At 42.4% G+C, this 69,590-nt stretch overlaps 8 protein-coding genes across 8 annotated transcripts; 6 read left to right on the forward strand and 2 right to left on the reverse strand.

Moving 5' to 3' along the window:
• Positions 1–1,345: 1,345 nt before the first annotated feature.
• Positions 1,346–5,710, reverse strand: LOC133920665 (integrin-linked protein kinase 1-like). Its single transcript, XM_062365264.1, has 12 exons — positions 5,154–5,710; positions 4,828–4,902; positions 4,652–4,747; positions 4,348–4,433; positions 4,101–4,221; positions 3,437–3,516; positions 3,272–3,334; positions 3,030–3,148; positions 2,840–2,925; positions 2,352–2,473; positions 1,724–1,835; positions 1,346–1,622 (listed from the first exon to the last, which is right to left on the reverse strand). The coding sequence occupies exons 1-12, from the start codon at positions 5,505–5,507 to the stop codon at positions 1,518–1,520; spliced, it is 1,419 nt and encodes a 472-aa protein (XP_062221248.1). The 5' UTR covers positions 5,508–5,710; the 3' UTR covers positions 1,346–1,517.
• A 4,630-nt stretch (positions 5,711–10,340) lies between these two features.
• Positions 10,341–12,530, forward strand: LOC133885088 (protein HEADING DATE 3A-like). The gene is made up of 2 exons (XM_062324727.1): positions 10,341–10,950; positions 11,653–12,530. Exons 1-2 carry the CDS (start codon positions 10,783–10,785, stop codon positions 11,911–11,913), a joined length of 429 nt encoding a protein of 142 aa, XP_062180711.1. The 5' UTR covers positions 10,341–10,782; the 3' UTR covers positions 11,914–12,530.
• Positions 12,531–20,592: 8,062 nt separating this feature from the next.
• Positions 20,593–25,976, forward strand: LOC133920675 (MACPF domain-containing protein CAD1-like). The gene is made up of 6 exons (XM_062365274.1): positions 20,593–21,137; positions 21,310–21,548; positions 21,678–21,873; positions 22,303–22,486; positions 22,932–23,095; positions 25,210–25,976. The coding sequence occupies exons 1-6, from the start codon at positions 20,862–20,864 to the stop codon at positions 25,810–25,812; spliced, it is 1,662 nt and encodes a 553-aa protein (XP_062221258.1). The 5' UTR covers positions 20,593–20,861; the 3' UTR covers positions 25,813–25,976.
• A 2,067-nt stretch (positions 25,977–28,043) lies between these two features.
• LOC133885102 (protein NRT1/ PTR FAMILY 4.5-like) lies at positions 28,044–31,779 on the forward strand. The gene is made up of 8 exons (XM_062324742.1): positions 28,044–28,082; positions 28,547–28,606; positions 28,737–28,754; positions 29,369–29,489; positions 29,823–30,040; positions 30,124–30,564; positions 30,679–30,806; positions 30,909–31,779. Exons 1-8 carry the CDS (start codon positions 28,044–28,046, stop codon positions 31,777–31,779), a joined length of 1,896 nt encoding a protein of 631 aa, XP_062180726.1.
• Positions 31,780–33,176: 1,397 nt separating this feature from the next.
• LOC133889631 (oil body-associated protein 2A) lies at positions 33,177–34,038 on the forward strand. The gene is made up of 2 exons (XM_062330081.1): positions 33,177–33,468; positions 33,558–34,038. Exons 1-2 carry the CDS (start codon positions 33,177–33,179, stop codon positions 34,016–34,018), a joined length of 753 nt encoding a protein of 250 aa, XP_062186065.1. The 3' UTR covers positions 34,019–34,038.
• Positions 34,039–43,938: 9,900 nt separating this feature from the next.
• On the forward strand, positions 43,939–46,694 carry LOC133920693 (large ribosomal subunit protein uL13c-like). The gene is made up of 4 exons (XM_062365297.1): positions 43,939–44,289; positions 44,927–45,112; positions 45,387–45,557; positions 46,190–46,694. The coding sequence occupies exons 1-4, from the start codon at positions 44,074–44,076 to the stop codon at positions 46,304–46,306; spliced, it is 690 nt and encodes a 229-aa protein (XP_062221281.1). The 5' UTR covers positions 43,939–44,073; the 3' UTR covers positions 46,307–46,694.
• A 1,609-nt stretch (positions 46,695–48,303) lies between these two features.
• LOC133920684 (heat stress transcription factor A-4b-like) lies at positions 48,304–50,506 on the forward strand. The gene is made up of 2 exons (XM_062365285.1): positions 48,304–48,652; positions 49,255–50,506. Exons 1-2 carry the CDS (start codon positions 48,437–48,439, stop codon positions 50,350–50,352), a joined length of 1,314 nt encoding a protein of 437 aa, XP_062221269.1. The 5' UTR covers positions 48,304–48,436; the 3' UTR covers positions 50,353–50,506.
• A 10,882-nt stretch (positions 50,507–61,388) lies between these two features.
• On the reverse strand, positions 61,389–65,935 carry LOC133920704 (probable alpha,alpha-trehalose-phosphate synthase [UDP-forming] 7). Its single transcript, XM_062365306.1, has 3 exons — positions 63,635–65,935; positions 62,722–62,995; positions 61,389–62,146 (listed from the first exon to the last, which is right to left on the reverse strand). The coding sequence occupies exons 1-3, from the start codon at positions 65,710–65,712 to the stop codon at positions 61,784–61,786; spliced, it is 2,715 nt and encodes a 904-aa protein (XP_062221290.1). The 5' UTR covers positions 65,713–65,935; the 3' UTR covers positions 61,389–61,783.
• Positions 65,936–69,590: the final 3,655 nt, after the last annotated feature.

Raw genomic sequence — 69,590 nt, forward strand, 5'->3', positions numbered from 1 at the left:
CACTCAAGTGGGCAACCCCACTTGCTCTCTCTCTCTCTCCTCCCTCACTCCACAAGCCCCCACCGTGTAGCCAGCAGCTGCAGCAGCCCCCTCCCTCTCACTCCGCTCTCAAGCTCTCTTCATTCCTCCCTCAAATCCGCCCACAAGAGATGGATTTAAGATATACATGTGGTACCATTGCATTCTCTAGCTCATGAGCTGCTCATCTATCCAATCCATTTTCGTTTTCGTGGAAGAATCGAGTAGTTCTTGACGTTCTTGAAGTTCTTGAGCTTTTTGGAGCAAAAATGGAGTTTTGAACGAATATGAACTCTAAAGACGTGTTGCTAGTTGATGAGTAAATTTCAGGACCCTTGGACTATCCCTAACATGTTCCCTTTATGTTTGGAAAAGATCGCAACTCGAATTGACCCAAAAATCCACTCGAGAGCAGTTTTTTAGGCTGACCCGGATATTTCGGCCTCACCCGGATACTCCGGGTTCAGCAGAAATCGTCAGTCGAATTGTGTTAAAAATTAGTTAGGGTTTAGAGTGCAAGATGGGTTTAGAATCATTTGGATATGGCATATACGCGTTTTTTAAGCACAGATTTGTAAAGTGAGTCAAATCACGTGAGGGGAAAAGTTGTAGAAGAACCCAAGTCTGTATCACCCTGATAATCCGAGTAAGCCCGTAGATTCCGGGTAGTTACGATAACGAATAACCGAGAGCCTCTCCCGAAGCCTCACCCGGAGTGTCCGGCACAGCCCGGATAGTCCAGACCAGCCCGGAGGTTCCGGATTAAGTTAGAATAGTGGCTAACCGAGAGCCTTCACCGGAGGATGACCCAGAGGCTCCGGAACCCGGATATTCCTGATTCACCCAGATACTTCGGGTCAGACAAGTAGAAGGCTATAACAGATCACCTCTTCCGGAGGTTCACCGGGAGGGTCCGAACCCGGATACTCCGAACCAATCCAGATACTCTGGATGGCTGTTATTTTTCCAGATTTCGTTTAGATCGTTTAGTATTGCATTGATTCGCATGTCCTATACTTCTAACATGTTGTTTACTATTGTGGTATATCTTGTTGCATTCATTCATGCTCATCATTGCATGCGTTCTTGTTTAGCGAACAAAGAGCCAGAGCGGGAGACGACCGTGGTCGAAGACGACTCCAATGTTTTGATGTAAATTGTTAAAATGATTACATGATTAAGAACTTGTAATATAAATATTAATTACTTACTCTTTCTTAAGCTATGTTGTGATGCTAATTGTTAGAAGTCATATGTTACGATTTTGGACACAAAACACGTGCCAAGACTACTGGGATGATATTCTGGTTAATCATCGAGGTTGTGATTATAAATAATGATCCTCTTGTTGATTAATTAGAATATTATTTAAATGGTTCTTACAAAAACTGTTCTTTCTAGAGAGTTTAGAACACGGCGATTTGATATACAGTGAGTTGATGTTCCATCAATCATGAATTCATGATCCTCCAAACGAAATCAGCAACTCAGGCTTGTGGTTAAAAATTGGATCGCGACGAACGTGATGAACGGGTGGTGCTTCCCTCATTGCGATCTTTCTTCCACATTCCTTCGAAGCTCAGGAAACATTTGAGTGGTTTTACCTGTTCAAACACAACCAACATAAGAACATCTTTTGCTAGAACAACCTATCTTCTGCTATGAAAGAACACTCACAATACAACGGAAAGACATTAACTGTTACCTTCCAACGGTTTCTTTGAGCTATTTCATTTTGGATAGCAGACAACCGATTGATGATTACTCTAAAATCAGGCCTGTTCGCAGGATTTTCACTCCAGCACTGCTCAATCAGCCTGTATTAGTGTCAAAGTCGACAGACAAGCAAGTCAGGTTCAAATAGACAAAGTTAAGCCATTATCCATAATGGCGTATGGAGGAAATAGTACATATTAAAATTCACACACCCAAATAGTTAGATGGAACACAACCAGCATAAGGGCATGTTTGTTTGACATTCTGCTTTTTGCTTCTAGCTGAAAAACCGATTTTTTCTTTTTTGAAAAACTGTTTTTGGATTTTAACTGTTGACTTGTACAACCAATTTTTAACTTATCAATGCACTAAAAGCCAAAAAAGCTCTTCTCAATCAGCTTCTCAACTTCTAATTCATTTCCTCATAAGTAGACTTTTCGCTTCTCCAGAAACCATTTTTCAGCAACCCCGTATTTGGGCTTCGGCTTCTGAGAAGCAGAAGCCCAAACAAACAGGCCCTAAGCGTGTTTGCTAGAAATTCAAAATGAAAAAAAAAAACATACTGATGCTCTAATGAAATTAAAATACATAAAGAGAGAGAGAGGATAAATGCTTACTCTCTTAACCCGTGAGCATAGTGCTTTGGAGGAGCTCTAAAAGGTGGCCTTTCTTTAGAAATGTGTGCCTTTTCAATTTCACCATTTTTCTTATCATGATAAGGAAGACATCCTTCAATCATCTGAAAAAGTTAAAAGAGTACAATAGTTGGAGCAGTTGGAATAGGATTGAGTGCTTTTCTTATGTTTAGAGAAATTATAACAATAGTGTAAAGGTTCTAACAGTGTAACCGCGTAACATACTCAATACTATACAAAATATGTAGGTAGCAACACAGTAACACATCTAGAGAATAGAAATGCATAATACTATCAACCGAGTCTAGCTCGGTGCGATGTGCGGGTGTGCACCACCACCACTGAGATTCAAATCTTCTTCGGCTCAGATTTGGGTGCCTTTTTCTTATTAAAAAGATACCTAGTCCTTCCTAGGTGTTCTTGAAAAAGAAAACAAAGAGAAATGCACAGTGCTATATAACAACACTTACCTCCTGAAGTATCAAAGCGAATGAGAAGACATCCACTTTGGTATCATACTCTTCATTTCGCATAACTTCTGGAGCCACATACCTACCTGTGGCATATTTACCAATTTTCAGTGCACATAGAAGGCAAACAAACAAAGGTGGGCAGTATTTTAGCATAGACTTATTATGAGCAACAATAAAATTTGCTTACAAGCATTGCCTGGAGAAGTTACTGCTTTCTCTTCTCTAACCTTTCTTCTCCATTTTAGCATCTTACACAAATCAAAATCAGCCACTTTCAGATGTCCAGTGTCATCCCTCAATATGTTTCTGTTGTCTTACACGATGGACATAGAAAGTCTTTTACCAAACCAGGCATTAAAAGTACCTCATGGGGTGTGCAGTAAAGATGCAAGCAAGCTTTACAGTAAAAATATAACATGAAGTACTCACGAAGGCTCAAGGTCACGGTGGATGATAGCTTGAGGTTTATGTTCATGTAAGTAACTCATTCCTCTGTTACATTTCACAAAGAGACACAAGTTAGGTTTACTTTATAACAACAAAAGGTAGAATTCCAATAGAGTTTGTCTCATATCCAGGTTATGGCTGGCAGACCTTGCAATATCAAGGGCAAACTTCACTGCATATGATGGGGCCAGTGCTCCTTTCTTATTCAAGTGAGTGCGCAAATCACCCTGGAAATAAACATTTTGATAATTCTCATCAATTCATGAATTAAAGATATGCACTTTGATACTCATGTGCAGGCATATTTGCAGTTTGCTTCATGTTACAGAAATATGTTGCTAATGAAGCTAGACATTTCTGAAGTGTTGAAATAATATTGCTGGTAGTTAGGAAGAAGTCAGCATACATCACATCTGATCTTAGCCGAACAAATATCACAAAATTGAATTAAATACACATTGCCAACTTGCACTGATCTATTGTACCCAAATATTGCCACAAAGAAAGAAGCTGCTAAAACAACAAAGTAAAGACTGATTGCACATTGCCACATTCTCGGTAGGACAAATACTGCCTGAACAAAAGAAACAGCTAAAACAAGGTAAACAATGATTAGAAGTGTCAATTGAGAATGAAACAATTTACTACTCATGTCTATACATGACCAGATAGCTACAATAACAAGAAAGCCTGGATCCACAACTAGAAAGGTTAGCCTAACGCATTAGCTCATATAGCGACTGATCAAATGGGCCTCTCAAATACACAGAATAATGCCGATTTTAAAAAGCATGGTGTCCTTAAGGCAAACCTTGCGCAGAAATTCCATGACAATCATCATTGGGCTGCTTTGTGTTACAGCACCCAAAAATTGCACGACATTTGGATGCCGTATAAGTTGTAGCACATCTAGCTCATCCCTGAATGCCTGCCTGCAATGGAAGAAACCCATCAAAACTGTCAGGAAAATACAGCTTTGGGGATGGAAGGTACAATTCAGTGAAACAAAGCCAAGATAGACCAAAAACAAAATTAACAACTCCATAGAACCAACCCACACTTTGTTCTCGTCCATAATTAGATCATCATCCAGCTTCTTAACAGCAACAGGAATGCCCCTCCATGTTGCTTTCCTATATGTACCCTGAGAAGCAAATGGAAACTATAACGAAAAATAATTTTGACAGTAATAGATTCTGATGGAGAAACTCAACTGCTTTGAAAATGTAGGTACAGAAAGTAGATCAAGAGTTCAATAGCATATGATTGGTGGGGTCAACCAATTGCCAAGGTATGCTGCTTAACGCTAGAGTCAACCAATTCAAAGATTCACAGGAAAGAAAGGGAAAGGTATATACAAACCTTAGATATATTACTGGAATTAGTGAAATCAAGCTCATTTGGGTCAATCTCGTATTCGGGAACTTCACGACCGTTGTTCACATGCATAGGAGCAATCTTCAAGAAAGAAGCGAGTGCTCAGAACACCTGAACATAACAGCACATCAGGCAGAGGCAACACACGTACAGCAAAGTACCTTAAGCTTGGAGCCATGCTTCTCCAAGATCTTGATCACATCATGATTCTGGTAATGCATCGCATCCGCCAATGGCTGCCAGATAGTAGCAACATTCAACTAATGCAGCAATTCACAACAAAACATATATGCACAAACAATATTATCTAGAATACATGTTCCACGTGATTAACATAGCCTACAATTGCATCAAGCACACGTATTGAATTTCCCATTGAAACTCCAACTTTATAGTCAAATCTTACTCCAATAAATGAATTCTACGGTCCTCAACCAAAGTAAGCAAGTGGACCAAAAACAGAAGCAAAAGGCTAAGCAGCCCGCACCGTGCTGCCCCACTGGTCCTCGACGGCGGCCTCCGCGCCACGCTGGAGGAGTAGCTCGACGACGTCGGGGTGGCCCTCGCATGCGGCGATGTGCAGCGCCGTGCGGCCGTCGGAGTCGCGGAAGTTGGGGTCAGCGCCGCCGTCGAGGAGCTCGCGGATCCCCTCCGCGTTGCCCTCGTGGGCCAGGTACATCAGCTGGAAGCGCATCACGCCGTTCGTCTCAGCCTCCGCCGGCCCCTCCGCCGCGCCCGCACCACCGCCCTCAACGTGGTCGGGCGCCAGCGACGACTGCCTCCCCAGCCTAAACCGCGGAGTCGGCGGCCCCGCTGCCGGCGCGACAGGCTTCGTCTCCATGGGGACGGCTCGGCAACTCTAGGGTTCGGGTTGGGAGATCGGATCGGACGGAGACTTTGGCGAGTGAATTGACCAGAGCGGAGAGGGGACGGGGGAGCGGATGAGGGGTTTGGGAGGGGAACTTGGAGTAACCACCGGGATAGGGATGGCGTGGGTGGGTGTGGCTGCTGAGCTGGCAACAGGCGGCCAACGAACTCCCCGGTATGAACCGAAATTGAAACAACGGCCACGGGATATAGCTCGGATGAGCGGCTGACAGATGGGCCCCGCTGGGATTCGCTCGGATGCCGCGTATCAGACTGCTCCCGCCTATGCGTTTTCTTAGGTTGCGTTTAGTGTGTTGGTTGAAGGTAATTGTAGGAGAGAAATGGTGTTTAGGACAAAGAGCTTAAAAATTTTCTGCTTGTTTTGTGAGAGAGTTTTTGTGGGAGATGAATGAGAGTTTGCGAGGAAACTCTTACAAATCTTTTTTCAGAGGAGGGATAGTAATTGGATACGAGTTATGTATATAATGAAAGATGATTATATTTTATCTATCGTTGTAACTTACTCCCTCCGATTACAAATATAGATCGTTTTAGACTTGTACATAAGGATTAAGAAAGTAGAATAAATGATCTTGTTGCCCTTTCATTTATTCTATATTGGAAAAGATAACTCATTTATTTACGAGAGTGGTAGTATTTATTAAATAAGAGTAAGACGGGAACGAAAGAGAAAAAAATACATAGAAATTCGAGAATAACTTATATTTAAAGAATAGTTGAGAAGGCTAAAACAATATATATTTGTAATCAGAGGGATTCCTCATTTCTAAACCCACTAATCATACAATGAGAAATAACTCTCTCTTTAATTCCCTCACTTAATTCCTTTCGTATGCCACACGAAGGATTGGAACTAAAAATCAAATTCTGCAAGTCATGACTTGTGAGTGCCTTCCCATCGGTTGCCAAACATGCGTTAGGGAGCTAATTACTTTTGCTGCAAGTCATGACTTGTGAGTGCCTGAGTGGACTAATGGCCCCCTGTAGATACATGACGAAGTTATCCTGCTCTAGAGTGTTTTAGAATTCAACAGGGTCCCGAGAACGCTCGTTTCGTTTACGAAATACCATCGTAAATCTAAAAAGTATACATCATGAAGTATATTTCACAGCGAGTTTACTCGCGTCGAATTTCAGATACTTCCGTAATGGTGGAAAAAAATCTGAACTCGAATTCAAGGATGACGTGATCGCATGATAGCTGATGCTTTACCAGCAGCAAGGTAGGTACTTTGCATTGTAAAGGTCACTCTCAAGCCAGCAGGCGCGGCATGACTGCCTAGAGCTTAGGTTCACAGGGATTAGGGTGAGAAGATCAAACACGTGGCCAAGACAAGATGAATATTCGTGCTAATAGAAAAAGACATATTGGAGATGTATACAGGTAAGAGCGGTTAGCGACCAAAACATCGCAACTGCAGTATGCTGTCACTATAAGGCAGATAGGAAAAACACTTTTAGGTGTAGTTGCTGTTGCCTGTAGGCGTCGAGACAGGACAAGGACTGCTATGACGTCAAGCCTTCGGTTTCGTCACTGCTAAGCGGAGCGCGGGGTGACTTAAATACTATTGTTACTAGAAACTTTGATAAAGTATTATTGGGATCATTGATTCATTGGATTGTTGATTTATTATTATTTTTTCTTGATGTGGCGATATTTTTAAAGAAATATTTTTCTACAAACTGACTCAATTGTCCTCCCTCTTCTTTCTTTCCCTTCTTCCTCACCTACCACTGTGACCACCTCCTAAACATGCTCGCGCTTCTCTGGTCGAGGGAGGACGCGCGCCGCCCCCCTCGCCCTCCCCCTCTCCGGCACGAGCGCGCTCGCGTCCAAAGAGCTCGTGGTGCTCCACTCCCTCGTCGTCGTGCAGACGTCGTGCAAGCTCCTCGTTTTCGACCTCGCCCCGTAGCTCCTTGCGCTCGCCAAGCTCAACTCTGGCGTAGGCGCCGGTGCGGCCACGGCCTTCGTCACCGACAGTGCCGAGGACACCGATGGAGCGAGCCACGTGCTCCTCTCTAGGCGTGGCACCGGGGCCGTCCCTGTGGTAGCTGTCCACCAAAGGGAGAGAGAAGGCGCATCGGGAGAGGGGGCTCACCGGCGGAGGGAAATGGCCGAAGAGGGGGACCGTAAGGGCGGTGGAGGAGAGCTGGATTTGACCCGCCGGGGAGAGAAAGAGGTGGCCGACCGGAGTGAAGGAAGCCGGAGAGGAGGGAGAAGGCTGGAGGGAAGGGGAAGGTCGAGCACGGTGGGATTCACCAACGGCTCAGAGCTAGGCAAGCTCAGTAGTGCGCTGGTGGGGGAGGAGATGGGCTCGGTCGAGGTAAAGAGGTTAGCCGGGGCTAGAGAGCGGCCAACACGGCGGGGCTCATTGAAGGTGTCATCGCTGGCTGAGGCTGGGGCGCGGCCAATACGACGACTGCTCTCTGGCCTCTCATGGAAGGACATACAAGTTATCTTGCCATTCAGTGGTATTTTATCAAAGTTTTTAGTAATGATGATATTTAAAAGTGCACCAGTAATAAGGATGACAAAAAGTTAATTGTCTTGGCGGCGCGCGGCGGGAATCAGGTAGTATATTATACAAGTACTCTGCAAGTCTCCAACTACGTATTATATCAGATAAGATAACTACATGTGTTGGCTACATGCCTATGCTCATTTTGGAAAGAACCTGACAGACGAGCGTGTCTCTATATATGGTCTTCAATACCCTGGACTAAATCGGGAAGGGCATCTCACCAGGAATATTAGTCGATTGACATTTTACACCTTAAGCGCCTGCCGCCCATGGAATTCGTCATGTTTTCCGGAACGGGCCATCGCTCCTTCAGCCTCCTGAACCTGGAGAGATCACATATCTAGCTAGCTACCCTCTCCAGAGCTGAAAGGCCATTGCTGATTGCAGCAATTAGCAATCAGATTGCTGACCTAGTCACGCGTACATTTTCGAGCTGCAACTGCTACAGTAGAGGCCAGAATAAATACAATCATTTATCTAAAAAAATATTGGTTGACTTCGCTTGGGGCATACAATGATACAACTACATACTAGCGACAGTTTCAAAGACGAACAAAGAGAAACATGAGACTAACATAGTCTAAAGCACGTAACAGAAAGCGCGTACCCGCTGAACCAGCCGCTTCCACGATCTAATATGGCGACCAGAGGTACAGCTAGTACACTGGCGATCAGGACTCTCCTGTTCGCTGGATCAATTTAGTTAAGATACTTTAAACTCTACTTTTTTTTTTATTGTTGGCCTCTCCGAACATACACCTATATATATAGGCTATTACATTTATTTATAAAAGGTGATAACTAAAAAAATCTTTAAACTAACAAGAAAATGACTAACCAAATCTTCTCCGACTAAACATAGAAATAATAACTTAGAAATCTACTAATTTAATTCCAAACTTATCTCAAGTTATTGTTGTAGATGATTCATGCTTGGATTTACGTCTCTAATAGACAATACCAAATTTTCTCCGACTAAACATAAAAATAATAACTAAGAAATCTACTAGGGGGAGGGGGCAGGATCGGTGGTCTCTAATATCAAGTAATATGGCCGGCGACCAAAGGTCCAGGTAGGACACCGGCGATCATGACTTTCCTGTTCACTGGATCAATTTAGTTAGGATACTTTAAACTCTACTTTTTTTATTACTTGCCACCTCTGAACATACTCCTGTCTCTCTCTGTATATATATAGACTATTACATTTATTTATGAAAGGTGATAACTGAGGGAACCTTCAAACTAACAAGAAAATAACTAAACAGATCTTTTCTAACTAAATATAGAAATAATAACTAAGGAATCTACTAATTTGATTCCAAACTTTTCTTAAGTTGCTGCTGTAGATGATGCTGGCTTGGATTTGCGTCTCTGATAGACAATACCAAATCGCCCAGCATTGCACATGTGAGACCAGGTGTCTCCCCGTCATCCCAGCCGCCTCCTTCAACCCGAATTAACCTCCGCAACACTGAACTACACTTGAATGGATGAAGAATACATAGAAGTACTTTTGCAGAAAGAGCAATGACTTACAGGCTGCGTGCTCAGGACACCAACAACAGGTTGCAAGATAGCATTACTGCTTTCTGAATTGATTTGTCCTGGAAAAACGACAGCTTCGTATCAGCGATCACAACACCTCACGTCAGTAGCAGCAATGGAGAGCTAGAAACTGCCATGGCAAAGCAGGGGGGAAACGTGTGGAGGCTTTAGAGTTGAGAGTACTTACAGATGGATCCAAGATGCGCAAGATGAGCACCTTCGGTGCTTCACTGAGGGAGTGACGGTGCAAGAGGAAGCCGAGCCATTCCTATCGAAAAGAAATGCCCACAGGAACAAAGATGCCGAGCAGCTTTGATGAGCCCCCTGTGTAATGTCACATTTTGGCTGCCCCAGCTTAGGACAATGCTGAGGAAAACACACACAGAACTGCTCAACAACAGAACAATGCACAGTAGGCAAGTATCAGTATTCAGTGACTAGTTTGGTGGATGCAAATGTTTTACCAGACATCATACAGATCATGAGACCATGGACATTTTCTGGATCTGTTCACATGAAAAATAGGTATGATGGGCAAATGTGGTAAACACACCAAATTTAACCTTTTTCATCTGAAAATCCTGGAACAAAAACAGAATTCTCAACAACATAGGACTCGAATTCTAGCCAATAACTCCTCCTAACACATGCCAACAGCAAAGACTGCAGCGGCTTATTCCTTGGAAATGGAGGGGGGGGGGGGGGGGGGACAGAAACAGAAACCGTTCTTTGCTTTCATTTTTTACTAGTACAAAATTTTGTAGATGATATTGTATGAAACTATCAGATCCAAATAGAACTTTATATCATGCTAGAGCACTTTTTTAGTTAATGTCATGTTCAACATGTAAACTACATGTTTACAAGTAGTGATCAATTTTCGTGTTGGATATATATGACAGGCAACTATTAACATTTTGCAGCCCAAAGAGAACTATCAGATACTCTTTGCAGTAGGCCAATCAGATCCAAAGAGAAATTTATCTCAACTTTGGAAAAGGTGATCATGACAACCACCGTCCCCGCTTTATAAGAAGTTCATGCTTGGACCCGGCTTCTCCAAGTCGACATTGAGCAAGGTAATAACCGCCAGATAAGATCAGTAACAGGTTAGCCTTGTTCAACAAATGTCTGCTGTAGAACCCTTGGTTCTGGCCCATGTCATACAATGTGTTGGATTCATTTACACCAACGACCCCCCTCAGAATTACCTACAACAGCAGGCTACTTCTGGCAGGTGCCGAGCTGAAACCATCTGCAGTTGTGAATAAGCCAAGAGTTGATGTTGGTGGCACTGACCTTAGGGTGTTCTACACATTGGTAAGCTAAGATATATATGCTATCTCATGGAACCATATGCTAAACGTTTTATATGTTGACAATATACTCCATTAACTTTTTTTTAGAAGTTTGAACTCAACCCCTTGTTTCATTTTTTTTTTCAGATGTGTTGACCGCCTTCTAATCAACAGAAACTGACCTATCATTTGTAGTTTTTTTTTTCGACATATCACTTGTTAGTTATTATGGAACCAAAAATGAATGTTATATGATGCCAACTTTCCTGGAGAGGACGACGATATGATATGGAATCCGTAAACATAACTACGTTTATGTTTATCTCTTATATAAGGCTAAACAATTCCTGATCTAAAGCATGTACAGGCAACTCCTGATCTAAAGCATGTACAGGCAACTCTAACACTATGATCTCTTATATAAGGCTAAACAATTAAAGAAGCACACCTTCATATTGCAACCTTCAGTATAAATATGTTCTACATGTCTCCAACTTTACCGTTTATCCAGAGGTCAACAGTCATCTTTGAAATCACAACTGAAATTATGCAAACAAATGGGGACCTTAAAACTACAACATAAATGACGGACCAAGAACCTACCTAAGATAGGATTACAATTTATGAGTAATCATATTACCTCAGAACAAGAGAATCGTTGAAACTATCAAACAAAACAGGAGTACTTTTAATAAGTACAACTAAATTCTAAGTATAGATATAATATTAGAGCCTTCTTGCAGGTCAGGAGCTCATGTTTTACGAAAGACCAGAACCAAGATCTGGCATCCACCGCATGGTATTCGTGCTGTTCCGGCAGCTTGGTAGGGGGGCCGTTTTTGCACCAGATATGCGACACAACTTCAATTGCAGGAACTTTGCACGTCAATACCACCTGGACATTGTGGCTGCCACATATTTCAACTGTCAAAGGGAAGCAGGATCTGGCGGAAGAAGATTCAGACCCGAAAGGTCTGAAGGGACAATATAAAGACTGTAGACCATTGCACGATCTTTCTATTGTGAAAGATTCGAAATAATGTGCATTATAGTATCAAATGCACTGTAATATTTGTACACGCAACACGATATATAGCTTTAACTACCATCGCATATATATGAAGAAATCAATAATATTCAGTGTACTCATAGCTGTGAGTTCCACAGAAACAGATTTACATTTTGTTACTATACAGTTTAAATTTAAATTTTCTGAGAATAGGTAAAAGTAGCTTTTCATAAAACTCGTAACTGTGAGTTTCATGAAAACAGATTGTCGTAATTCTTCGTTTAGTCTAGTCCAAGAAACCAAGGTTTTAATTGGTTTGGTTTATGAAATCAAGCTTTGCTTAAAACTAAGATCCAAACAACCCCTTAATTTCTTGACAGATTGTTGTACAGAAAAATTGTGTATTCGATGATGAGACGGAAAAATGTCATTGTGACACAAACTTACTAAAAACCCCAAACACCGTTACTAATGTGATAGTTTGGCTTACTCGGAAGAAAAGCAGGTGGCGCATCTATGGAAACTATTTGCAATCATCTCCACTAGTGCGGCTGTGAGGGAGCAAAACTTTGGTATCTGTCATTTAGTGGCAACTTCCATTCACACTACACTGCAAAGAGATCATTTAGTTCCGTGTTAACTTGCATGAAGTGGTTCAAGACTTTATACTATGCTCATATATTAAGCTACAACCATTTTCTTAACCATGTAATGCAGTTGATCAATTAGCAGTTAAGCATATCTTTATGTAGGGAAAATTATGCTTCTTATTATATGAATGAAATGATTCAAACTTACAGCTGAACCAGTGGGAATGAAACAAAACCATTTGCCTGCAAGGAGGAAAGCATCTACTGTTTCCACAACACTCCAGAGTTTTATTCTCAGTATATGTTCTATAAAGACCCAAGTTAAGAAATCTGAATGAGCAAGTACATAGCGTGTCCCGAGCAGGCTAACCTAGAAAAAAATTGATTCATTGGTCATTTGACATTTTTCAGTTGCCAAAGAAGAGAAATAACAGAATTATCAATGGCAGCCAGCCTTCAATTTCAGATATCAGTGACTCATGAGTTAACCTAGGATACCCAAATTGCAGCAGTGGGCACCTGCTTCTGTTACCCAACAAAAGATAAGAGAGGAACAGTTCACACGTCGAGCTTCAACAGAACACACGTACCATCTCTTCTTCTGCTAAAACTTAAACCATCCCTGAAATCCATTGGCATCAATGGAAGCACTAGAATTGTCACGCAGCCCGGTGTTGATACTATCGGAACACCAAACCATCATCTAATTCACCCAAAACGAACACCAAGCGCTGCTGCTTCCAGATTATACGAAATCCAACGAATATTGAAGGCGCTACCTCACGCGCCGCACGGAGGAGGAGGCAGACGCATGGTGGAAGCAGTGGCGTGAACGGTGTATAGGTGGACACGGACAGCGGCTTCGACAGGAGGGCTCCATAACGGGCCTCGATCCCCGTTCCCCGACGGAGAATTCTTCTATTAGGGGACGGGAATGGGAGCATTTTTTTCCTCACAGGAAGTTTAACGGGAAAAAATCCCCTCTGTCGGGTATGGCGGGGCGGGGATGGTTACCCAGCCCCTGTCCCCGTTTCCCTACGGGCCCCCGTATTGATCTGGGCTTATGTAACCCTAATTGATTCAGCCCAAAAAAAGTTCTGTGAGCTGTGGGCTGTAGCTGATCTTTAGGCCTACTGATCCTCCACTCCTCCTGTCAGCCGGCCCACTCCAGTCTCCACTCGGGCCGCACGTTCAAGCTACCGCGACCAAGCCTCTGGCCTCTGGACGACTGGACGGTTCTGGGCTTCTGGCCACTCACCGGGCACCGGCTCACGCCGCTCACGGCTCACCAGCACAGTCTGCAGTTCTGCACAGATCCTCAATCCTCATCCTCAGTTCCTCACCCACTCCCACTCTCCCAGCCGCCAGGCGCCAGCGCCAGCCGCCGCCAGGCCCCCAGCGGCACGCCTGCGCCCAAGCGCCCCAGCGGGCAGCGGCACCAGCGCGAAGGCAGCGCCTGGCCCTGCACGGCTGCGCCCCAGCGGGCAGCGGCACGCCACGCACCAGTCGCTGGACGAGCCACGAGCAGGCAGCGCGCGGCCTGTGCCCCACGGCCCCAACCCCCAACGTCGCGCTCACTGCTCATCATCCCGCTGTCAAGCTCGCGCACGACGCACGCACGGCAGCAAGCAGATCGAGGCACACCTGGCCGCCGTCCGACCCGTCCCGCCGTCAAGCTCGCGCACGGCGCACGCACGGCAGCAAGCAGATTGAGGCACACCTGGCCACCGTCCGACCCGTTCCGCTGCAGATGGAGCAGATCGACTCTGTCATGGCTTCGCCCTCCTCGCCGTTGAGCTCCGACGGTGACGACGCAAGGTGAGAAGTGAGCTCCCCCTTCCCAGTCCTCCTCGTACCTTTGTATTCGAGTTTGAGTCGTATCGCTGCGCCGTTGTGTAACTAACCAACGTCGGGCGGTCCACGCGAAGGAACGCTAGCAAGGACCGGCCACCACCTGCTCCAACCGACACAGCACTCGACGCGGCGACCGCTGTTGTACCCCTCGATGCGCAAGGTGCTGCACCTGCACCTGTCATCATGCGCAAGGTGCTTCGAAATCTGGCTGGGAAAGGTGCCGCCGTGAGGAAGAAAAGCCGCCTTGCGATTGCAGGAGCCCCAAGTTCCCCAGAAGCTACCTCCTCCGGCGTGCATTTGTTGAAATCCATGGGGTTCGATTTCGAAGCTCGCTAACCCTCTTTTCAGTAACAAATTAGCATATGGTTGTTATTGATTCTTGGATTCTATGGTCGATCTGTATTGCAATTTGTATTGATGTATGTTTTGTAGCCTATTTCTGTATTGCAATATGTATGTATGGTTAATCTGTATGGATGCTATTGTCAATCTTGTAGCTTATTTCTGTATTTATGTATGGTCGATCTGTATGGATGCTATGTCGATCTGTATTGCAATTTGATTCCTGATGCTTATTTCTTTTGTTTGTCAGATCACCATGTCAAGTCCATGTACTGAGAGTAGCAGCCAACAAGAATCACATTCTGTTAATGACTCAGAGCCAATACAAATTGATGATGATGATAATGAGAATGTGGCTGAAGATGTGAACTTTGGCACAAAGAGAAAGCTTACTTCTGTTGTTTGGAAGGAGTTCAAGAAGGTGAAAGTCTTGGGTGAAATTAAAGCTCAATGCCTTCATTGCCACAAGCAGCTTGGAGGAAAAAGCAGGAATGGAACGAAGCATCTTCATGATCATTTGAAGATATGTACATTGAGAAGAATCAAATTGAAGGGAGAGAACAAGACACTAGCACAATCAGCTTTGAGGTTTAATTCTCAAGAGGGAGGGAAAATATCTGTGAAAAATTACACATTTAATCCAGAAGTAGCTAGAAAAGAGCTTGCTGCCATGATTATACTACAAGAGTATCCTTTATGTATTGTTGACCATACTGGCTTTCGGAGGTTTGTGAGTGCACTTCAGCCATTATTCAAGATGGTGACTAGGAACACTATTAGGTAAGAATAGTACTTTTATGTATCTATGACAACATATAAGGATATTGTCTAAGTTTCTATGATGTAATTTTAGGAAGGACATTATTGATGCATATAACGAAGAAAAGAAAAAGGCCCTACAGTACATGGCAGGAGCTAAGTCAAGAGTGTCTATTACTACAGACATGTGGACCTCTGAAAACCAAAGAAGAGGGTACATGGCTATTACAGCTCATTTTATTGATGACTCTTGGACGCTTAGAAACATTATCATGAGGTAAATTCTTGTTGCCATTAACTTGATTGAATTGTAATTTAGATTCTTGATTGAATTCCTTGCTACCATCAACTTTAATTCATAAATTTGATTGCATTTCTTGCTGCCATCATGTAGGTTCATATATGTTCCTGCTCCACATACAGCTGAAGTTATTTGGGAGGAGTTGTATGAAGCTTTGGTTGAATGGAATATTGATGAGAAGATCTCGACGGTGACTCTTGATAATTGCACCACAAATGATGCGGTAATTCCTGAACTTGTCAAGAAGATTGGTAAAACAAAACTCATGTTGGAGGGGAAACTATTACATATGCGTTGTGCTGCCCACATTCTTAACTTGATTGTGAAGGATGGTTTAGAGATGATACAACCTGCAATTGCAAAAGTTTGTGAAAGTGTAGCCTTTTGGACAGTCACACCTAAAAGAGTAGAAAAATTTGAAGAAATTGCTAAGTATGTCAAAGACCCAATTGAACACAAGTTAGGTCTTGATTGTAAAACTCGGTGGAATTCAACATACAAGATGCTTAGTATTGCTTTACCTTATGTGGCGGTTTTTAACCGTGCAACACGTGTTGAGAAACTATATGATTGTGCTCCAAGTAAGGAAGAATGGACTTTTGCTAGAGAGGTGGTTGAGAGGCTCAAGATGTTCAATGACATAACTGTTGTGTTTTCTGGAACTAATTATGTCACTGCTAATATTCAGCTCCTTAAGATTTGTGAGGCCAAAATGCAAATTAGGCAATGGTCTGCTTGTGCAAATCCTATTATAGAAAAAATGTCAAATAAGATGATTGACAAATTTGATAAATATTGGAAGGACATTAAAGGACCAATGGGAATAGCCACTATTCTTGATCCTCGATTTAAGACCGACTATCTCCTTGGGTTTTTTAGACCATATTAGTTCAGACCAATGAAGTGTGTATTGAGAAAGTTAATGAAGTTAGAGACTCTCTATGTAATTTGATGAAGGAGTACCAAGTGGAAGAGGATGAGGATAACACAGAATCATCAGCTCCTCCACTTGACAATTCGGATTTATTATCTACAATCAGTGCACGTGTTGCAAGTAGAAGACCAACAATCACAAGAGTCAAATCTGAACTAGATAGGTACTTGGAGGATGAGTTGGTTCTAATTGCAACAGAGAACTTTCAGATTCTAGATTGGTGGAAGGTGGCTGTGACACGTTATCCTACATTGAGGAAGATAGCACGTGACATATTTGCTATTCCAGTCAGCACTGTTGCATCTGAATATGCATTTAGCACTAGTGGGAGGGTTCTTAGTGAGCACCGTAGCCGCCTCACTCCAGAGATCTTGGAGGCGCTAATGTGTTCACAAGATTGGATACGCAACAAGTACAAAGGTATATATGTTGTACAATTCCTATTCATTCAATTTTCAATGTCATGGTTGCAATGTAATTGTTGTCATCTTGTGATTGTGTTTTGTAGATGATGATAATAATAATAAGCCTGAAACCTTTTGGAGTTGCCTTCAAGAGATCCCAGAAAAGATGAGGTGATGTTCATATTTTGTTATAGTAGCAAAATGTATGTTTACTCATTTCCTTGTTATATATTTAACTACTTTGCTGCATGCAGGGACTTGCACTTTGTTGAGAGTCTCAGGAGGATAAGAAGTCAAGAATGCATGTGCTTTTGTTGCCTTGTTGCTTCCTAGCTGTTCTGAGGACAAGAAGTCAAGACTCAAGAATGCATGTGCTTTTGTTGCCTTGTTGCTTCCTAGCTGTTCTGAGGACAAGAAGTCATGACTCAAGAATGCATGTGCTTTTGTTGCCTTGTTGCTTTCTACCTGAATAATTGCCTTGTTGCTTTGTTGGTGTAGCTCTCTCAATCTCTCTAGAACTATATGTGTGAATTGTGATGTTATGATGAACTGATGCTCTTGTTAATTGTTATCTTGTTTTTTTTCTTGTGTGAATTTTTGATGTTGAGGTCTTATTTTGAGCACCTACTTGCAAGATCAATTGATGATATTTATTTCTGGGTAGCGGGGACAGGGACTCCGTCAGGTACCCATTCCCCGCGGGAATTTTCTCTGTTGACATGCCTAACGCCCGCTGACATACGGACTCGGGCCCCACATGTCAGTGAGCGTGATCCCCACCCGGGAGGCGGGGCGTCGATGGGAATCGGAGTCGGGGGAGGGGGGCGGAGTGGGAACCTGCGATTTGTGGCGCAGCTGAGTTTAGTGTTTTTTTTAAACACCGCGCTCTCTTTACTTAGGTCTTCATTAGAGGTTAATAGTGAATACAATGTGGGGATCAAATCCTGATAAGCTCAGCTTCACTACTGAGCTTTGCTATTGGGCTCTTTCCCCCTTCACAAGTGTTTTAGTGCTTGGCTCACCGTGTTTATTTTATTAAAGAAAATTACACAAGTAATTGTATGAGGATCAGTAATTGTACAATAGAGCTCAGCTAATTTCAATTTGTTTTTTCAAGAAAATTGTGAGCCTTTTCCACAATTACATTTCTAGATCAGCTTAAAAAGTAACCACTCAAAAGAAAATTAAATTATGAAGTAAATTTATAAAAACTCGTGTTCGACGATAACACAATCCAACAGACATGTTCATAAACCCAAATATCAGTAGATCTTACCTATACACTCCGCTTTCATAGAGAGGTATCGTGTTTTCGTGCTCCCACCACTCCTAGATGACGATAGGTGACGATACATGTTCGACATGCGTATTTCAAAGGGATCGAAATCCAGTTTTGTAATTTGTGCTGGATGGTATTTATGGAACAAGTTAACGATAAATACACATTGTCTATAATATGATAACATGCGTTATCTGAAATCAGCAGTTAGTTTTTCAAATTTTACTGTGAGAACACCTATCAGCAATACAAGTTAACTTCTAAAAGCAACGACACCCTGTTTCTCCTAGTATATTTCTCTGCATAGTTCATCGCATGCAAACGACCCTTCTTAATCACCTCTACTGAACGCATGACTAGAGGTGCAAATTAATTACGTCCTCAAATCCAAACTGACACTTTGACTAGCGATTGCGGTACAAAGCATGCTATTTCGAATGAAAGAATTATATGTTACTATATTATGAAAGTATTTTTAGACTGATACATTGACATCGGTTTTATGTATCAATTTACACGATTCTCTATTCGTGGTAAAAATAAATAATTGGTCAACATAGAGCTAAAAAATTATATTTTGGACTTGCGTTAGTAGTATTATTTAGCACACCGTTCCGGTCTTAAGTGCCAACTAAACATATACTCCCTCCATCTAAATTTATAAAGCGTATTTGATTTAAAAAGGTCAAAATTTGTAAGTTTTAATCAATAATTAGTCAAATTATATGCAATTTAGTGTACAAAGTTGTATCAATAGATTTGCATTTTAAAGTGCTTTTAGTATATGACGTTGATTTTGTAGCAATTCATAATATATTATAAGAGAAAATAAATATCAAAATCCACTTTTAAGGACCTTTTCATATCAAAACACATCTTAGAAAAATAGAGTGAGGAAATAATAAATTCATATTTGTACACTAGCTTTAGCAATGGAGCTCCACGTGATAAAAAACTTGAGAAAGAAGTGCCTTTCTTTTTCACAAGTAACTTAGCCTCGTAAGACTACCATGTAACAATGACAAGAGAAAAGGCCTAACAGTCCTTGGCTCCTTGCAGGGTTGGCCCTGGAGGGGGCAAGCAGAGTGGTCGCCTTGGCCCTAAAACCCAAGTGCACAATAGTGCTAAATTCAATCAACGGGCCGCCGTAGTAACGTAATCGTGCATAGTCTTTAGCCTTTGATCAGGCTAAAAAAATTGATGAAACTGATTACAATGGAGAAATTTTATAAGCTGGTAAGATTTTTGAAGTTAATTACTTTTTTATAATTGATATGGCAAACACTTCATTGAAAAACTCCAAGCATTCAAAACTATATTTGGATTTTTACTGAGCTCGACAACTTTACATTCATTGGATGATATTGAATTGAAAGATTGTTGCGCTAAATTTATAAATATTTTCTCTCTAGATGATTCATATGATGTTGCATTAAATGATCTAGTATTTGAGTTAAGAATTATAGAATTAACATTGCCAAATAGTTATCCTAATATTTTTATTACTTATCAAATCTTATTTATCGTGCCTGTTACTGTGGCGTCAACTGAAAGAAGATTTTCGAAATTAAAACTATTGAAAAACTATTTGAGGTCCACAATATCTAAAAAAATTAAATAGTTTGACAACTTTATGTATTGAAAAGAAATTACTGAATAAGTAAAAAAAATTAAATAGTTTGACAACTTTATGTATTGAAAAGAAATTACTGAATAAGTTTGATGTTGATATCATCATCAATGATTTTGTATTTAGAAATGTTAGAAGAAATTATTTAATATGATTTTTAGAAAATGTTCGAGATGAGTGTTGTTTTTTATATATTTTAAGTGTTTATCGCAAATATTTTTTAATGCACCGAATATTATCTTTACAATTTATATATTAATTATTTTTTAATGTTTCTATTCATGGGACTCATTTTTAGTTTCATCGCACCACCAAAATCTCTGGACAGTCCTTATTTTTTTCCCCCCTACTTTTGAAAATTTTACCATGGTGTGAGCCTTTTGACCAAATTCCAAAACAAGAAGTCAACCTACTGTTCCATACCATGCATTCTATCAAAACAGAGCAAAACCACCTTTCAAAGACACACAGCATGACAACATTGAAAGCATGCTTCGAAATGTCTAGCATGACAACATTGAAAGCCATTAACAACAGTATAGCACCTAGCATAACAAAACCAACTGAGGAAGAAAGGGAGAAAAGAAACGCCAGACAAACCCAACCACCTCAGCAGCGGAGTCGCCTTCCCTTCCTCCGGTTCTCCCCAGAAACCGTGTCCCGTCCCCCCTCTCTCTCTCTCTCTCTGTCTCTCTCTCCTCGATCAACAGCAGCAGCGGCGGTCAGAGGCTTCCGTCGCGACAGCCCCCAACCTCCTGCCGGTCTCCCCCTCTCGTAATCCGCGCGAATCCTGAGGCGGAGGAGGAGCGAGGAGCGGAGGGGGCGGGCCCATCAGCCATGAGCCTCGCGGGCTCCGCCCTGGAGGCGGCGCTGCAGGCGGTGGGGCGCGGCCTCGACGCCGCGGGAGACCATCGCCTGCTCTACTGCAAGGGCGCCGGGAGGCTCGTGGCGCTCGACGGGGACCACGCGCGGGACCTCCCCCTCGGCGGCGGCGGCGTGCTCCTCGGGGTGCCCCCTGACGTCGTGGTCGAGCAGTACCCCGGCAGCCCCGAGCGCATCCGCCCTTCCTCCACCGGTGCCGCGGACGAGCCCTTTGTCTTCAGCTTCCAGAAGGTGAGGGGGACGCTCCCGATTGGGAACTTCCGATCGGATCATGTGCGCGTATGCTGCATACCGTGTTCGGTGTTCTGTTCTGTTTGTTGTGAATTTCTGATGCGAATCCTAGTCTTCTAAGCTTGGCGGCCGTTCTCTTCGCCGTATCTAACCGTGATGCGTTTGTTGGTAGATGGCTGAGCATTTCAACAGGAAGTCAGACTTGCTGGAGACAGTACCGCTGGGTTCCTTCAACTCGTTGTTCAGCTTCACTGGTTCCTGGAAGAATGACGCAGCAGCTACGAAGGCCCTTGCGATTGATGGCTACGCCGTGCCTCTGTTTAGAGTGAAAATAACGAGTTCCGAACTGACTCTGCTTGAGAGCGTTAAGCGCGCGATTCCATATAGTTGGGATCCATCAGCATTGGCTAGGTCAGTAGGTAATCTTCTTATTTGATACTGTTACCAGGGTCCATTTATCAGTTTCCCCATTCTGTATAATTGTTTTCCTAGTACTTTACCTTATTAGCTGAGGGTCACTCTTGTTTCACTTCTCTGTAGCTTTATCGAGAATTATGGCACCCATATTATTATTTCTGTTACGATTGGTGGTAAAGATGAAGTATACATAAAGCAGCATTCGTCATCCCAATTGTCAGAGCTGGAGTTCAAAAATTATGTGAGGGAAATTGGGAGGGAAAGATTCTCAGATGTGGAGAACAAGTCAAATGCGACTCCTATCAATTACAGTGAGAAGGTTAGCAAATTCCTTACTGCTCTTGCCATCTTAATTTAACAAGAGTGATTTTTCTGATGGTTAATAATAGAAGCTTCTCATGCCTATCATGACTGATTTGCCTGGATGATTATGCAACTATGTGTGTACAAACTTTTTTTTTTTTGTGAACACTTGCAGTATCTCTAGTAAAATATTAGTTATCAAGAAAGAACAATTACACTCAGTGAAAGCATATGTGCATTCAGAGGCGAAAACAGGATTGTCGAACGTGTGCTGGAGGAGGGTCATATAGCATAGCATAGTAGTATGATGCTAAATGTAGTTAGCTTTCTAAGGAAATATACTAGTCTATGTAAGTAAGCATCATTAATTGCCACAAGAACCTGCTCCCCATGCATATGTAATATGTAAGCATCGATCAATACAATGATACTTAATCCTTCACAGGATATGACAGTAATATTCAGAAGGAGAGGCGGTTGTGATCTTGTTCAGAATTTTAGTGATTGGAAAGGAACTGTCACCTCAGCACCAGATGTCATAGGCATGACATTTCTCCCAATTGTCTCTCTTGTCGATGATATACCTGGAAAGAAGCACCTTGCTCGTGCAGTTGATCTATATTTGACATGTAAGACAAGCTTTTGGTTATTTATTTTGTTCATGCAGCACATTTTCCATCTCAAATATACATTTTTAATACCCTGAGCCATTTTCACTGTTGGTTCTACTATATTGAATTATATTTCCAGATCCCCTTTGTAGTTAGGCACCTGTTTGGACAAAAATGTTTTAGTAAGGGTAATGTTTTCATGATCCACACTTCTGCCTCAAAGTCATGAAGTGTAACATGACAACGAATACAGCTGTGAGGTTTTACAAAAATAACATAGTTGAGAAATCTTATCTTATACAAATGATCCCCACTAGCTGCAATTGATGCTTTAAATATGTTTGTATGTTTCTTCTGTTGGAGAGTTTTATATTTGCCTAGCTTGTTTCGTGCTGCAACATAATGTGAAGAAATTACGTGACATCTCTTCAATTATGCTGTTTTGATAAGTTCTGTTCTCCAGACAAACCTCCAATTGAAGAGTTGCAGTACTTCTTAGATTTCCAAGTCCCATTTGTTTGGGCTCCAGTACCACCAGGTATTGCTGGTCACCAGAGGAAGGAACCTGTCTGCCCGTCGCTTCAGTTTAGCTTGATGGGCCCAAAGCTCTTCATTAGCACAGAACAGGTAAAGGCTACCCCATAGATCTAAACACATGAGTGTGATCATTCCTTTCTCTAAATATTACACCAGACAGTTTAATTTAATTTCTCTCACCAAATCTTTTCTTGTATTGGCTGCGTGTGAGGCAAAAATTAAAGTCAAAACATTTTTCTACCGAGCTGAACAACAATATGCTTCTGTAGATCTGGGTCCTGCTGCATATAGAAGAACAACAATAAGTAAATCACACTAGGGTCAACAACTTGCAAGGTGGGTGTATTCAGGTCACATAACATGACTGTTTCTCAAATGGGTCTCTAATCTTGTTCAAGTGATGCACGGCAGGTCAAATATCCCACTGCCATGGCATATCTTGGAACACAATGTGCTTAGTTGATTGCCACCATGGCCAATGCTCCGTATATTTTCAAAAAAACCCCTCTTCATCCCTCAGTATCTCTCTCATGCCTAAACCCCTTCTATCTCTCTCCAGTTCCTCATTCTCTCACTGCTACGATGTGACACACTGCCTCCTCCCCGACGTAGAAGAGTGTGGCAAGGCAGGCGAGTAGCGTGGTGGAGCCCACCGTGGATGGCGGAGCCAGGAATTATACATAGGGGGTGGGGGAGGGGGTTGCACCCAAACACGATCAACGTATTGTAGTATACAATGTTAACAAGTATGAGGATCAACTGTAATTACCACCATTCATTACTTACGCATGTATTAAGTACTCGAAGTCATAACATAAAAAGTTACAATTCCATGATACACAAAAGCAAACGGTACATAGAAAAAAAACATAGAAGAACTAACTTTTTTCATGATTAATTGTACTCCGCATGACTTCAGTGCATAAAAGTCATCAATAAGTGTATGATTCAAATAAGAAGCCTCACCGTATCTGCAAGACTCAAACGACCAAAGAAATTGTCACCTCGTCAGGCGTTGCGTAGGGAAGAAAATTTGGAAAGGAAAGAAAGCCCTTACTGGCTCACTCCTAGCCTAGTTTCCTGAGGCGAGGTGTTGGTGTTGTCGCCGACAGCCACCTCGCTGTCATTGCCTAACAAACAGACACCATCTTTGCTGGCTGATGCGTGCGTCTGTGTGGGTGCCAGATGTGGTCTGAGTAGGGACATAGGGTTAGGGTCGGGCGCACGGCGCTGTTGACTAGTAATTTCTTGTAGAAAAGGAAATCAAGAAGGGATGCTTTAGTATTGCAAGTCCGCAACGCAAGCAAAGCTAGACCCATCAAGCCCATGCGGCTGCCCCTTTGTGGCTTTGCCCATCCATCCCCAACAGGCAAGCAAGCAGCAGAGCTGCATTATCCATGTCAAGCACGCTACAAACCAATAGAAGATGCACGGGGGCTAAATTGTTTTTGCCAGCATAGGGGCGCCATGGCCCCTGCTGCCCCCCTGGCTCCGCCACTGCCTGCCGTGGCAACAGGATGGGAGGAGGTTGTCCGTGTGAGGAAAGCAATGTGATGAGGAGTGGGAGATGATGGCAGTGGTGACTGTGTATGTGGCGGTGGGGACAGGGACGGTTAGTCCGAAGAGTTGAGAGGTGGTGGTTTGTGGTAGCCGTCTTTTTTCTGTCTCTTTCTCTTCATTGTTGCTGCAATGGCAGAACAGAGAGCTTGGCTAGGACTTGTCAACACCGCCAAAATAGAGAGAGAGGAGAGATAGGAAAGTTGGGGAAAGAAAGAGAGAGGGCAGTGTCAAGGGGATGATGTGCACGCTAAGACAGTGCCATGTGTCCTTGGATGTGCCACTGTATGCGATTTTGACCTGCCATGGACTACTTAAATGGGATTATTGACCCATTTGAGCAAACCTAAAAACCTGAAGTTATATGACCTGGATGCACACACCATGCAACTTGTTATACTTATGGTGCATTTTACTCAACCAAAATTTACATTTTGTGGCTCCCTTGCAATTTTCTACATAAAGTATAGTTTAATTTCTCACACTGTAGATAAAGTACAGAGAATTTTTCTCCTAAAAAAATACAGAGAAATTAGGGGAGCACTGCTTTGCTTGGGGGCTTCATTGACAACTCCAAATAAATATTTAAGATGATAAATTGCACAGAGCAATGTAACACGTGCTAACTTTAAATGCCACACATGCAGATCTCTGTTGGACGTAGGCCGGTCATTGGCCTCAGGCTGTGCTTGGAAGGAGCCAAACAGAACCGTCTGTCCATTCATTTGCAGCACCTTGGCTCATTACCGAAAATATTCCTACCTCACTGGGATTCCCATATCACAATCGGACCTCCAAAATGGCAAGGCCCTGAAGAGCAGGATAGCCGATGGTTTGAAACAATCAAGTGGAAGAATTTTGCTCATGTCAGCACCGCGCCCATAGAGTACACTGAAACAAATATTACAGACCTATCTGGTGTTTATATTGTTACGGGAGCACAATTGGGAGTGTGGGATTTTGGTGCAAAGAGTGTTCTCCACCTTAAACTCTTGTTCTCCAAGGTTCCTGGGTGCACAATTAGAAGATCAGTTTGGGATCACAGCCCATCAAGTTCTTCAATTCATAAAACAGATGAATCCTCATCATCCTCAAGTGATAATGCTAAACTCGTGAAGATCGTTGACATGACAGAGACATTGAAGGGTCCGCAAGATGCACCTGGCCATTGGCTGGTCACGGGAGCTAAGTTGGGTGTTGAGAAGGGAAGGATTGTTGTGCGTGCAAAATACTCCCTATTGAATTATTGACCAAAATGTTAAAAGCATTCATTCACTCTACTATGATACCGTTTTTAAAGATAGCATTTGTTCTTTTGTTCCTCGTGTATGGCTCTCCATCCCCATGTAACATGATGTGGATCTATGCTTCTTCTTGTTAATGCGATGAGTAAAGCTTCATGCTGCTTCTTGTTGATGCGATGAGTAAAGTAGTATCAAGATGTTTATGCCCAGTTCAAAAGTATTTGATCTGGCCTCAAGTAATCTCTTCCGCAGTCATCTCATTGTGGTAGTGGAATATGATGTATTTTATGAATTTTGCATTGGAGTTTTGCCCTTTGAAATTCGTCAGCAGAATATAATCTGTGGCGGAGTGCTAACGGTTCAGCGATGTTCATCAAATTCGATGCAAGGTGTGCATCTGGGTGAACTCTTGCACGTTTGGATGGCATGGTTGAAGTTTGGAGCACAGATAATCTGACTAAATGGCCAGCGTATGGTTATTGCAGATGTTTGGCAAAATTCTAAGGTTCAATAGCTGATATGGAATATAGGCCTCTTCAAGTTTGTTCTGCCACTGAAAGCTTTGCTTGATTACTCGACGCGACGGTTGATTTGAACAATCATACTGCCCGTGTGGATCAAGAAATACAACACAATATGCAACATGAATGCTTTCCTGAAATTCTTGTGTCCTTTTAAAGCTTGTGTCAGCAAACTTGGAGGTTACAAACATGTTGCTGTGTTTGTTGTCTTTCTAGAAGTAGCTGTTTTTTGCCTGTCTGTTACATTGAATGTTTCAAGGAGAGGACACAGATAAAAGATCAAAGGCATGGTTACAAGGAGTCACTGTTCTCTTCAAAAGACAAACAAACGAGTCGTTGTACATCAGTACATGTAAATACGAGAATTTCCCTCCTTGCTGCTTCTGCTGCTGCTACTGATAGCTTCGCTTTATTAATCGAGTTGACTGAGGATCGAGGCATTCATCATTATCTTTTGTACTACGCAAAATGGCTGTTATGCTGAAATTCATGTATCCTTTTGTGATAGTGTCAGCAAACTTGTAGGTCATATTCATGTCATGTTGCATGGCTACAAGGAGCCACTGTTCTCTTCAAGAGAGAAACAAATGAGTCGTTGTACGTGTAAATACGAGAATTGCCCTCCTTGCTGCTTCTGCTGCTGCTACTGATAGCTTCGCTTTATTAATCGAGTAGACTGAGTCAGGGACGAGGATCAAGGCATTCATCATTATCTTTTGTACTATGCAAAATGGCTGTTATGCTGAAATTCATGTATCCTTTTGTGATAGTGTCAGCAAACTTGTAGGTCATATGCATGTCATTTTGCCGTGTTTCCAATCTTTTTTGAAGTAGCTACTGTATGCTTTTCTGTTACATTGAATGTGTCCAAGGAGAGAGAGAAGGTTGACGATATCACATGGATGGTTACAATGAGTCGCTGTTCATTTTGAAAGGGAAAACAAGTGATCTCTGTAACTGTGGATACGAGGAGACATGGTCTTCTTGCTACTGCTGCTGCAGATGGTGCTTGATTGCACTGATCACTCGGCAGCTGATGCTTCCAAACGGGAGTCGTTGGCGTCGACATCTTTTCTCTTTGAGACAATTCCCTGTATACAATTAAAAATTATCAAAATTCTCGATCCGCCACTACTTAAAATTATCTTTACCCTAATTCTAAAGGCACATAGAGGATAAAAACACTAAATTTTTCTTAATTGACGGCAGTGGTACACAAGGGAAGGAAATATTCAAGTAGTGGCACCTGAGAAATGAGAACCTTTTTTATGGCAAATCGAGGATTTTGAAATATTTCGATGGCATACAAGGAATTATCTCTTTCCGTTTCCCTGCCCATTTGCAAATCCTCTGACATTTTCAAACCTTTTACAGAAAGCTAAGTTGAATTGACTCAGAAGAAAATTTCTTCTGACTATAATATTTATTTTGTGCACAGTAATGTAGGAACAGAAATATGCAGAGTGCAGGCTGGGAGAATTCTGAAATGAAGATTCTTCCTGCTTCCTTATGAGCTCTCACTTGGTGTTTCCGCAGGGACATTCTTGGCGTCTCCGTGGAATCTGGATTGGTTAGAATGTTAGATTGTGTGTTGTGAAGCAAAATCCAATATATACCAGCGCCGGCCCTTGCAAATGGCAAACAATGCTCCAATGAAATATCACTCTCAGGTACTGTATCTGAGCAATTTATGCTTTGGTTTGATCAGCTTCAGCGATGAACGAGACACTTGGTGTCATTTTCAACATTGTAAAAGTACGTTCATACTGAAGTTGATATGTGACGTGATCACGAATACGGAAACGAAACATTATCCCGTCCTTGAAAAACACATCCGTGAATGTTTCCCCAGGGAGCCTACTATGTACAGGACAGAACATTATTATGTGCACTGAGTTTGCTAAGTTCTAACCCAATATCTGGCAGCTGTGTTTGTACATATCCACAAAGTTGCACTAAAGAATTCGAAGAAGTTCACATCTAATGCCCGTATCTATTAATAATTCATCAACAATAAACAAAATAAAGAGAATATCCTAGGAAAGACTTGTTCGTGCAGCATGCTTTATAGGCCTTTGCAGTTGCACCTTCTGTCTACCAGTCTACCTTAGACAGTTCTTGCCTTCTTGGCCAAAACGGTAGATCGTTTCTTCCTGTCATTTCGATCTTCTAATCATGTCAATGTTCTTACTTGTGTGAATTTCTTGAAATCTTGATAGGAAAACGAGGAGAGGAGCAAAGTTTCGGAAACCAACGGCAAAGTAGAACCCATCTCCATGGTATCATTCCTGGTTCATCTAATGCTTATCGTGTTTCTTTTGAAATAACTTGAGCGTATTGTGTTATATCTTAAAAAACATAAGCATCATAAGAAACATGCTTATGTTGAATTTTCTATTTAATCTGTAGAGGAAATATGGGAATAAGGTATATAGACTATTATTATATAAAATAGCTTGTGCATGCATGAGCTGTTAAATGGCACCTATGGATAGTTCTTTTTTTTCCTTACCTGGACTGAATTTGCTAAATTCTGATCCTAACAAATAACGAAGTTATATGAAAGGAAAATATCATGTCTCCACATTCATGGGCACTGTTTTAAATGGCTTAGGAAGAACAAACAAAACAAGGAACTTAATTGTGTTATTACACCAAACAATTGTAGATACTCACCAAACAATAGTTTACACTCATACTCACTCATGACAATGCCTTATTTGTACCTTAGGTGATACTCACAAAAACCTGAGATAACTCTCATCTCGATTGATGGCTTATTTTGCTATCTGAAATAGCTTGTTTCTTTCCCACTTCAATGTCTCTCACTTCTTGTTCTATTCTTAAAATTTGTAAGGAGCAAAGCGAAGTGTCTGAAGCCAACGGCAGAGTACACTCCATGGTATCTTTCTTGGTTCATCTTATGCTTACTATTCAATATTTCCATATCTTCTGTAGTAAATTGGTTATTCACAAATTTGATCTTAGCCAAAAGGACGAGAAAGGTGTGACTTGGTTATCACATATATGATCTGTACTAGGTGGAGACGCATGTCGTTGAAGGGAGGGGGTATGAAGTTGTTGAAGGGAAGGTTGATTGGAGGGGAAGACCAGCATTGCGAGGGCGCCATGGCGGTGTCTCCAGTACTATCTTCATTCTTGGTAACTCCTGTCCCTGAATGGTTGCCATCTTTCTTAATTCTTAGAAAGAAATATTGCATTATTTTTGAACTTGATTTTCATTCAGGAGTTCACTGCTCGAGCAGTCAAGTCAGGGTACTTGTCAAACAAATTTATCTGAGCCAAATATATATTCAGCTTGATCATCTAACTTGTTTAGTAACCAATTGAGATTTATACCAAGAAAACCTCGTGTTTATTATGTGATACTTACTACTAGTTGCTGGATATGCCGTACGCAAAAAAGAAACAAGCAAAAAGGTTGTCTTTAAATCGTAAGTCTGACACTCCGAGATGTGCTGGTTGTTTTTGCAGCGAACTTTGGATTTGAGAACCTTGCCTCGTTGTCTCTGGCTGTGAATCTCATCTTGTACCTTTTCTTCGTCATGCACATCGGCTATGCCGACGCCTCCAACCTGCTGACCAACTACATGGGCACGAGCTACATGGTCGCCGTGCTCATCTCCGTCTTCGCGGACACCTTTATTGGTCGATACAAGACTGTGATCATATCATCTCTGATCGAGCTCGTGGTACGAATTGCATGCATGTATCCGACAATCTGATGCTTTCTTGCTGCTTTGTCACTTGAATCCCGCTGACGTTATTCTTGTAGGGGCTCCTGCTGCTGACGCTGCAGGCGCACTCCGACCGGCTGAAGCCGCCGAATTGCCACTTCCCCGTGGACCCGACGTGCCAGCGGGTGCACGGCCACAACAAGGTGCACCTCTACCTGGCGCTGTACCTCATCGCCATTGGCTCGGCGGGGATCAAGGCGGCCCTGCCAGCGCACTGTGCGGACCAGTTCGACGAAAAGCACCCCAAGGAGAAACTGCAGATATCCAGCTGCTTCAACTGGCTGTTCCTCAGCCTCTGCACCGGAGGCGCCATCAGCTGCACGGTGTTGGTGTGGATCCAGAATATCAAGGGCTGGGACAAGGGCTTCGGCGTCGCCACTGGCGTGATGGCGCTCTCCCTCATCGTCTTCGTCGCCGGCCTGCCGAGGTACCGCATCGCCACCGTGCAGGGCAGCAGCGCGCTTCTAGAGATCTTCCAGGTCAAGGAACTGTTCTCTTCTCTTCTTCGACGTTCATCAGAGGAACAAACCATGCAGACTATGTATGTATCGATACACGTTGCTCAACGTGCTACTGGAACTTGTTGTCTCCAGGTATACGTCGCTGCATTCAGGAACAGGAGCCTTGAGCTCCCTGAGAACCCTGACGAGCTGTACGAGATCAGCCGGAGCAAAGCTTCCCCTGACACGGAGTTCGTGGCGCACAGGGACAAGCCGTTCAGGTTGGTAGCTCACGATGCACGTACTGTTCAGTCCCAAGAAACAGAGATTGTAGCTCCCGGCCCCTTGATACTGCATTGACGCTTATTGCACGGCATTCGCAGATTCCTGGACAGGGCGGCCATAATTCAGGCACCGAATGACGCGACGGGTGCGACGCAGAGTCCGTGGCGTCAATGCAGGGTGACGCAGGTGGAGCACGCCAAGACGGTGCTAGCCATGGTGCCCATCTTCTGCAGCGCCATCGTCATGGGCACCTGCCTCGCGCAGCTCCAGACCTTCTCCATTGGGCAGGGCGCCACCATGGACACGAGGCTCGGCAAGAATTTCATGATGCCGCCGGCGTCGCTGCCCATCATCCCGCTCGCCTTCCTCATCTTTGCGGTGCCCATCTACGAGCATATCTTCGTGCCCTTCGCGCGCCGCGTGACCGGCCACCCCAACGGCATCTCGCACCTGCAGCGCGTGGGCGTCGGCCTCGTGCTCTCCATCATCTCCATGGCCATCGCGGCCCTCGTGGAGGTGCGCCGCAAGAAGGTGGCCGCCCGGCACGGCATGCTAGACATGCTCCCCGAACAGCAGTTGCCCATCTCCTGCTTCTGGCTGGCGCCGCAGTTCGCCGTGTTCGGCATCGCCGACATGTTCACCTACGTCGGCCTCCTCGAGTTCTTCTACTCGCAGGCGCCCCGGGCGCTCAAGTCCATGTCGTCGTCGTTCCTGTGGTGCTCCTTGTCGCTCGGCTATTTCCTGAGCACCATCATCGTGCAGGCCGTCAAAACGGCCACCAAGGGATCCACGGCGAGCGGCGGATGGCTGGCCGGCAACAACATCAACCGGAACCACCTCGACCTCTTCTTCTGGCTTCTCGCCGTGCTCAGCTCCCTCAACTTCCTCAACTACCTCTTCTGGTCCAGCTGGTATAAGTACAAGCCCCAGGAACAGGCTGTAGCGCCTGAGCAGCAGCGGCAAGTGTGATCACTCGTGCCGTTCTCTGGCTAGTCTCCTTGTGGTCCATTTATCTTTCCCGGTCAGTCTCTCTATGAGTCTAAATAGATTAGACGTGCAAGGTTCATGTTGCCTTTTGAGTTCACGCAGATTGATATCTTGTTGACATGGAGCACAGGATTACCAATTTGATTTTTGTTCGAAGAAATATCTATTACTATATTATTATTTGAGAGGAAAAAGAGCCATTACATTCGCTCTGCCCACAAAATTACCAAGTTAATAGAAAAAAATTATATACCATTTATTATTATGAACATCTAACAGTCTAGATTTAATCAAAAAGTTAATATCAAATATGTTTAATAAATAGCTAAATTCAAAATTAAAAAAGTATTGAAAATTAGTTGTTCGTCTTTCATATGGTTTGAGAAGTAAAATATCTAAATGTGTCCAATAAAATAAAATTAATAATAATGAAATTGAAGTTAGAATATAAAAAGAAGAATCCATATCAAATATAGTTTTAGAAAAAATAATAACAATTAATCAATACCTAAAATAAAAATACAATTAATCAATAGCTAAAATTCATAATAAAAATAATGAAAAAAAATCAAAATTGTTACTGAGATAATAGCTAAAGGTCGTTGCATCAAATAGGCAACAGACAAGTCACAACATGCAAGAAATCTATTCTGAGTTTTGTTTGGCTGCTTACAATGACTCACGATTTTAGTAACCGATCAAAATATATACGAATTGAACTAATACATGTATATGATTTGAGTACAATTTTAAAGTATAAATAATTTTCTATTCTACTAACATAATTTTTATCTCTCTTCTAATTTTATACGTGTTATAACTAAATAACACTAACCTCGTAAAAAAGATAAAAGATTAATTTTTAATCAAATATTACCGTGACAAAATATTACAATAAACCTAGCCACGCTATTAGCATGAGTCACCTTACTAATTGATCTATACTCTGAGATATCGAGGATAGCAGTTTAAAAAAAAAAAATTCATTTCACAAAGGCAATGAGATTTTACCACTATCCACTAGTGTCTAAACAGCATCAAGAAAAGCACGAAGTTCCAGCGATTATTTCTGTACGACTGTGACTGATAAATTGCCAGTGCAGCGTTTCGTGAAGCTCAAAGCCGATTTCAAAATCGGCTGATGTTTATCCCGAACCCGCGCCTCAAACCCCGCTCGCTTCTTATCAACCCCAACATTTGGCGCCACAGCTGCATCACGCATCTGCCACCTAAGTCGCATGCCGTCCGCCACGTCGAACCCACGCACTCCATACGTGTCACACGGCAGCATTTCCAAGTTTCCAACCTCGCGCCTTCAAAAACACACGCGGCGCACGGATCCAACACGTACCCACCAACGCAAAACCAACCAAGCTCCGATGGCGTCCAGCGACGAGAAGCCACGGCAATCTCCGGCCTCGGCGGCCGGTGGCGACACCGCGCCCCCGGGGCAGCCGACCACGGTGGCGTCCAAGGTGCTGGACATGGGCGCGGCGGCGTTGCAGTCGCTGCGCCCCGTGAAGCAGGTGAAGCAGCACGTGTGCACGTTCGCGCTGTACTCACACGACCCGAAGCGGCAGGTGGAAACGCACCACTACGTCTCCCGCCTCAACCAGGACGTCCTCCAGTGCGCCGTCTACGACTCCGACAGCCACGACGCTCGCCTCATCGGTGCGCCGGTCACCCATCGTATCTTCTCGCCACGAATCTTTGGCATGCTCACCACGGATTATTGCATGCGTCTTTGAATGTTGTTGCAGGCGTGGAGTACATCGTGTCGAGGCAGATCTTCGACTCGCTGCCGGCGGAGGAGCAGCGGCTGTGGCACTCGCACGCGCACGAGATCAAGGCGGGGCTGTGGGCTAGCCCGCGCGTGCCGGCCATGCTGGAGAAGCCGGAGCTGGACCACATGGCCACCACGTTCGGCAAGTTCTGGTGCACCTGGCAGGTGGACCGCGGCGACAAGCTCCCGCTCGGCGCGCCCGCGCTCATGGTGTCGCCGCAGGCCGACCCCGCGGCAACCGTGCGCCCCGACCTCGTGCGGAGGCGCGACGACAGGTACGGCTTCTCCACGGAGGAGCTCCGCGCCGCCAGGGTCGACGTCGAGGCGCCCGCCGAGGAGCACCCGGGCCAGGCGGCCGACTACTGGCTCCGGCACCGCAAGGGGTTCGCCGTCGACGTCGTGCCGCACGAGATGAAGCGCCACGCGCCGTTCCCGTGAGCACTTCAACTTGTTCCCATGTCATCAGGTCATCAATTAAGTGTTCCCCAAAAAAAATCAGGCCATCTAAGGGTACAGATCTTGTTGAGGAAGCTTGTGTAATAATAAGTACCGAACAACGAGTATCCAGCAGCTTTTACCAACTCATGAATGGCATGCACATGTTTATAAATGTTCGAGTCAGCCTCATGTGGTGTACGGATGAAATGATGAATTCACTCCCCCAATATTGGTGAAATTTGCTGTCTGACTCGCTTTCGGCAGTTATTAGGCCATCCAACGGAAGCTGCAAAATCTAGAAATCCAGTGCTACAATGATTTGCGGACTATTATAATGCACGTTTTTATCTCTAATAGAAGTAGCATTAGTCCCAACAGAGATACGGTCAGACCAGTGTAGAAGCAAATATGCGGACTACTGTAGCAATCTTTAATACTATTCTCTGAGTATACCTGTGGGTCTGAGGGGAGGAGGAGAGTAATGGAAGGTAAGAAATATGGTAGCTGTTGGAGATTAGGAAATACTGTAATAGTATTAGGGGATACTGTAATAGTATTATAAGAGATGAATTTTTAGAGTATCTGTTGGAGATAGCCTTAGTAGACAATCCTTACGCTTCATGGCTAAGTGTCCACCATTGTTGACGTTCGCCAAATTCGATTATTTAAATATTTAAATAAATATTATCTGATCTTATATCGATCATGGTCATGACTTAACTGCGCCTCGAATCTACTGTAGATATTAATAAGTTATTTTTATTTTTATCCGACTAAGTTTGCTTCTAGCAGTTTTAACCAAGGGCGAATCTTTGGAAGGCATGCGGCTTAAGCCCCCTCTACCTTTTGGTGTTCCATGGAGAGGGAATATGATGTGGATTTTAATGGGTTGTTTTATTTTTATTCGATTAAGTTTGCTTTTAGCGGTTTCAACCAGGGGGGATCTTAGATGCTGGGGCTTAAGCAAAAGTAAATTTTATAGTATCCTGTTCAGAAAGATCCTCGTGAGACCCTATCCATGCTATTTATCATGTGATCCGATGGTTGGGCCGAAGAGCAGAGATAGAGTAGACACGTATCATCACATGAGAGATGATCTTCTCTAAAATAATGCCCTATAAAATTTGCTTCCAACTTAAGCCCCTCTACCCTCTGGTGCTCCATGGACAGAAAATAGAGACTCTAGGAGAGAAGAAGAGGGGGCTAGGGAGGAAGAAAGAGAGATAGGAGGGATAAGAAGAAGAGGGGGTTGGGAGGAAGAAAAAGATAAGTCCTATAGTTGTTCATCGTGTGTCCACCACTTGTTTCAATCTTGCTTCTCTTTCTCTTCCTCTTTTCCCCTCTTTTGATGTACCCCTTGTTTTCATATATAGTCGAGCTTCTCCTACTTTCTCTTTTTGGATATGCCTCTCGTTTTTATATATAGTCCGATAATGAAGATGTACCGTACTTGAAGTCTCTAAGTGTATCTTCTTCATATTATATTAATTATAAAAATCTAGAGGACTTCTTTCTAATTTGGAGTTGAATTTTGTATAAATATAATAAATTATCTGAAATATCAGTACATCTCCTATTTACCTTATGACCATTATAAAACTTATCATAGTAAACAAATGACACGTGTACTATGTGGTCCATCTTCAAGATATATCGTATACCATATTTCTATTTGTAATAAATTAATGATTACCAAATTCTTGTACCAAGGATGTCAATTTCGAGACAAAAACTAAAGAATGATTATAATCATATGAACTTGTCACCTGTATAAGTAGCAGTATCGGTTATCTGTACTTAGACGTCCCATGGACTGATGGACCTTTTGTTTGTTAGGCACATGCGACACCAAGATCGTGTAATCTTGTTTGTTAATACCTCTTCTTTAAGGACGAAACAAATGTACCTATTGCATGATGGATTGTTGACTCAAGAATCCTTAGGCCTCTTTTGGAACAAAGGAAAAATGAAAAAAAAAAAGGATTTGAATCCTATAGGAAAAATTCTTATGAGGCCTTTGGAATAAAGGATTGGACATCTAGAATTTCTAAGAAATTCCTATGGGATATCTTGTTCCATAGGAATTTTAAAGGATTTCTAGCATGAGGTCCAACCTCATGGAAAAATTCCTTTGATTCTATGGCTCTTCTCTCATTCATGTATTTTTCTTTTGTTACATCCAAATGGTTCACTGGAAGTTTTCCTGCATTATGATTCCTATAAGATTGCAAGCAACAAGCAACTCAAATCTTGTGTTTTTTCTATTCCTACATTTTTAAAATTTTGCGCTCCAAAGAGGCCCTTAATCTTCCTACTATATGCGGTGGCGGATTAATAATTTTAAGAGGATATTCATAGTCATCAGCGATGACATTGAAGCATTGTTTCATATAAAAACTAAAGGTCCATAATAACAAATATCAAAGTACAAATAGCACCTACACCAAAGTGATCTTGATGTGTATCAAATAATGAGCTAGAAAACAAATTTTACATCAAATATCCATGCTTTCTCCTAACTATTAATCCATACCCCTAAGTTGTGGTAGATTCAAATGATCTCCACCATACATATTACACGATCAAACGGTCCACAATCAAAATTGATCTCCCATCTTCTCCCCTCTCAATTATTTGAAAACCTTCAATCAATTTGGAAACCTCCAATTAATATGTGCTATCAACATTAAAAAAGTATTATACACCATTATTTTCTTCAATCTATATCCAATAACTAGAATCAATCTACATCTTCTATTATAATTAGATATAGAATGCAATAGTTATGTATGACCTTTTGATATCTACCGTCCATAAGTCTTAATCACATGGTTCAAATTCATACTTGGACCCCATTAATTAGAAACATAATGAAATTTCTTGATCCCCTCCCCTAGGCAATAACCAATCACCTCATATGCCTTGCATGCATGGTCGCATCCAACTCGGAGCCTGCTTTGCCATGCTGCTTGTCGGAGGATAGCTCAACCTCCTGCCCTTTCCTTTCTTTTTCTGTGCCATTTCGTTTTCCTAGGCAAAGATGTGTATGCTTCCGCTATCTTAAGTTGAGAAGTTTTAGGGATGCATCATCAGCTCTTATTTTAACTTTTACTTGTGTAATTTTTTTGCTCCCATCACAATATTATTGATTTCACGTGTGTAATACGTACATGGGTGCTAGTGTGTGTGTGTATGTAATATAGCTTCCTAATTAATATTTTTACCAAAATTAATGGGTGTTCAATTGAACACACATGACCTAACGAAGGGCTCTGAGACGGGGGAGACAAAAGGATTCGTAGGGAACTATAGGCGTTCTAATTAAAAGGGTCGTTGAAGTATCTCAACCGGCGGGGTTCAGTCCGCTCGAAATTCAAAAGGTCGCACGTGGGGTACTGAAATTCCCTGGGATCCGGCGATAATTAATGCCCTGCTCTCTCTCTCTCTCTCTCTCTCTCTCTCTCTCTCTCTCTCTCTTCAAACAATTAACCTCCCATTGGAATGCAGTTTATTGAGTCAACCACAAAAGTGGGCTGCGTCAACGACCACTCCCCAGGGCGAACATGAAAGGACAACGATGTCACCTAGAGGTGGGTGAATATGCGTTTTTATAAAACTTCGACCTTTTTACTATTTGGCTCAAACTTGCAGCGAAAATAAAACTAACAGATTTTTCACAATTGAAAACCTAAATATGCTAAGCTCAACTAAGTACACTATCACCTTAAATAAATGTGAATGTTACAATCCTAGTGTAACAAAGATATCTAGCAATATATGCAACAGAACTCTAAAAAGAAGTTCTGAAATTACTGTTCATCAAAAGTTCTGATACTGTTTATCGGAAGTTCTGATTTTACTATTCATCGAATGTTCTAATATTGTTCATCAAAACTTTCGATCAGTCCAAAATGACATATTTGAATATCATGAAATTAACTCAATGCACATACAAATAAGCATACAAGCATAGATATCAAAGTAATGCATAAGAGTAAGGAAATACGGAGACAAATGATTTGTTACTGAAGTTTAGATATCTATCGATATCCTACGTCTCCGTTGAGAAAGCTCGTTCACACTTTAGTTGGGTATCTTTTAATCCTTTTTCTTACAAGATTGCACACATGCACTCCTCGCCTCTACTACGGCCAACTCTTCCTCCACTCCAAAGATGATGAGTTCCGCAATCACTTTTAGGCCTCCTCACAATCTGCACTTAAGGAGATCGCCGTCAATCCACCACTGAACCATCTAGGAGACCGTGGTCTTCAAGAGTAACAAACTCCTGAACTCGCGCACAATCAACGCCAAGTGCGCAAACATACGCAACTAATACGACATGTACAAGCAACACAAGTTTCACACACCTCACTCTATCCTCACTAAGCCATAAAGGCTTGATTCCCATAAAATCTTCATAGAGAGGGGAGGGGAGCACTCAAAGGTGGAACACCAAGTTCTAACACCTCTTACAAGCACCACAAATGCAGTAAAGCAACCAGCCCCACTCAAGGAGGCCAAGGGGGATAAATACCCTACTCTGAAAAACTAGTTGTTGAACTCAAACTTAACATATCGGAACTTCTGATCCCCATATCGGAACTTCCGATCTCATGTATCTCAACGGTCAATTCCGGATGAAACTCACTCCTAGATCTAGGAGAAACAACATATCGAAACTTTTGATCCCCAGGTCGGAACTTCCGATTAAAAACATCTGAACCTGAGAACACCAGATTTCTAAAAAATTGGACTTTCCGACTGACATCGGAACTTTCGATCCCTGGATCAGAACTTTCGATTAAAAACTAAATCCAAACCAAGAACACTGACTCTTCTAAACATCGATGTTCTGACAGATCAGAACTTCTGATTTTAGCACAGCTCATACTTTAAAAATAGCGATAACTTTTGATCTCGAAGTCCGATTTTGACAATTTGAGACTCTATGCAAAGATTATTCAGAGGGTTACACATCCCCACTCAATTCATGATCCCAAACACATTAGCTCAAAACTAGGAATGCTCCGAAAGCTGATTTGGGTACTTCCTCCAATTTCCCACAGCTTAATTCTCCAAGATTAAATTAGGAGTAATATGGAACATGCCAAATACCACTAAGTCTCGGCTACAATCACTTTTCACCACTAAGACCAACAACACAAAAGGTTAAATCTAAAACAACTTTTACATACCCTGGACTCCTAAAGTGAACTCTTAACACAAATTCATCACGCACTAAGCACATGTTTTGAGCACTCGACACAACAATCGAGCAATGCTTTCAGCAGCCCCTCTTGATAGTATGACTATCAATCCTATAATCCGGTCTCCCACCAAACTCCTTAAGACCGGCAAAACTAGAAAACATATTCTAGTTATAGCTTTGGCTTGAGCAATCCTATCGGACTTGACGTACACATCATCCAAGCATCGATGCTTCTCATAGCTCTTCAAGGCACATCACCAACTCCTCTTCTCTTGATGATGATGATCATCCCTACTTCCATCTTGATCTTCTCTTGCCCTTCTGGAAACTTGATGAAGTCCACTTGATTGCTTTTCATGCACCAAGCATGGAAGATTTCTTTCTTTTCATCATCTTCATCCAGTTCACCACTTAAGTATGAACCACAAGCATCAAACACATAAGTTGTCCACTAAGCTTGTCTTGATCTTGTTGTTCCAACTTGACATATTGAATATCTCAATTCAACTCATACCTTCTTATGTAACCTAACCCTAACTTACTCTTAAGCACAAAGCACATGGGTTAGTCTATAAAACCAAATTAACAACTTTATACCTTAAGTCACTTAATTTTCACAAGTGACTTGGCCTTCATTCTTTATTGCCAATCTTCATATGGAACCTAACTTCACTCACTTTCTAGTACATAGCATATGAGATGGTCCATAAAACTCAATTGATAATTTTATACCTTAAGTTACTTAATCTCTACAAGTGACTTGACTTCATTCTTTATTGTCAATCTTCATATAGAACCTAACCCCACTCACTCTCAAGCACATAGCACATGATTAGTCTATAAAACTCAATTGACAACTTTATACCTTAAGTCACTTAATCTCCACAAGTGACTTAGTCTTCACCCTTATCGTCAATCTTCTTGAGCTTCTTCTTTATCTCATGAGCATCACTTGGAGTTCATTCATCTTGATGCATCTATCTTCATCATATGTCATTCCTCAAATCCATGCTCAATCTTCCATGCATTACTTATGGAACAATTTACTAAAATTTTTCAATACAATTGTTAGTCCATATGTACTATCATTAATTACCAAAATCACACTTAAGGGCTAGATAAACCTTCAGAACATGCATTCACTTAGGATCCAAGTGGCGCGACCAAGCCCGACCATGACCACTCGTCGCTTAGCGACCACGATCTACTACGACAAACCACTCAGTCCGCCCCATCCACGATGTAGCTTGGGAGCTACTGTTAGTGTAATAGATAAGGGGGTGCTCCATAAGGCGAGCCTCACACCGCCAAATAACAACCAGTAGTAGATATTTTCAAGATCATGGACACATCGCATGACCAGGGCGGGCTCGTGCGACCATCCCACTAGTCGCAGATGGAAACCCTATGACCAGCCCTTGCTGGTTACAGGGCAGGTATTCAGCTAACCTGTCAGGACGCATTTAGTGCCATCTACTTGAGTATTTTCCTTCCCTGGGTACTCCCTTTCGACGAGCGAGGTTGTGGGCAGGCATGGTGGAGAAGTGACCTGTCCTGTAGCATTTAATGCTATGAGATGGCCTGGTCGGTAAGTGTGACGGTGTTCAATGATAGGACAGGATGTGCAGGACGACCAAAGCAGAGCATGCATGCCTGTCCGACATCATGATGGGCTAGTGGTAGTTGGCTTCGTCAGGGGTCGGTCTGTCATGGCGTTTGACATGGTTTGTTTATATATATTCCTTTTTTTCCTTGCTATATAAAGGGATGAGGGAAGTCCGAGAAGAGACACGAAGAACACTTTGTAACAAGTTCACTCAATCCATAAGAAAATACATAGGATATAGAGCTATTATCCCATGAAAGATCTAAACCTGAATAAATCCCTGTGTTTTTGAGTTCGTTCGATACACACCCATAGGAAACGTAGATCAATGTGCCCGCTATCCGGTATACCTTGGATTCATTATCAGGGATCACCCGGCACTACTATTAGACATTATGCATCAAGAGTATATATACTTGTTTCTTCTACCTAGATCTAAGAAATCTTGAATCTGGAGCTATGGATGGTATGAGGGTATTTAGTTGAGCCATATAATTTTATTTTGGACTAAAAATAAAAGTTTAAACTATTTTATTTTACCATACAAACTCCAGATCCAGTATAGATCTCGAAGATGTAGCTGTGCCAAACAGATTCTAAGAATAGCCTTATGAACTATAGACTAGGGATGACAACGGGGCCACAGAACCCATAGGTAGGGGCTGCAGAAACCCATGCCCACAAGCTAATTCCTAAAACCATGCCTGAACCCATTATCCACCATGGGGAAGAAATGAAACTCACACCCATGGCTCACGAGCACCATATACACACAGGCAGACCCGTCTGCCCACCAACGACATAAGAGACTCCCCTCATATTCCAATGAAAGAAATATCGTTGCGAGCTCATACGTTTCTGGCGGTCATCCTCTTCGGATATTATGTCTCCGGTAGTAATCATGTTTAGGGAGTATAGAAGTATCTATTCAAATGTGTATTGATTACAAATTGTGCTCGGAGAAACTAGAGTAGCAAGAAATCAAGGGCAAGAAATAAGACAGAAATAAAATAATGTAGAAGTATTTAAACACACTTACTAAGACTATACATGTATTGAGGCACACATGTCACATACTTAGAGCGGGTACGCGAATAAAACGGCGTGAGTAAGTTTTTTTTATGCATGCGTATGTGTGCCCATTAAATTTAGATATAAACCTGCATCCACACTTATGAACAAATAATACAACCTAAATTCGAACCTATTAGGACTTTTACCCGCGGGCAGCATAGATTCCCATTGCCATACTCCAGACTCCTTTGCACTAGCAATCTTGCGCCAGTGAGAACCTTGAAGAAAAAGCCCAGGCCAGGCCGAGTTATTTGGGCTGTTATTTTCCTGCCCAGGTCTGGCCTAAATGACCTGGGACCGGACCGGTTTTACCCAGGCCGAGAGCCCACCGACCGCTAAATGGCAAACCCAAACCCACTCCCACCGCCACCATTTTACCACCGCTTCCTTCCCCGATGCCGTCGTCGACGATCCGAAGCATCTCCATCACAGTGTCCGACGACGACGGCGGCTGGTGGCGCGGTGGTGGCCCGTCCTCTTGCTCCTCCCGGCCGTCGCGCTGCTCCTCTTCGAGGCATCGCGGCTCCGCGCCCCGCCCCGACACCCGCCCCGCCCGTATCCATCTTCGGCCGGCTCGACCCGACCACGCGCCTCGTCCGTGGCGTGCGCGAGCGTGAGTCCCCCCTACATTTGGTCGATCTACGCATAGCCTGTTCCCAATTTTCCCTGGCCCTAATGGTTACAAATGATGGATCTGTACGGATTTCGCAACATTGCACAATAGGAACCGATTGTTATGGTAAATTTGTAATGCGAGTGTCCTTTTGCGCTGTATGTTGTGCTTATGTTTTGCAGACTACTGTTTTTGCACAATTCATTAGGTAGATCATAGCAAATTAGCAATTGGACTGAACATTTTAGATCTTACGCACCTGTTTGTAAAGCAAAGCTACATTCGGTGGAATAGGAGTAGAAAGTGCTTACACACCTTTTGTTTGAAACTTATTAGTCAAATTGCTCGTTTATATTGACTGTTCTGACAAATCACGGAGCACATAAAGTTTCAAATTTGCTGTTCTCACTGCCTATTACTAGCTCATTCTTTTTTATTCAGTAAGCTTATCTTTGTTTAGAAACTACTGAGTTTTGAGCTCCTTTCCTAGTTTGAATTTGTTAGTACAATTGAAAATTAAGCAATAACATGATTAGTTTTGTGTTGTTGATATTGACAGCTTGCTTGAAACTCCTTAGTCCCAAAATTTTGGCAAATTTGGCATTTCCTGAAGGCACAGGACTTGATTCTGTGGTGAAGAGAATCATATACAAATCTGTTGATGATGACTATGACACATACCACTCCGAGGCAAACTCAACGTATTTACTGCAGCATGCAGAAACTACAAGGTTTAATTAGTTTACAGGATTTCAGACACTTACTGAAAGAGAAGATAGCTGTAATCTGCGTGGTCTGAATTGTTCGTTGCTGAGATGTTCTCACGTCCAGTCAACTGATGACGATGATAGGCCGATGCGGAAACATGAATGAACAAGGTTTGATGATAGCCTTGCTGCCGAGGACATTTTTGGAATGCAAGAATTTTACAGGTAGTGCGGACTCGAAGGTTCGGACTTCGGAGAACCATTGAGTGCGGACTCAAAGGTTCGGACTTCGGAGAACCATTGAAGTTCATGGCTTGTCTGGGAACAGTAGTTTGTGTTAGGCAATTTGGTGCACTAGAGACGCCCATTGTTTTGATCATAAGATGCCCGAAGCTAACGTGTTTCTTTTTATATATAGGGTAGCTGTGTTTTGATGCAGCGAAGATGAGCTGATTTGGTTCTATAATTTATATATAATTTAGAGTTTATAAGATAAAATAAAATAGTTTAAATATCTATTTTCAGTATAAAATAAAAATAAGATATATAAACAAAACACTCTCTAACTCTAATTTCTAAAACAAAGATAACTATCTTTAAGGTTTTTTTTAGCCGGAGCTCCACCAAATATGCATAGGTGTCTTCATGGGCCAACTCTACAATTCCACTTGTCCCATTAAGCCCATGTCGTCCTCTTCCCTCTCGTCCTATACCCTTATCCACTCCACACTCTGCACCCCGCCACCCCGAAGCGAAATGGCAGCGGCATCCCACTGAACCCAGACCGTCCCAGCGCCAGACAGGCAGACACCTCCACCTGCCGCTCTAGCTCACACCAGCACAATGGCCACGGCCGTCGCCGCCTCCGCGTTCCTCTCCTCCACCTTCGCCCCGCTTCCCCGCCACCGCCGCCTGGCCAGACACGCGCCGCGCCGCGCCACCGCTGCTGGCCTGGCTGTGCGGTGCGAGCAGAGCGACAAGCAGAAGAGGCAGCCGCTCGCGGCGCTCGTGCCCCGCGAAGAGCGCTTCATGTTCGAGGGTGACGAGCTCTGCGGCCCCGTATGGATTTTCTCTTTCCTGTCCTGGAACGATAGGCACTGTTCCGCTGCTCGCTGCAGCTCTGAAATATGCTTGTAGAATAAGTATTGGGCAACGTGCAGCATCCATCTCAATTTTCTTCAGTTTCATGTAGATTGGTTCGGTCACCTCAGTCCATTTCGGTCAATTCCCTTATTTTCGTGAATAAGCAAGTTGAAATGCAATTATGCAATTGTTACATGCTATTTATATACCATCACATCCAAAATTAGTTACTGGCAGTTCATGGCGAAATTATTTAGTTTTCAATGGAAATGATCTCAAATAAAATGTAGTCACTTGATATAATTGAAAGTCAATAGATGTGTGATAAAATAAGAAAGGAAGGAAGTTGTGGTGAAAAATTACTTTGTTCTTACTACATATGTTATGCAAGTGTTGCATGGGCTTGATAATGTTCATCTCTGATTGCCCACCAGATTGTTCATACATATTACTCATTAGAATCATTTAGCATGGGCACAATGTTTACAGTTCGTTTGTACCATATCTCATTATTTCTCCTTCTTTTGACTTACTTGTGTTGTACATCAATATTTTTTTTTATTTTGACTTACTTGTGTTGTACATCAATATGACCGAGCAATTTAATTTGCAGGACATATGGAATAAAACATGGTATCCTAAGGCTGCAGATCATGTAACTACTGAAAAAACATGGTACGTTGTTGACGCATCGGACAAGATACTAGGCAGGCTAGCGTCCACCATTGCAGTACATATGAGAGGAAAGAATGAGCCCACATACACTCCAAGTGTGGACATGGGTGCTTTTGTTATTGTGGTATGCATGTTTTTCCTCTAAAATAGTATATATTATTATACACAGTAGGGTACTCTACTCCCATCAGCTTCTTTTAAGAAAAATAGAGAAAGGTCCATAACATTAGGAGCAGAACAAACTAGCACTATAAGTCATCTTGAAACTAATACTGTGTTTTATGTTAATGTGGTTCTTTCGACACTGCTGTATCTCTGAAGACTCGTTACCACGCAAATACTGTGTGCTTCATGTTCTACCATGCTGAAAGGCATGCAAACTTTTTATGTTCGCATAGGTTAATGCAGAGAAGGTTGCTGTTTCTGGTAAAAAGCGGTCGCAGAAGCTCTACAGGAGGCACTCTGGACGGCCTGGAGGAATGAAAGTAGAAACTTTTGACCAGCTTCAGAAAAGGATTCCGGAAAGAATCATTGAACATGCAGTGCGTGGAATGCTTCCCAAGGGCAGGGTAAGACATCATTTTGTGGCACCTTTTAACTAGCTGATTGCATCATGAGTACATTAAAAAAAACTCTTTCACGTTTTTTTCTTTTGCGTAACTCCTAATGTATATTAAAAAAATGTGAATATGGTAACCAATTTTAAGTTTGACCTATCTTTTCAAAGTCCGAAATGTGTTAATTAGCATCTCTGCGGAGACATCTGTGTGAACTATGATGAATAATCCTGAGGTGCATCATGGCCATAGTCTTTCATGCTTCAGCGTATGTTCCCGAGTGAAAGCAGGGCTTTCAGCATGTATCCCATATCTAAAGTTCAAGGGAATACTGTTGTTGAACAACAGTCACAATTCCAGAACAATTTATTTGATTAGATGTTGTCAAGTAGTTTTTCCTTACGTTTGCATGTGCTTCAAACATATTTGCTTTTAAACTTAATTGCTTAGATGGTATGACTAACAAAATACCGGATGTGTTCTCTGAAACTTCCATTTTGGCTGCAAAATATTTTTGTGTCCTCTGAAGCATTCTACTCTGGCCACTCTCTTCATGTTGGTGGCGTGTTTTACTGAACTCATATCGGCATATATACTATACTTATTCTATTTATTTTCTGCTCACCGTTTTGAACATTTTACAGCTGGGAAGAAGACTGTTTACCCACCTCAAGGTTTACAAAGGAGCGGAACATCCGCACGAGGCTCAAAAACCTGTTCCACTGCCTATTAGGGATAAAAGAATACAAAAAACTGACTAGAGAATCCCCGCCCCCCGCCGACTGAAAAAGAGATGCAGCAATGAATTCCTCCCTTCAAGGTTTTGCCCAATGTTTGGAATGCTACCCCAGAATTCAAGCATCTTGGGGGGGGGGGGGGGGGGGTAAATTTTGTAATTTGATTTTTTTTCCAAAAAATAAAAACCTTTCGTTCATATTTCTAGTCGATGACTAGTCATGTAATACGGTACGGTCTAAATCAGCCCTAAATGTCTGCTTGTTCATTTGAAGTTTGTATTTTTTTTTACCTGATATGGGATAGTAGATGTTTCATTGTTGGGCTCGAACTTAAAAGGTGTAATTTGGGCATAAAGGGGACAAACCCTAAAAGCCAATCAACCTTATTAAAACTGGGCAGTTTGGTGCGGCACCTTTTCCTTTTATGTTTGGCAAAATTCGTTTTGTTAAACATGTGAGCTTCCTTGGCTTTCTTCTTTTGTTTTTAGATCATACGGAACATGAACTTTGCACGGTTGTTTTTGGCCAATCAACTTTGTTCGAACGGAGTGCACGTCCTATTTGATGTCGGCGACGACGACGGCAGACGGCAACGGCAGTATGGCTTCCCCGATTGCCCTTTCCCTGACTGTAGCAACGGCCGGTGGACGGCACAAGCCTAATCAATTAGACCGGGTCGGATGACGGTGGCCGCGGCCCGCGGAGTGGAACCTACGGCTTCGGTCGGCAGGGGCTCGCCGTGGAGGAGGCAGCGCGATGCACGTAGGCCAGCCAGGGATGGAAGACGCGAGGAAGTCAAACCTGACCGTAATCCATCCATCCACTCGGCCCCCGCGACCGAGCTCCCACGGCTCCCATCCATGACCCTCGCCTGCACGCACGGATTGGCTCGATCAACGTCCGCGCTCACTACTCACTAGCCGCGGCGCCTATACGCGTCAATAGGGATGGCAACGCGGCAATCTCTGCCGGCTAATACTTCTTCATCCCTATTCCTATTTAGTTAGTGAGAGAAGTTTTCTCTCATCTCTATCTTTAAGAGAAATTTTATATGGATCGAGTTTTTAATATGATGTAAAATAGAATTATAATTGATTATTTCTATACGAATAATATGTAGTATAAATAAAAATTTTATTGATGTATATAAGGGTAATTAATATAAGATGGTTAAATATGTTAGTTTAGATAAAAAGAGTAATTTATTATTTCTCATATATAATGTAATACTTATATATTTATATATAAGAAAAATATGTATATGTGTGATATCAGGATATAATGGGAAGCGAAGACGGGGAGCATATTTCCGTCCCCATCCCTATATAAATTTACGAGGATCAAATTTTTTTATACTCATCACTAATAGGGGAATTCCCTATTAATTACTGAGGAACGAAGCCTCATTGCCATTTCTACACGTCATTGCTGCCGTCCCCTCATGCCCTCCGACTCTCTTATGACCCACGCTGCAATCAAAGCTATGTTTGGTAGGGCTCTTATCCAAATTCTATATGGGGAAATGATTTTTTTAAAGTAAGTGTTTGTTTGATATAGCTCTATCTAATTTTTTTGTAAAAAATGATTTTTAAGGGAAATGATTATGTGGATGAAAGTGATTCTCTATAATAAACTCTATGTAGAAAATAATTATGTGCGAGAAATGAATAAGAGGGAAGTTAGTTTTTTTAGCTCTATTATCTAATTTATTTCAGAAAATCACTTCCACAAAATCACTCTGAGAGCTGAAAAACTGCAAACTGATATTTGACAAATCTCCCACTAATTTTACTATAGGAGTGGGTCTAAGAGCTCTGCCAAACAAACTCTAATTTTATGACCGAAAGTGGTTCTATAAAATAAATTATATGAAGAAAATGATTCTATACGAAAAATAAATCTGAAAAGCTGTTCTTTTCAGCTTACAGCATCTATCATTTAAAAAACTACTTTACAAAATTATTTTGAGAGTTAAAAATATAAATTATTATTTAATAGAGCTGTAGCTGATTTCAGTGTAAGAGTTAGTACCAAAAGCTATGCCAAACCGACCCTTCTAGTAAATTTTCCCCCGACCTCCGACCAACCGGCCCGGATCACCGGGCATGCGCCGCGCCGCCGCCGCCGCCGCTTGAGGAGCAGCTCCTTGTGGGGATGGAGGGGGGCGGCGGGGGCGCGTCTTCTTTGCCACCGTTCCTGAGCAAGACGTACGAGATGGTGGACGATCCGGCGACGGACGCGGTGGTACTGTGGACGCCGCCGGGCACCAGCTTCGTCGTCGCCAACCAGGACGAGTTCTGCAGGGATCTGCTCCCCAAGTACTTCAAGCACAATAACTTCTCCAGCTTCGTGCGACAGCTCAACACCTACGTAAGCCAAGACGATCCTTGCCCCCATCACCCCCTCTCTCACTCTCCATGTTCTGCCGCTGGCTGAATTGGGTTTTGGTCCTAATGCGTGGTGGCGCCTTGCTTTCAGCTATAGTTGTTGCGCCTGTGTGGGAATCCTAGAATTCGGTAGAATTGGGCGTCTTGTTAGCTGTTGAACAAGTGTCTTAGGCCAAAGGAATTGGTCGGTTTGTTGGTATATCGGATTGGTGACTTGGCGTTAGGTTTATTTCCATGTGACATACTTGTAGGCAACCAAGGTCAACCCTTTTTCCCTATATATCTAGTATGTTGAATTAGCTTGGTGAGATGTGTTTTCATTCTTAATCCGATAGAATTTGGGGACCAGTTGACAAATGATCCTCTGATAACGGTAAATGATGTTGAAGAGACATCTATTTCCACACCCACATTAAATCACCAAAACGGCTAGACCAAAGTGAAGACACCAAACTGAATTAAGATAAGTTAGCTGGTCTACTTTGTTTCTTTTGCTGACAGTACATGATTCTTTTTACTTATGAGCCTTGACAATGCATGTTTCTGTGATGCTAGCATAATATGTTTCCACTTGTTCTTATGTAGGGCTTTAGGAAAATTGATCCCGAACAATGGGAGTTTGCAAATGAGGATTTTGTTAGGGGACAACGGCACCGGCTGAAAAATATACATAGGCGCAAGCCTATATTCAGCCATTCATCTCACACTCTGGGTGCCGGACCCGGGCCATTAGCAGATAATGAAAGGAGGGAATATGAGGATGAAATTGAGAAGCTTAAATGCGACAATGCAGCTCTGACCTTAGAGCTTGAAAAGAATGCACAAAAGAAACTTGATACTGAGAGACGAATGCAGGAGTTGGAAGGTAAGTTGATACTTTTGGAGGATCGGCAGAAGAATCTGATAGCTTATGTCAGAGATATTGTAAAGGCACCAGGATTTGTATCTAGCTCTGTACAGCAACCCGATCATCACGGAAAGAAGAGGAGACTGCCGATACCTATTTCTTTCCATCAAGATGCAGATGCTCAGGGGAATCAGATTACGCATGGGGACTTAACAAACTCTCCAGTTTGCCGAGAATCATTTGACAAAATGGAATCTTCCTTGAACTCATTTGAGAATTTCTTTCGAGAAGCGTGTGAAGCATTTGATATTTCATATGATGATGGTATCCCTGGCCCTTCTTCAGCTGTTGTTATCACAGAGCTCCATTCGTCTGGGGAAAGTGATCATCGTGTGCCATTGCCTCCTTCAAGGATGCGTACCTCTTCAGCTGGTGCAGGAGATTCACGCTCTTCTCATGATGTAACAGAGTCAACTAGCTGCGCAGAAAGTCCTCCCCTTCCTCAAATGCAGTCCTGTACAGATTCGCGAGCTAAGGTGTCTGAGATAGATGTTAATTTAGAGCCTGCTATTACAGAAACTGCTCCATCAAGAGATCAACCTGCCGAGGACCCCCCTCCTGCAGCAGCCGGGGTAAACGATGGGTTTTGGCAGCAATTTCTTACTGAGCAGCCTGGGTCCGATGCACATCAGGAGGCCGAATCAGAACGGCGAGATGGAGACAACAAAACTGATCAGATGAGAATAGGAAACCGGGGAAAAAATTGGTGGGGCAAAAAAAGTGTGGAGCCGAGGACAGAAAAGCTGGGGCATCTCACCTCGGCGGAGAAAACCTAACTGCTTGTATTTCTTATAGCTGAGAAACAATTAGCACAGAAACACATAGGACCATGGTACCTCTGATATCTACTTCGCAGTGTATCATATCTTTACCTCACACGGTGACATATGTTGACTGACATTTACTTTGTAGTGTATCATACTTTTTTCCCTTGTACTTTGCTTGTGTTTAGAACGTTGGAGGGACTATTTATAATATTCCCGTGACACTCTCATACTTGGTTAGTTGAAACTTTCTGATACTATTTGTCAGCAATCTCTATGGGTTCTCAGGTTTGTGGATATTGTTATATATCACATATGATTTATCCTCCTTGTTACTATTGAATACATAAACTATAAGCACGGACTCATTTTTCATACGTTATCGTGTTCGTAGGCACATAAGGCACACCTTTTTTGTTCGAAACGTGAAAGTTACTGCATTTTTTTTTTTACTTTTTCCTTTCTTTTCTTTTGTTTTTTATGAACACACAGTTGCTGCCTGCCAAACTATTTTGCAAAGTGTTGCATTCGGTGCTGGTGAGGTGTCAGGAGCTGGAGTCTTAATTTTCTCTGCAGGGACAGGTATAATCTGAATAGCTGGCAATAGTTTTCAGCTGGGAAATAAGGACCTTCATTATTCATCATGCCGGCTTATATGTCCAGCTCAGCTAGTTGTCTCCAAGGTTCCTCCCGGTTTTCGCAATCATGTGGATCTGCTTCGTTTTGTTGAGATTTGATAGGATTGTAATGCAATAGTAGATAATGATTTGAACTTTCTTCTTTATTGATTTTTTATGAGTGTATATATAAGTGATAAGTTGTTCGTTTGGAGACACCACTTCTGAATGGACACCTAATCGTTCAATGGACAGGCAGTTGCTGATGTTGATCATTTGATCTCTAACTGTTCTCTTTGATCGATATCGGTCCATGTGTATACATATTATCTTAAAAATTTGTCTAAAAATCCTGTGAAAAAAAATAAGGAGAGTAATAGTGATATATTGTTAAAACTCTTTTAAAATCAAGTGAAAAATAAGATGAAAATAATACAATATATTGATTATTTTCTCATTATAAACTCATATGAGAAAACTTTTTAAAAGGAAAAACACATAAGTGAGTTTAGAGAATAATAGATATATTTTTGGTATCTCTTTTAAAAATCATGGTAGGAAAAATAAGAGAAATGACATATGATCTTGTGTAGGAATTATCTCATTAAAAAAATTTATGAGAAATTTTGTAAGTAAAACTCATAAAGAATAAAGAGTACAATATGATGTATGAACATGTTACATTTAGGAGGAGACCCTCCTTGATCCTTACATATCTCGAAATCATCGCGTATCAATACTATGAACATATTTTTGAATAAATGTACGAGATTATCACAAGATTTAATTTACAAGATATTTATCAACCCACATTATTGTAATTCATGAGAATAAAACAATTTAGGTGCAATATACTTAGTGATATTGCTCTTTACGTAACATGTTTGCATCTAAGCAACACAAGCAGTATTTTCTTCGTAGATAATGATATATGATTCAGTAGAATCAATACCACATGATTGTTGTATGTGGTTTATCATTCTGCGAAGCCACACGTATTGATGTGATGCTTCATATAATGCAATTATTTCAGAATGATTGGTTGATGTAGCCACTAGAGTCTGTTTGGAAGATTTCTATAATATGATTGTTTCACCTGTAAGAACACGAAGCATGTCTGTGATCTAACATTATGGGTGTGAGGAACGGTGACATCCTAAGAGGGAGGTAAATTAGGACACTTAAAACTAATGATCTCAGAAACTTTGCAAGATAAATCTATCTCAATTTCTATTTAAATGTGTTTTGAGTTTATCTAGTGTGTCTACTCTACCACTCAAGAGGATTGCAACCTATTCTAGCAAGGTAAATTGCAAGTATGTAAATGTGAAAACGTAAATAAGATAGAGAGATAGCAAACTCGGCACAATGGATTTTTATCCCGTGGTATCGGTGGCACATAATCCATACCTAGTCCACGCTGGAGCTCCACAAATGATATACTCCCGATCGCCAAGTCTCTTCCAGTCACAGCTCTTGAGCTACTAAGTCACCAAGACAAGATAAGCCACCAAGCCATCAAGGTGAAGTCTCACCACTAACCTCTCTTTCGGTCACTTATACGCCGTCTTCACTTTGGAGCTTTAGTCATAAAAGACAGGGGCTTCCGTGTTCCTGCACAATCTTCTTGCCGCCGCTTCACACCAAGTCGAAGAGTCAACAAGTTATCGGTGAGTCACCAAGACTCCAAGACGTCGACGTACCTCTTGGTACATGGTTGGATTATTCCTTGATCCACTCTCTATGTTGTAGCACCTAGCAACACTTTTCTCTAGGTCTATAAGCACTAATCACTATCTAAATTTGTGCTTAATCACATTGGATGATCACCTTTAGTACTTTCATGACTTGTATGTCTTCTCAAGTATATATGAGGTTATCTGTACTCTAGCACCTTCAAATGACTAAGTGGAAGGGTATTTATAGCCTTAATCCCGCGGACTAGCTGTTGCCCCAACAACTCAAATTCTCTGTATATGATGGATATTCCAATATAGATAGATTGTACTCACCTGAACTTTCAGCGTGTACACCTTCCAAAAACTAGCTGTTGAAACTCCACTCAAAACCAATGTGAACACCAGATGTTTTGGAGTGTTCACCAGCTCCATCGTCGGACCATCCGACATGTTCAACTAAGCCATTTTGTGCCTTCCTCAGTGCAAAATACTCTAACGTTACTTTGCTTTATCGTCGAACCATCTGGCGTGTTAAACTACACCAAACCGGACTTTGACATAGTCTCTACAACAAATGCTCCGGCGTATACTCTGGTGTGCACACTTCAATCGCCGAACCTTCCGGTATGTAGTCCTTCGATCTTCCTACTGTTGCAATCCTCTCTGCAACAATTGCTCTGGTGTATACTTCGGTATGCATACTACTGATTGTCGGACATTCCGGTGTAGTCATTTTTCCTGTGACTTCTCCAATTCAACCAAACTTTGTCCCGGTTACGATGACTTCTTCATGTATTGCATCCATGAGACCTATTAGCATATATTCTTGACAACATGTTAGCCCCAATGACTATGTTTTCATTAATTACTAAAATCACAATCATGATCTAATATGGTCAGGGATCTGATAAGTAGCCAGCGTCAGTGTATCCAATTATGTTTGGATCCTAGTTTCTTAGAAATTGAAAGAATAGACCAAGATCTGTGGTGCATTTGAGATATCTAAGGATATTCTTGACTTCTGTCCAATGACGTTTAGTTGGAGCAGCGTTGTGTCTAGCTAGTAAGTTAACTGCAAATATGATATCAGATATGGTGCAATTTACAAGGTACATGAGCACCCAATAGCACTGAGATATGGAACCTCGGGTCCCAATATCTCTTCTCCATCATCCCGTGGTTTAAATGGATCTTGCTCCATATCTAGAGATCAAACAACCATAGGTGTTTTAGATAGATATGATTTGTCTATATTGAATTTCTTCAATATATAAGAAGCTTGGTGTACTAGAATTCCTGAGGGAAGGTGCTCAAGTTGTAAACCTAAATAAAATTTGGTTTTATACAAATCCTTCATCTCAAATTCCGTCTTTAGATGATCATGTGCTTTATTGATACCTTGTGCGTTGCCAATGGTATTTAGGTTATCAACATACATTGAGATAATACAAAATCCTATCGAGGATTTCTTGATGAACATGCATGGACAATCATCATTATTAGAGTAACCATTCTACAGAAGGAACTCACTAAGTCGGTTGCACCACATTCGTCCTCACTACTTTAAACCATATAGTGACTTATTGAGCTTTACACATAAATATTATGGTTTGCGTTTGGATTAAGAATTTGGATTCCATGGAACCTTCATGTATATGTCCGAATCGAGTGACCCATATGGATATATGGTCACTACATTCATCAACTGCATAGATAGATGATTTTTAATTACCAATGAGATAAGATATCAGAATATGATTCTACTCATGACTGGAGAATAGGTTTCATTGAAATCTATTATGGGTCTCTGTGTGAACCCTTGTGTTACTAGCCTTGCTTTGTATCTCACCACCTCATTGTTCTCATTCCGTTACTGGATAAAAACCCATTTGAATCCCACGGAGAAGATATTTGGAGGTGTAGGTATTACTTTTGTGAATACCTCTCTTTTTATGAGCGAGGCTATTTCTGCTTGGATTGCATCCTTCTATTGTGTCTAGTCCGAGCGTATTTCACACTCTGACATGGTCTTGGGATCTGGATCATTTTGGAGGTTGTTTGCAATCATAGTGGAGAAGTATGTGTCAACAATTGTAGTCTTTTGGTCGTGTGATTCTCTAGAATCTAGGTAGTTGGTAGAAATCTCTTGTACCATTAGTGACTATTCGCGATTTTGTAATATATTGAGTTGGGGTATTCCGATGTCCCAGCATCATAAATTGTGTGCACTATTGAGCTAGGTTGTGGATATTTCCCATCCACTGGGTGTATACTACCCATTCGGTGTCTGTCAACTTGAGGTTGACTTGCACTTGTTGTTTCAGAGGATTTCTTCCTCTGTTTTCTTTAGCGTTTATGAGAAGTTATATCCTCCTTTGTGGCCGTACTTTGCACCCTCTTATTTTGAACAAGGAGTTGAGTGGTTTTATTTGGTACATCTACTCTTTCGGGCACATTTTTGGCAGGATTATAGTATTTGGTGGCACCTTTGTAGTCAGTAAATATGTCTGATAGGTTACTTGCAATGTGTTGCAAATTAATGCTTTTATGAAAATGGAGTTTAGATTCTTGAGTATGTGGATCTAAATCGAAAATGCCTTGAAATATCCCCCTAATATCAAAAAATAATCCTCATTGAATATACAGTCAGCATACCGGGTCGTGAATAGGTCCCTTATGAGGGGCTCGAGGTATTTAATGATCGACGAATATTGATACCCCACATAGATCCTTAATTTCCTGTGTGAGCCCATAGATCTATGTTGCGATGGTGAGATCAGTACATATGTAGCGCAACTGACTTTACGTAGATCGGAAATGTTCGGTGGATTTTCTTGTACTAATTGTAGAGGGGAAGTACTATGATATGCAGTAGGTCACAATTGAATTAAGTCAACAGCGTGTAAAATATCATGACCCTAACATAAGGTTGGTAAATTGCAATTCTATAATAAAAGTCATGCAATGAGCTTAATTCTTTTGACAAGAGACTCTGCCAAACTATTTTGAGTATAGACATATGAGACATAATGTTGAACTTGAATTTCTAGGGCTATACAATAGTCATTGAAGGCACGTGAGGTGAATTCTGTCGTATTGTCCATTCGAATTGACTGAATTTGATGTTCAGATAATGTGCTCGTAATTTAATAATTTGGGCCATTATTTTGGTAAATACATGGTTTCAAGTGGACAAGAGACACACGTGAGACTATCGTATAGATGCGTCTATTAGAATCATGAGATATTTGAATGGTCCAGTTAATGGTTGTATATGACCACATATATCACATTGAATGGGTTCAAAGAATTTGATTGGTTCTGTTTAAATTTTAAGGTAAGATAGGAATTTAGCTTCATTTAAATCATGACCAATGGAATTCCTGATAATTTTCCACATCATACCTATGTCGGGATGACCAATGCGATCATGCTAAGCTTGGAATGCATTAACATTATGAAAAATTACCTTATAAGAAAAATTTTCTACGGGTTTGATGTATCTGTAGTACAATCCTGATGATAAAGAGAGAGAAAATTTTAAGCACTTGCTTGCCATATCCTTTGTTTTTTGTTAAGAGGAGACAATCCTCTTTGTTGTCATTATGAGTTTCAATATGAAAACTATTCTAACAGATAACTTAGTAAGATATGAGTTGAATTGGGATAAAATAAAGCATCATCGATTATGACTTAGTACCCATAGGGAGAGTAATTATGGTAGGATCAGAGCCAACAATCACTACATCACGTCCAGTGATTGTCAAGATATTTTCTTATCTCTTAGTAAGAGTTTGAAAATATTTTTTTTCTAAGTATAGAATTTGTGGTGCAACTATGCATAAGGCACATTTCCTCCTCCATCGGATTGACTCTTGTAGAAATCTATATATAGAAATGAATAATTTAATTTGAAATTATTTATCAGATATATAGAATACATGCAAACTTTATTTAGTATCATAAATGCTGATACAATATTGTTACATACAATATATAATGATGACAACTTATTTTTACAACAACTAATAGATGTAGATAATATAGTATCTAAGAAATTGAGAGACTAGATAAGATCTACAAGCATATCATGCGAAGCAAATTTGACAATCATGTTTTCCGTGCTCACATGATCTTCTGGATGCTGAAGAGTCTGGTTGTTACTTAGTTCTTGTGGAACTTGTTGTGAACAATTAGCCTCCTTTATGGTGTCAGTTTGAAGATTGAAGTATGCTTCTTATCTTTATCCTTGAGTAGGTCGGTTACATCCCACAGATTGTTAATATATATCAATTAAATATCTCAGGGTGCAGCATTTCTTAGTGGTATGCTTGTAGCAACCACACTTATGACAAACATTAGATTTGTCAAATTTGGGTTTAGAAAAGTCTTTCCCCTTTTCCAATGCACGTGGTTTCTACTTCTTGTTGTGTTAGCATTTACCTTTAAAGTTTGTTGGTTGTAAAAGAGCTATCGAATTTGTTATTATTCTAGACATTAGAATGTACTTTAGGTAAAGGACAAGTGCTAATTGGATGCTAATAACGATTCCTTAGAAAGAGTTTATTATGCTTTTCGACCTAAAGTAATACATGTATTAAGTTAGAATAAACTTGTTATTCTTTTGCACGATACTGTTGCTATAAGATCCTATCAGCGAGAAACATAGTAGATAAAGTTTTCTTTATCTTTTCTGCATATGTAGGTTCTCTTTTCGCAAAAATGCAACTTGAAACATATTTTATGAACAATATGATTGTTTTTTTACCGACGGATTTGAAATTCTAGAGTCGAAGATGTGTCCATTCATGACTTGCATCATACATAATGACTGTTTTCTGCTGTTCATATCTTATTTTGAGAGCTAGCCATAGAGTGCTCAGATTTTCTTCTACTAGATGCTCAGATTTTAGATACGGATGAATATGGTGACTTATTATGTATAATACATCGTATTTAACTTGATATGCGAGTGGTGGATCTCCCTCTTAGGGAGGTTGGAGTGCCACTACCATTTCATGGGACGCAAGACTGACCTTGACGTCCATAGCCCATGTTGGATAGTTGTGACCATCGAGCACGAGTTCATCGAACTCTTTACCGGTCATCTTGACCTACATGGATTTAAACCATAGATTTGATTAATTTACTATAGATAAATTAAAAATCATCATGGTAATGTTGTAATAATGATGCAAAAATTTTAAAGTCAAGTTGGATTTATATAGTGCAGACCTTAAATTGTGTAGCTAACAAGTTGAAGATAATCGCCAAATATGGTGTAGATCTCATAGTAGTATGAGATAAAATCTGACATTTGTCAGTAGATGTCTATGTTCCTATTAATTTATGTTATGCTAAATAGAATATTTAGTAGAACACATTGATGGTAGTCATTAAATCAAGATGACAAAATGTATACCTCACAATAATGATGGATAATCTGTAAATATGTAGTAGATGCAATAGTTCTATTACCTTGTGTTTCATAAATATTAAATTGAGGTAATCACTTAATTTGATTTTGTATTTAAATTCTACTTGAATTAAGCACTTTTGGACATAAGAGCTCTTGGGGCTTAATTAAGGTCAATTAGTATATAATTCTGGAAGAAAATGATCTCAATTGCAAAATTAACATGGTCATAAACAAAATAACATGTTATAGGGATTCATGAAGCAAACACATTGATCATTATATAATATTCCAGAAAAATAGGGTCTGAAATATGAAGTTACAACAGTAAATAACACAATATGCAATTACTGTAACACTGGGGGCCTAAACATAAAAAGTACTAGATACATAGTACTATTTAGTGAGACCATCTTGCAATTTATCATAAGCCTTGGGGGTCAACCGCAAAATGGCCTTAGGCAAGCGCTAGCGGCCTTTCGACCCATGTGGTTAGGCACGGGAAGCGCAGGTCGGGGCAACCTGGGCTTGAGCTGACATGACCTTTCAGTCGGCCTAGGTTAGGAGCGCTCGTGGCGTATAAAGGGGCCAGGGACAATGGTAGTGTTAGGGTTTCCCCTAGCCCCACCTGTCACACTCATTGCCATGCTCTTCCATGCTGCATAGTGGCCGTTGCCGTCGCGCCGCTTCGCCACCGCACCATCGTGCTTCAAAGCAGTGTGTACTCCTCATCGAAGGAGGAGAGATAGCCAGAGACGCTACCATAAGAGGCCCTGAAGCGGAGGCCCATGGGCATCAGGGACCAGGAGCCTGGGCGGAGGTCGGGACGGGAGTTCGCCGCTATTGTTGCGAAGCAGCGGAGGAGGCATCGAGCCAGAGCTGAAGACGAAGTGGGCAAGTCGGCGTTGGTGTCGCCAGAGATGGATCTGGCCGCCTTGGGGGCCATTGAGGTCCCCTCGCCGGAGGGGTAGATGCCGTCGGGGCCTGAACCGTGCCGAGGGAATGAGCCATCTGAGGCAGCGGCGATGTCGATGGAGGTCATGGCCACGGTGACGGAGTACGGGAGAAAACCATGGCTAGCAGCCATGGTCCCCCCTGAGTCGTCGGTGTGTCCAAGTCGGGAGCCGTTGTCGTGGTGCTAGAGTGAAGGTGCACCACCGAAGTGGCGATGTGCCCTGGGCTGCTTGGTCCAAAGCAGATTGGTGGAGGTGGCGCAGGTGTTGGTGATGATGGCTCCTCGACGACGTCGACGTGGATGGCGATCTCCGGTGGCAGCGGGCTGGCGGTCCTCATGGTTAGTGAGTATGTGAACGGTGCGAAACCATGGATCAGGCAGTAGCCCATGCTACCCGGATAGATAACATCGCCTGTCGGGCCCGTGGATGGCGTGGTGCTGGGGCTAGTGCCATGCGTGTCGGCCTGAGGGCGATTGAGCGGACGAGGGCCTCGATGAGCACGACGAGAACAGCGAGTGAAGAAGCGATGACAGCAGCCCTAGGGAGCGTGGTGACGACGGTCGCGACCCGGGGCATGATGAAGATCACTGCGGCGACTGAGGAAGGCGTCCGGGCAACGATGGCGGGCGTGATGTGGAACATGAAGAAGGGCAAATGCCAAGTGCATCACGGGTAAGTTCCAATCTTACATGGCTCTCACCTATGATTGATGGAGGCCTTTGTGCCTCCTGACCTCCTTTCTGGTCACCCAGTGGAGAGAGTGTGTGGTTGATAACGTGTTGAGATTCGATAGGATTGCAATGTAATAGTAGACAAACAATGATTCTAATCCTCTTCTTTATTGATCTTTCATGAGTATATATACAAGTGAGAATATGTCTATTCAGGAGACACCCTTCCCGAACGGATGCCTATTCCTTCAATAGGTAGGGCAACTGCTTGACAGTTGCTAGCGTAGATCATTTGATCTCTAACACATTTCACAATTTGTGCGTGATTATGTCATCCATAATTCTGTCGATGCCTAGCATAATAGCGTGGCATGATGAATTGGGCGGGCGTGCTCCTCCTGCCTAGGGACATCCTTCGGCAACGGCAGCTTTCCCCGAGAAATGAACTCTTCCTTGCATATGCACGGTCTATCTCGGTCGTCCATTCATTCTAACTTATATTTATCCATCTGTTGATTCTCTCACCTATATTATGATTTTTTTCACCTACCATTTCAGCATGAATCTCAATAAAAATAAACAATCTTGATAAAGCACGATCTATCTTGATACTTCATCCCTCCCACATAATATTTATTTATTCATTAATTCTATTAACTACCTTATGATTTTTTTACCTATTTCTTTAACATGAATCTCAAACACAAATGAGGTTCACATGCCTTTGTCGAATTTTTTTTTCCTTCTCCCCTTACCATGTCAACTTCCTAATGCACTGTCGTCCACTGTTCCTGTGGCACAAAAGTACTGTACTTATCTGCCACGCATGCATTGCGCCGGTCTACAGTATCTGCTGTCTGTTTGTGTTGTGGGTTCAAAACGCAATCGCATGGCTGCGGCACAGTTGGAGATGTTTCGAAGCGTATATTTTTCAAGACTTGAAAACAGAGAGGATGCTTACAGTTACACGAGCCGATGTGCCACTGCGCATGGAAAGTTAGTATTCACGTAGATTGCATCTCCCAAGCATGCAGATGCGTTCTACCGTGCCACTATGCTTGGTGCGGTGCAAAAACACTCTGCAGGAGTGCCGGGATATGTCTCTATCCGTTGCTCTCTCAGCCGGGCGTCTCTCTATTTAGTCCAGTTCACGGTTTCTGACAAGCTCGTTTCTACCACCCCGTGTCATATTCCCGTTCAGTTGAATGGCCCCGGTTGGGTTGATAGCTAGTGCCTGTCATTTCTTTGCTTTTCCTTACTTTTGCAGTAATGTTGCTTCTGGTTTAATAATAAAGATAGAATCAGACATGTCTTCCAGTCAGACAGCACACTACTTGATTCAAGCTTAACAAAAGCAGCCAACAGGTTGGGATGCTTCGAATCCAGGTCTATTTTCCTACCGGAAGAAATGGAGTATGAACAACCAAACCACAGCAATCAATCAAAAGAACCCTTTGCTACTAGAGTACCCAAAGAAAAGAGTGACACGGCTGCACCCAACACCGTTGCTAAGCAGCAAGCGTACGTTTGCAAACTAGATTGATACGCAAGCAAGCCTCAAATATATGCTTGCACAGTTGCACCTGCCAAATCTCCAGCCTGTGTTAACAACGCATCTTCCAGCTAGAAGCATTTCTCAAAAGTATGAGCAAAACTATATATATATATATAAAGAAGCAGCCAAGATGAGGTTTTTCAAGCAACGAATCTATTCAAACCTCACCCTTTCAAATTGCTATGACTTAGAATTCAAAACGAGAAACAACTTTGTAATGTGTTAATAAGAGACCAGATCACAAGCTGCGCACGGACTCCTTTCACATGTGCCACTCCCGTGTCAACCAGGAATGAAAAAGTTAAAGAGAACCGTGCAAAGAAAGTCGACGAGTCAGCTATGGACATGAACCTACGTCTTGCAGCAAAAGATTGTAGTGTCTTGCCCGACTGAAGTATTCCTCTGGAGTATTCGTAGGCCTTGTTGTTAGTAACTCCTTGAGTACCCAACTTTGTATCCATCAGAAAAATGTATAGAATAAACTACCAAACCAATCATCATTCTCTGAAGATGTAAGCAAACCCTGGCTAAGATCCTCCAATCGGTCTATCACTGCTCACTGGATTCTGATTGTTCATCACCAATATCAAGTGAGGAGACAGATGCAGCCAATTCATCAACCAAATCGATCTCCGGTTCAGGTTCTGTGGCATCTGCCAGTGCGCTCAGCATGGTGACTACTTCAAATGTATCATCCAGGTAGAATTTACCTTTGCTTGGTTTCTGTCCCACAGTGCACGCAAACAATGATGTTCTTGGAGCAAACATACTCCTCTTCATGATATCTGCAATGTTTTCAAACATGTCCTCATCCGACCTGTCATCACCAATGCATAATACGAAATCAGCCTGCTTTCCTCTCTCCATCATGGATGCGAGTATCATCTCAGCAACTACTCCCTTGCTTACTCCCTGCAGAATTAGCACAAAGAAGCAACAGGAATCAGTTTTCATTATATAGCAGTAAATACCACTATACCAGATATTGAGTGAAGGTTGATCATGTAAGGTAAAAGCCATATGGATATTACTTGAACTTCACTATTGCCTGAAGCTAAACAACTTGCAGGAAGAACATGGCAGAAGGTAAGAAAGGTGGTAAAGTAACTAAAGCCCAGTGGGTGATATGGACAAATTGTATTATTTAATGTTCACAAGGCAAACAAAAAAAAATGCTTATCAACAAGGCTACTAAGCACAAATACTAGAACTACAGCAAAGAATCACCGTACTGCTTCTTAGAAAGTTGCTTTCATTAAGCTCTTCCACAACAAGATTAAAAGGCAAAACAGGACTTAACAGACTTTTGTAACTGAGTGGAGGTAGCGAATAGCAAATGAAGCTAACATGAACGTAAATCAAAACTGCTATAGACGCACACGTAAAAATAAAATATAGAATGTGTTTTCTAAGGTGTAAATAATGAATTTACCAATCAAATGGCACAGATCTTTAAGGTATATGAGAAATTAAGTAGATGAACAAACCTGAGGTTTGACTTCAACAATGAACTGGCCACTCTTGACAGAGACTGGTTCATTTGCTAATACACTTTCCAGGTGATCAAGCATCTCCTTTGCCTGTGAGGATCCAAAGCCCGGGTCAGCATCCTGATGGTGCCACACCAAAGCACTTTCCTTGGTCTCAATGTACGACCCATCAGTTGCTTCCGTATACAAATTCATCACTGGCTTTGCCATTTGCATCCATCCAAAGTCCAAAGCCTGGGTGCATGTTTGCCACTCTTCATCTCTAGCCCACCTACACAATTTCTGAAAGCTTATTTCACAGTCCCTTTGTAGTTGAGACAATTTGATAGCAGCTGGGTAAACCAATTATTACTGTTAACTCTATCTAACAAACAGATAGATTAAGATTGATTCATAGAATTCTGAAGAGTTTTTCATGTTCATATGAGCTCTTCAAGTCAATGTGAAATTAATACTTTGTACCATCCAAAAAAGGGGGATATCAAGAGCCAACTAAACCGCAAAGAAAAAACATTTCTAGACCAAATGGTAAGAGAAAAACACTGCAACTGAAACTGCCTCCATTCCACTTGTAAACACAGAAAGAAAGCTGTGTATCGATATTGGAACGATAACTGATAAGCGTGACAGCACCAACCACTGAAGTTAGCAACACTCCCTTCACACTTCCACATATATTATCAAGGGTTTTCATTTGTAATCGCTTCTCTATATTTTTATACCTCTCCCAGTTTCACAGACCGAAAGACCAAGCCACTTAAAACCTTATATACTAAGTTCAGTGTTTGGTAATGACTAAAAAAAAGACCAGGACAAGCTGTATTGCTCTTGCTAATTATAGAAAGAACATAGCATCCTGCTGCCAGTATTCACAAACAAGTATCAGAAGTGCCAAAATGGAAAATTGTACCTTACGAAGTAACCATGCTCTGCTGCAATTCCCAGCTTTGGACATGAAGCAAACCACTCTCCCAATTTATCCTTGTCTCGCCCACTGACTAGAAAAACAATGTTCTTCCTATCTGAGCAGAGGGTATTGATGATTCTCAAAACTTCTGCACTAGGTGATTTGTTGATGGAAGTCTGAGGAACCAAAGTTCCATCATAGTCAAGCAATATAGCCCTGCTCTCTGACATCTTGTAAGCATTAACAATTGAATCCATGTTAAGCTTTGTGAAATGAGGGTCTAAGGCCACCACCCTGAAACCAAAACCCAACCCTATGCCCCAACAAGTCCTCCTAAAGTGGTCTTTGCAAGCCCTTTCTAAGTCCTGGATGAAACTCTTTGACCAATAAGCAACATCATGGCTGCTGACATAACGGTAATGCTTCTCGTGCCTCAACTGCTTTTCCTGTTCCGACATTGAAATGGCTTCATTCATCGCCTCTGCGGTTGCCTCTATATTCCATGGGTTAACCCGAATAGCACCACTCAATGACGGTGAGCACCCAATGAACTCAGACAAAACCAGCATGCTCTTCTTTGGCCCGCTCACCTCCGATATGGACTCAGATCCTGGTGCACCCTGCCTACAGACAATGTATTCATATGGTGTCAAGTTCATCCCATCCCTCACAGCAGTCACCACCACACATTCCGCTATCGTATAATAGGCAATCTTCTCGACACTAGAAACATCACGATCAATGAAAACAACAGGGCTATATCTCGACTCGCCAAACTCTCCATTAATCCTCTCGCAGCTCTCCCGAATCTCAGCCTGGATGGCTTCCAGATCCTTACCCCTCCCACGGGTCGGGTTAGCAATCTGCACTAAAACTGCTCGCCCCTGCCACTTGGGATGTGTCCTCAGCATATTCTCAAAGGCAAGAAGCTTCAAATTGATCCCCTTAAAGATATCCATATCATCCACACCAAGCAAGACAGTTTTCCCCTCAAACTGCTGCTGAAGCTCGGAAAGTCTCCATTCCCTGTCGGGCAAGCGCAGAACCGACTGCAGTTGACCCATGTGAACTCCCACTGGCATGATTTTGATCCCAACAGTGCGGCCAAAGTAATCCAATCCAATATATCCACGCTTTGACTGGTATTCAATTCCCAGCATCCTACTACAGCACGAAAGGAAGTGCCTGGCATAATCGAAGGTGTGGAACCCAATGAGGTCACAATTAAGCAGCGCCTTTAGTATCTCCTCGCGAACTGGGAGGGTGCGGTAGATCTCCGACGAGGGGAAGGGGCTGTGGAGGAAGAATCCGATGCGGAGGCGGTTGAAGCAGCGACGGAGGAAGGTGGGTAGCGCCATCAAGTGGTAGTCGTGAACCCACACGTAGTCATCCTCCGGGTTGATGACCTCCACGACCTTCTCGAAGAAGAACTTGTTGGCGAGCACGTACGCCTCCCACGCGCTGCGGTCGAAGCGGCCGTTGCCGGACGAGGATGCGGTGCTGGAAGACGATGTGGTGGTGGTGGACGCCGAAGAGAAGGGGAGCATGTAGTGAAAGAGAGGCCAGAGGTGGCGCTTGCAGAAGCGGTGGTAGAAGCGGTCGTTGAGGTGGTCAGGGAGGAACACCGGCACGCAGCGGAATCGGTCGAGCAGTGCCTGGGACACCTCATCTTGGTCGGAGACGGGGACATCGGCGCGGAGGGTACCGACGAAGAGCACCTCCATCTCGTCGGGAATGCCGTCACGGAGCTGAAGGAGCAGCGAGTCGTCGTCCCAGGAGATGGACCACCCGCGGCTGTCGGGCCGCCGCCGCGCGACGACGGGCAGCTGGTTGGAGACGACGATGAGCCGTTCAGCCGCCACCGACGAGGGAACGTCGGAGGCGACACTGTTGGTCGCCGCGGGCTCAGACTCGTCCTCCCCGTCCAGCTCCGACAGCGTCCCCGGCACCGTCATCACCCGCGACATCCGCTTCATCCCAAACGACCCCTGCCTCCGCCGCCCCACGCCGCCGGCCGGGCCCAGCGCGTCGAAGTTGCCCTCCGCGAGATCGAGTAGGTTGGTGTACGACCGCGACATCATGGCTGAAACAGCGAGCAGAGAGAGAAGCTTCGCCGCAAGAGGAGACCAAACCCTAGCCCTTCCGATCCGCGGGGCAGAGGATTTCACCAAACCCTAGGATGAGGAGGAGTTGGTGTTCCGCTTTGATCTGATCTGAGAGAGGCGGCGAGCGAGCGAGCGAGGGAGGTGGTGGGTTCGCGAGTTTGGAATAGGAATGGGAAACGCGACCGGAGGCAAGGAGAGGTCGGGGAGGGGAAGGAAGGACGCGCCCGTATATTCCACGGGCGTTGGGTTCGGCGTGCGCGGCTTCCCCTGGACCGCGTCTCACTGACACTATGGTCTCACGTCCTGTCGGTGAGTGCAGGATCTGTGAACCCTGCCTAGGGACGACGGCATGCCTCGGGAAAAGAGGATAAGGTTGCGCTTGCTCCCTCCGTCGCCAGCTGGCGTCACGCGCCCCACCTTCACCTGTGGGGTCCGCTCAGTGGACGGCCCGGATGCGAGAAGTTCGGGCCGCGCCTGCTGGCTGGACGGCTCGTAATTGATCACGTGGCTGGTGGTTGGAGGGGCAATGGGCCACTTTAAAAATTGTTCGGAAATTTATCTGTTCTTGGGGTTTCATTTGGATGTTTTCCTCCCTCAGTTTTTTTTCTACTTTGAAAGTTGATCATGTCCCTTCTAAATAGATATCCGTCAAGGAAAGATATCTTTCGAATGGATATAAATATATCTATTTATTATGTATAAATATATAATTCAATAAAATATAATGTAATAAATTAAATCTTGAGTTCATGTTTACTACTATGAACATGTTATCGGTCACGTAGTTCTACCAAACTGCTAATTGGCAACAACACAAAAGAATAAAGGCTTGAATGTCTCGAATTCACATTCTAAGCAATAATGATGGTTTCATCCGTGATCCATAAAATTCTTACCTCTCCCAAGATGTTGGAGGATGTTGTCCTTCATCTTCTTCCCTAACTGTATCGTCCCTTACATCACCGTCGCACTCACCGTGACCTTCGTCATGGCCATGGTCATCGCTCTCACCGTGACAACAACGCCCACACTAGCTCACGCCATAGTGCATGCCATAGCATGCACGATGGTGTGTGTGGTGCGTCATGGTGTGGCACCTCTTCAAGGCTCACGCAAAGGCGTGACGGTAGCACCCTCAGGTGCAACACCACTCGCTAGCGGGCACACCCACAACGTAGCCCGGATGGCGATATCATTAGCACTGACAAGTTCCTCTTTCCCTTCACCCTTAGTAGTGGATCCACTAGATCCAAAGGGGGAGGTTGTCGTCTCCTTCACGGCTATGGCAATAGCCTTTGGCCACACCGGACCTATCAGGTTTGTCGATCGTCTGGTCACCATAGAGGTGGGGTGACCTTCATAACCATGGCAGCTTGCAATGGCGCCTCTCCTTTACGCCTCCTTGGTGCTTCACCACATCGACGAGCTCACTGTGGCCACCCCCGATCACCTCTAAGGTGGCTCCACCTCTAGCTCACCGTGTTCGTCGTATGGTGGCAGAGGTAGCAAATTAGTGCATGGACCTTATGCATCGCTCATGGAACCCGGAGGCCCTCACCCACTTCGTTAAGCGTGCCTCATCTGGCTATGCTTCTTGCGCAACGTGCGTGAGCAGACATGTAGCGATGGTTGGCTATGGCAATTGAGGCGAGCAGTGTGGAAATGGGAAGGGAAACCTAACCCTCCCCTTTCCACGGACTTAAATACCTGGCTCCTCGCATGGGCCAAATGGGCCACATGGGCCTTAGCCTATTCAGTCATCTAATGAAGATCGTATGGGCCTCAAGCTTATTAGGCCGCCTGAAGTAATCATGTGACCATTTTACACAAACTTCTTGATTTTGTGTAAATTAAAACACCGTCCAAATAACAAGATTACAATATTGTATTTTTTATATTTAAGCACTCAGGTTTTAATATATATTGTAATGTATTATGTTTACCTCAATGAAACTCACATTCCAGACCCTCAATTTAATGTTAATAGCAGCAAGTTTCTCGCACCATTACTGTGAAGTCTACATCATGTTACATATTGACATGGTGACTACCTTTAATATGTATAATCAAAATTTATAGCACATGGTCTATATTTTTTTGCAATAATTATCAAATTACATATCCCCTCATGAATGGAATCCAAAACATTAGCAGTGATTTTTTAAAGACTACATCTATATTAAAAAATAATCTTGATTTTAAATTTTGCGCAATTACAATAGTTCATGCTATTTAATTTACTATTATAGTAAATAAATTGTATACATAGTCATTTCATGTAGGACATAGCTTATATTTCTAACAAAAAGTTTAATAAACTCATGTTAGATAGGAGCAATTATCTAACTTGTGCTATAGACGTAAAATCAGTTTATCAAATTACTGAACCGGGAACAAAAGTTGGTATGGATAATCTTTTTTTAGTGGCCTAATTTTTACGGTGCAATCCATCGAATTTCTAGCCACAGGAATTGTAAGATTGCCGTGAAAAAAAAAACATGCATAGAAACATCTAGCCATTAGTTTCTATGCAGTTTTTATTTTTGAACGGAGAACGGAGGTTTCTATGCAATTGAAATATGTTGAAATGTATTTGGATAATAATCCTATAATCCAAGTATGAGAGGATCTTCCCTCGCAAAAAAAGAAAAAGAAAAAAAAGAAGAAGAGAGGATCTTTGCTGTCTGCTCTGTTCACTATCCAAGTCTTTCACATCCATTGTCCCAAAGAGAATCTTTCACATCCATGGTCTGCAACTACGATGCAACATCACTTTCGTTGTTTTGGAGTCTGCGTTTGTCTTCTGCACCCAAACAACTAAAAATTCTGCTGTGTGTAACATTTATACAAATCAATTTATGTAACTAATTAATAAAAACACTATATTAAAAAAGTTGTAAGAAATTTCAACAAAAATATAATAGTGTAAAACATACTATCATCTAACATCTCATAAATTTTACGTTCAAACAACAACTTGTATAAAGAGAAAAAAAGAGAGAAAATTCAATGATATTATTCACAGATAAAATCTCTCTTTTTTGTTTCTACCTGTATAAGTTTTTGTTTGAGCTCAAATTTTATGAGATGGTAGATGATAGCATGCTCTACACTATCATATTTTTGTTAAAAAAGTTTACAACTCCTAACATGGAGTTTTAGTTGGTTGATTATACAAATTAATTTGTGTAACGATTACACAATAGAATTTTTCACAACTAGAAATTCTAATGTGTAACTGTTACATAAACGTTTATGTAACCAACCAATAAAAATTACTTAATTGTAATTTTTTTTGACAAAAATATAATAGTTACACAATAGAATTTTTCACAACTATAAATTCTACCATGTAACCGTTACACAAATCAGTTTGTGTAACCAACTAATGAAAATAACATAGTTGTAAAAAATTCTGACAAAAATATAGTATTGTAGAGCATAGTACTGTATTTTACATAGTTTTGTCAGCTAGATAGTTGTGGTGATATGCTTTTGCAACGCTCGTTAAAAAAAGACGGCGATTAGTATTAGGCCAGATGTGATCTCAAGAGACAATCCAAATAACCATTCTAAAGAAGAGAGCTTAGCGAGGCCTAACCAGTCCAAGCATCCTTTGTTAAGCCCCCAACCAACGCCAGGGCCTGGCTGCTGCCGTGTCTCGTGGTGAGACTACGACGGTTTTTCCAAGTTGGAGGCCTGGATTCGAGACGTCCAGCGACGCACAGATTGGCGCGGTAAGCTAGCTGGTCGTTGCCACAGACGCCAACTCGCCACCGGCAAGGCCGGCAACTCACGATCGCTAGCTACCTGACGTCGTGTTGATCAGGCGAGGAGCGGCACGAACGGCTGAC

The sequence above is a fragment of the Phragmites australis genome, chromosome 1, assembly GCF_958298935.1.
Source record: "Phragmites australis chromosome 1, lpPhrAust1.1, whole genome shotgun sequence".
NCBI classification, from domain to species: Eukaryota; Viridiplantae; Streptophyta; class Magnoliopsida; order Poales; family Poaceae; genus Phragmites; species Phragmites australis.

What these genes read in the sequence shown, in the direction of transcription:
- LOC133920704 (XM_062365306.1), bottom strand. Translation starts at nt 65,712, where the DNA reads ATGATGTCGCGGTCGTACACCAACCTACTCGATCTCGCGGAGGGCAAC. An exon ending in GAGCATGGTTACTTCGTAAG is followed by an intron (nt 62,996 to 63,634) that starts GTACAATTTTCC and finishes GAAATTGTGTAG; the next exon opens with GTGGGCTAGAGATGAAGAGT. An exon ending in TTGTTGAAGTCAAACCTCAG is followed by an intron (nt 62,147 to 62,721) that starts GTTTGTTCATCT and finishes CTAATTCTGCAG; the next exon opens with GGAGTAAGCAAGGGAGTAGT.
- LOC133920665 (XM_062365264.1), bottom strand. Translation starts at nt 5,507, where the DNA reads ATGGAGACGAAGCCTGTCGCGCCGGCAGCGGGGCCGCCGACTCCGCGG. An exon ending in AGGACCAGTGGGGCAGCACG is followed by an intron (nt 4,903 to 5,153) that starts GTGCGGGCTGCT and finishes ACTATCTGGCAG; the next exon opens with CCATTGGCGGATGCGATGCA. An exon ending in AACTTCTCCAGGCAATGCTT is followed by an intron (nt 2,926 to 3,029) that starts GTAAGCAAATTT and finishes AATATGCCACAG; the next exon opens with GTAGGTATGTGGCTCCAGAA.
- LOC133885088 (XM_062324727.1), top strand. Translation starts at nt 10,783, where the DNA reads ATGTCATACAATGTGTTGGATTCATTTACACCAACGACCCCCCTCAGA. An exon ending in TGTTCTACACATTGGTAAGC is followed by an intron (nt 10,951 to 11,652) that starts TAAGATATATAT and finishes ATATAATATTAG; the next exon opens with AGCCTTCTTGCAGGTCAGGA.
- LOC133920675 (XM_062365274.1), top strand. Translation starts at nt 20,862, where the DNA reads ATGAGCCTCGCGGGCTCCGCCCTGGAGGCGGCGCTGCAGGCGGTGGGG. An exon ending in GATCCATCAGCATTGGCTAG is followed by an intron (nt 21,549 to 21,677) that starts GTCAGTAGGTAA and finishes ACTTCTCTGTAG; the next exon opens with CTTTATCGAGAATTATGGCA. An exon ending in TCTTCATTAGCACAGAACAG is followed by an intron (nt 23,096 to 25,209) that starts GTAAAGGCTACC and finishes CCACACATGCAG; the next exon opens with ATCTCTGTTGGACGTAGGCC.
- LOC133889631 (XM_062330081.1), top strand. Translation starts at nt 33,177, where the DNA reads ATGGCGTCCAGCGACGAGAAGCCACGGCAATCTCCGGCCTCGGCGGCC. An exon ending in CCACGACGCTCGCCTCATCG is followed by an intron (nt 33,469 to 33,557) that starts GTGCGCCGGTCA and finishes ATGTTGTTGCAG; the next exon opens with GCGTGGAGTACATCGTGTCG.
- LOC133920684 (XM_062365285.1), top strand. Translation starts at nt 48,437, where the DNA reads ATGGAGGGGGGCGGCGGGGGCGCGTCTTCTTTGCCACCGTTCCTGAGC. An exon ending in TGCGACAGCTCAACACCTAC is followed by an intron (nt 48,653 to 49,254) that starts GTAAGCCAAGAC and finishes GTTCTTATGTAG; the next exon opens with GGCTTTAGGAAAATTGATCC.
- LOC133920693 (XM_062365297.1), top strand. Translation starts at nt 44,074, where the DNA reads ATGGCCACGGCCGTCGCCGCCTCCGCGTTCCTCTCCTCCACCTTCGCC. An exon ending in GTGACGAGCTCTGCGGCCCC is followed by an intron (nt 44,290 to 44,926) that starts GTATGGATTTTC and finishes TTTAATTTGCAG; the next exon opens with GACATATGGAATAAAACATG. An exon ending in TGGGTGCTTTTGTTATTGTG is followed by an intron (nt 45,113 to 45,386) that starts GTATGCATGTTT and finishes ATGTTCGCATAG; the next exon opens with GTTAATGCAGAGAAGGTTGC.
- LOC133885102 (XM_062324742.1), top strand. Translation starts at nt 28,044, where the DNA reads ATGAACGAGACACTTGGTGTCATTTTCAACATTGTAAAA. An exon ending in TCATTTTCAACATTGTAAAA is followed by an intron (nt 28,083 to 28,546) that starts GTACGTTCATAC and finishes AAATCTTGATAG; the next exon opens with GAAAACGAGGAGAGGAGCAA. An exon ending in CAGTACTATCTTCATTCTTG is followed by an intron (nt 29,490 to 29,822) that starts GTAACTCCTGTC and finishes TTGTTTTTGCAG; the next exon opens with CGAACTTTGGATTTGAGAAC.